Below are 60,948 nucleotides of genomic sequence, written 5' to 3' on the forward strand. Positions count from 1 at the left end.
AAAGTTGCTATCGTATCTGCTTCCACCACCCTCCCTGGCAGTGAGTTCCAGGCACCTACCACTTTCTATGTAAAATAAAAAACCGGCCTCGTAAGTTTCCTTTAGACTTTCCCCCTGTCACCTTAAAGCTCTGCCCTCTAGTGTTTGAAACTTCCACCTTGGGAAAAACATTCTGACGATCCTCCCTATCTCATCATTTTATGTACTTCAATCAGGTCACCCAAGAAAACAATCTGAGTCTGTCCAACCTCTCCTTATAGATAATACTCTCTAACCCAGGCAACATCCTGGTGAACCTCTTCTGCACCATCTCCAAAGCCACCACATCCTTCCTGTAATGCAGTGCCCAGAACTGCCAACAGTACTTCAAATGTGTCCTAACTGAAGTTTGACACAGTCAGTGGATTTCACTTTGACTGCTCTCTGGATAAAGAAGTCTTTCCTCACAAGCTCCCTGCATCTTTTGCCCGGAACTATAAATCTGTCTCTTTGTCCTTGAACCCTCTACCAATAGGAACAGGTTCCTTCGACTTGCCCTATGTAAACCCAGTGGCACCTTGTCCACAGCCATCAAATCTCCTTCATTCTAAGGAGAACAATGCGGTCTGACCTTGCAGCTGTCCCACTGGGTAAATCTTTTCTGCTCGTCCTCTGAGACTTCACAGATGACTTCAGTGGGGGCAGAGAGGCAGGGGTGAGGGGTTGCAGACATGCTGCCTGAAACGAGATTTGTTAGGAACTTCCAGAAGGGGGTCAGGGTGAGGGGAATGGATCGAATGGGTTGCTCTCCCAAAGAGCCAGTAGATGCTCAGTGGCTAAACACCCTCGTTCCACACTCCATTCCCTGATGCCTGACAAACTGTCCCAGCGTTGGTTCTTCCCGACAGCCCTTAGCTTGCTGAGCCATTTTAGGGGTCACATTGCTTTGGGTCTGGAGTCACATATACACCAGCCCAGGTACAGGTGGCTGACGCCCTTCCCTGAAGCACATTAGCGAACCAGATCCACTCATCGCTATCACTGATTCTAAATTTATGACCATATTTTTGTATTTGGACAGCTCCAGTGGTCAGGCTCAAGCCTCAGTCCAGTGGTCCAGGTCCTGTGCTGGTAATGTAAACACCATGTTATTGAGCCTATCCATAACCGCGATCTGCATCTACCCATTGCCAGTCACTTCAACACCCCCTCCCACCCTGCCACTGATATGTCAGTCCTCGGCCTCCTCCGCTGTCAGGACAATTCCAAGCGCAAACCTCATTTTCCTTCTTGGAACCTTGCAGCCTAACGGCATGAACATTGAATTCTCCCACTTTAAGTAATCCCCACCCCCCTTCCCCACAATACTGCCCCCACCACCCCCCACCAGGCTTCTTCTCTTCTTCCCTTTCCTAGCCTTTTTTTTCCCTCCTTACCTTTGACCCATCCCCCGGTGGATCTGCTCTCCCCTCCTCCCCCACACCGGCCTATCACTATCTCTTCCCTGCATCTACCTATCACCACGCTGTGCCCACCCCGCCTCCCCTCTTTTGTCCACCTATCACTGCTCTGCTTTTCCCTCCTATATGTTGGGCTTCCCCTTTTCCCATCTTCAGCCCTGAAGAAGGGTCCTGACCCAAAACGTTGACCACCTGCTTTTCTCCATGGATGCTACCTGGCCTGCTGAGTTCCCCCAGCATCATCGTGTATTTTATCTCGATTCCAGCATCTGCAGTCCTTTGGTTCTCTACAATGTGATTGTACCTGACTCCACTGTACAGTAAGATTCCAGTTCAGTTTGGAATTGCTTATGCCTACGGCAAAGCACCATGGGCAGAGGTGTATTTCGTTATTAGCACAATGGATGAAATAAGTTTCACCCAGTGCAAAGATACAATTCTTAACATGGTAGATCTGAAAAGATGGCATGGCCCGGATGGCGGGGATCTTTGGTGATAAATGTTGCCTTCTTGAGGCAGCAGCTCCTGCAGATACTGCTGATGGTGGGGAGGGATGTGACCATGATGTATTGGGCCGAGTCCACTACTTTCTGCAGCTTCTTATGTTCCTGCACACTCAAACTGCTGTACCAGACCGTGATGTGACCAGTCAGGATACCTTCCACAGTACATCTGTAGAAGTACAACAAAAAAGGTCCAGAAATTAGAAGCTGTTCTCAGTAAAAGTGACACTGTTGATGACTGGGGGAAAAGCAGTGACTTCACTCACATCCTTATTGATACTCTCACATTAAGGTCAACAAGTGCCTGCTAATTATTGGAGACACAAGAGGCTACAGATGCTGGATGTGCTCCCCTCCCCAACCAGCGCAACCTGCCCATCACCCCTCCTCAGTCCACCAATCACCTCGGGCTCCTGTCTCAACCGCTCCCCCATCTCCCTCCCCACTCTCAGTCCTGATGCAGAGTGTCAACCCGAAACGTCGACAATCCCTTTCTTCCCACTGATGCTGCTCGACCCGCTTGAGTTCTTCCAGCAGATTGTTTGCTGCTCCTAATGATTCTCTGAGGCCTCTCATCATTCTCTGTACTTCTATCAGATCTCCCCTCCAAAGAAAATGGTCCCAGCCTCTCCATACTGTGTGGAGTTTGCAAGTTCTCTCCGTGACTGCATAGGTTTCCCCCGGGTGCTCTGTTTCCTCCCACGTCCCAAAGACACACCAGTGAGCAGGTTAATTGGCTGCTATAAATTGTCCCTAGTGTAGTGTGGATGGTCAGGGAAGTTAATGGACATGTGTGAGAGAATAGGTTACAGGGAAACACGTGGGGGAATGGGATTACTCTGAGAGCTGGCATAAACTCAATGGGCCAAATGGCCTTTTTCTTTGCCACAGGAAATATCAACGGATATCAGGAGCAACTGGGTGGGCAACAATTGCCGCCTGTTCTAGTGATAGCAACAACTCTTGTATTTTTTTTTATTATAAGCACATTGATGGATATAATGTGACTCAGAGGACATGGTGTTAGTGCAGGAAAGTGGGGCTGAGGGGGAAAAAAATCAGCCATGAATCTTATTGAACAGCAGAGCAGGCTTGAGGGACGGAATGACGTATGTTTTATATTCATCTGATGGATTTGTACCCATCCTGTCTGTCCCCGAGCCCTGCCCTGGGTCAGTATCTGCTCTGGGCTCCGATATAGGGGTGGTCTGGCTACCGTTACTCAGCCTGTCCTCACCATGCACTGTCAGAGCCTTCTCTGGGTAACAGGCATGGGTTAATGCAGGGCCCAGTCCCACAGCAGCACACATTGATCGACCATAGCCAGACTGGCTGACTCACTCTTGCCTCTGAGCTGCTGTCTGCTCCACAACATCACCCTCTCTGATTGCTGCAGAAAGGCACAGAGGAGAAGTTGAGACCTGGGGCAGATCAGCCATGATCTTATCGTACAGCAGGACAGGCTTGAGGGGCCAAGTGGCCTCCTCCTGCTCCTATTTTCTTGTGACTCGGGCCTGCATTTTTGTAGCACCTTCAAATCCATGGTAGTGTAGTGGTTAGCGTAACGCTATTACAGCGCCAGCGACCCAGGTTCAATTCCGGCCGCTGTCTGTAAGGAGTCTGTACGTTCTCCCCGTGTCTGCGTGGGTTTCCTCTGGGTGCTCCGGTTTCCTCCCACATTCCAAAGACGTACGGGTTAGGAAGTTATGGGCGTGCTATGTTGGCGCCAGAAGCGTGGCAACACTTGTGGGCTGCCCCCAGAACATTTCAAAGACGTATGGGTGTTCTGCCCCCAGAACACTCCACGCAAAAGATGCAGTGCACTGTGTGTTTTGATGTACATGTGACTAATAAAGATATCTTAAATCCTCTCAAGAGCATCATCAGCCAAAATTTAACCCAAGGCCTGGAGAGTTATAGTTCTGAGTTCTGACCTGAAAGATTTCTCTTTCTACAGTTGCTGAGTACTTCCAGCATTTTCTATTTTCACTATACTATTCTTTGATTTTCATTTACTGGAGGATTGGGGTCATGAAGAGAGCCTGAGGCTGTCTCCTTTGGAACAGAGAAGGCGGAGGTGAGATTGAACTGAGGTGTAGAGAATTATGAGAGACCAAGGCAACATGCATTGCCCTCAGAAGTGAAGTTAAAGTCAGGTTTATTGTCACACAAGTACGTGTGTGCACAGGTGCAATGAAAAACTTACTTTGTGCTCAGTAATTGGAGCCCATTGGTTGAAGGAAAAACACACACAAAATGCTGGAGGAACTCAACAGGTCAGGCAGCATCTATGGAGGGAAATAAACAGTCGACGTTTCAGGTCAAGACCCTTCATCAGGACTGGAAAGGAAGAGGGCAGAAGCCAGAATAAGAAGGGGGAGGGGGAGGAGTACATGCAGGTGAGACCCGACGCAGATTGGGTGACCGCTTCGTCAAGCACCTTCGTTCCATCCGCCGCAAAAGTACGGACCTCCCACTTCAATTCCACATCCCACTCCCATACTGACATGTCTATCCACGGCCTCCTCTACTGCCACGTTGAGGCCAGACGCAGGTTGGAGGAACAACACCTCATATTCCGCCTTGGGAGTCTCCAACCTGACGGCCTCAACATCGATTTCTCTAACTTTCAGTAACCTCTCCCCTCTTCTGTGCCCCTCTTTTTTTTTCTACTCCTTCCCTTCATTCCTGTGGCCCCCTCTCCCCTTCTCTTTCCCCTTCCCCTGCCCTCATGACCTGCCCATCTATTCCCCACCTCCTTCCCTTTATTCCATGGTCCACTGCCCTCTCCTACCAGATTCCTCCTTCTTCAGCCCTTTTGCCTCCTCTACCTATCATCTCTGTTTCTTTCTTCTCCCGCCTCCCCCACCCCCACCCTCCTACCTTCCCCCTCTCACAGAGACTCACCTATCACCTGAGCTCACCTGAAATGTCGACTGTTTATTTCCCTCCATAGATGCTGCCTGACCTGCCGTGTTCCTCCAGCACTTTGTGTGTGTTGCTCCAGATTCCAACATCTGCAGAATCTCTTGTGTCTCTGTCATTGGTTTAAGGTAGTTGGTTGGGAGAGAACAGTTTTTTCAGAAGGTGGCAGGGGGTTTGGAACTCACTGCCTGAAAGTGTGGTGGTAGAAAAACAGGACAAAGAGCCTCAACCTCTCGGAAAATGGGATCAGCCTTAATTTCTTTTTTTTCCACACAATGGACTAATCTAAAACCTAGAATCTGGAGCTTGCCTTTATTAGTCGAGGTACTGAGTTCAAGAGCCAGGAAGTTATAAAATTCTGGTTAGGCCGCATCAGGAGTACTGCATTCATTCCTGGTTGCTCCATTACAGGAAGGATGTGGAGGCTTTGGAGAGGGTGCAGGGGAGGTTTACCAGGATGCTGCCTGGATTAGAGGGCATGTGCTATAAGGAGAGGTTGGGCAAACTGGGGTTGTTTTCTCCGGAGCGACAGAGGCTGAGGGGAGTGACCTGATGGTAGTTTATAGACAGCATAAATAGAGTAGACAACCAGTAACTCTTTCCTCAGGGTCAAAATGTCTAATACTAGAGGGCATGCATTTAAGATGAGAGGGGGAAAGTTCAAAGGGTATGTGCGGGGCAAGTTTTTACACAGAGTGGTGGGTGCCTGCTAGAGGTGGTGTTGGAAGCAGATACAGTAGAGGCGTTTAAGAGGGTCTTAGATAGATACATGAATATGCAGAGAATGAAGGAATCTGGACAAGGTACAGGCAGAAGGGATTAGTTTAATTAGGCATTGTTAGCTTAATTAGTTCGGCACAACATCCTGGGCCATAGGGCCTATTCCTGTGCTGTACTGTTCTATGTTCTAATTTGTTCTTGATATTAGAGGGAGGTAACAGTTTTATTTATATAGCTGTTTATCACAAAAGAGAAACACTTTGATTAAGGGCGTTTGCTCCTTCTGTGAGTAATCTGAATATAAATCCATAAAAATGATTTTTAAAGAAAAAATCTATCTGTTTCATTTACTGGATTCACTGGGACACCGTATGAATGAATTAGGTAGACCTCAGTGTATAGACTTGCAAAGCTGTCAGGGCTGCAAGAAAAGTCAGCAAGAAAGAATTTCACCATCCTCTCACTTCAGTTCTGCCAAATTAATGTTTAAACTGACAACAAAAGTTCCTGGAAACTTAACTTTAGTGGACCTTGTGTTTACTGGAAATTTTAAATAAAATAGGACAATGCTGGAAACACTCAGCAGGTTAGGCAGCATCTACAGAGAGAGAAGCAGAGTTAATGTTTTGAATAAATGACCTTTCATTGGTGTCTTCAGAAAATTAACTGATCTGAAATGTTAGCTCAGCTTCTCTCCATAGATGCTGTCCTACCTGCTGAGTGTTTCGAGCATTCTGTGGCTTTGTTCCCAATCTTTTGCATTGGTTTTATCCGGAGTGGGATGAGGAGTTGCTCACCCATTTGTATTCTTGCACAGAAACCATTTATTTCCTGAGCACAACCACTGGACTGCAAAGGAGCAGACATGATACAGGTGGATTCTCCATATTTCCTTACTGCAGTGAAGGAGGCCATTAGGCCAACTGAACCTGTGCTAGCCCTCAGAGCATTCCCATTACACAACTAATTTTATTTGTACTCCGCACATTCTCACCAACTCTCCCCAGATTCTACAACTCACCAACAGAATGGGGTCAATTTACAGTGGCCAATTAACCCACCAACCTGCATGTCTTTGGGATGTGGGAGGAAACCGGAGCACCCCTGGGAAACCCACGCGGTCACAGGGAGAAGGTGAAAACTCCACACAGCACCCGAGGTCAGGATCGAATCCGGGTTGTTTGAGCTACGAGCAGCAGCTCTATTAGCTGCACCACTGTGCCACTGCATCACCACCTGTCATTTAAAGTGGAGAGATGTCAGTCCTGAAAGTTCTACGACAATGACTGCTGTTCTCCTGCCCAGTTGAACTGGCTTCCCTCATCCATACCGTCACTTTCCACAACTTTATGGGATCATTCTGATTTAGACCCAGAGTCCATAGTGGTTTCAGAAAATTACTGGGGCTTCTAGGAGATGTCCGGAACTAGGATCCAACTCCTCTCTCCTCACAGTGAAGTGCTGCCTGTTTTTAAACAGGCATGCCCTAGCCACCACTTACTGAGGACCCCAAATGCAGAAGGAGCAGCAGAGCATCTTCTGAATTCTGCAAAGAAAATATTTGGTTTAAGTATTTTTGTTTAATAGTTCATGTATTTCCCTTATGTTTCACTTATAATAATTCCTGTGTAAAATATAATTCAGTCAAGTTTTGTACTTAATGGAAGACTCAAGCCTAGTATCATGAAACACTTAAAATGAAAAATGCATTGGAATTGATCGTGGGAAGGTGAACGTAGGCACAAGGTAACAAATTTCCATGAATTTGTTCATAATTTCATGTATTTGAATAACCAAAGTTCCAAGAACCGTGGGCAGATTTCACCGTGTTTCTAGGCCGTTGTAAATTCCCCCAATATGTGAAGGTGAGGGGCAGAATCTAGGGGGAGTTAATGAGAAGGTGGGGGGGGGGGGATTAGAGTGGAATTAGTGAAAGGTCAGTGTAAACGGGTGGTTGATGGTTGGCATGGTCTCAGTGGGCCAAAGGGCCTGTTTCTGTGCTGTATTCTCTCTACAACTCTACCTCTCTCTCTTTCTTGATCTTTCCACTCTCTATTTTCCCCCAACTTCATTCTTTCTCTCCTTTGATCTTTTTCTTAACCATCCTCTATCTCCTTCTCTCTCTCCCCTCCGTCTCTGCCCCACTCTCTGTGCTGATGTCTCACCCCTCCCGGAGCTGTACACCAGCTCCCTCCAGTGGCCACTGGTTGAATCAACGCTGATTGATTCCACTGACAGTAAATGCTGGGAAGGTTCCTCAGGCCAGGTGGGATCCGTGGACAGGGGAGCAGGGTTAACATTTCAGCTTAATGACCTTTCATCAGATCTAGCTCCACTGACCAGGACTAGACTGATTATAAATTCAGTTTCCATCAAGTTTCTCTGTGCCTCATTTTATTGCACAGAGACTGCAGATGCTGGAATCTGGAGCAACAACCAATCTGCTGGAGGAACTCAGTGGGTCGAGCAGCATCTGTGGAGGGGAAAGGAATTGTCGATGTTTCAGGTTGAGGCTCTGCATCAGGACTAGATACAGGGTCTCGACCCGAAATGTCAACGATTCCTCCCCCCACCCCCACAGATGCTGCTTGACTCGCTGAGTTCCTCCAGCAGATTGGTCGTTGCTCTCACTTTGATGTACGTTTGGTCTGAGCCTGGCATTGACTCAACAGGTGAAATAATTCAGCACAGATTCCTCAGGACAGCACATTCTTAAGGACAAAAGATTGAGTTAGGTCACCATGCGATATGTGTAGACCTGAAGTACACCCACATTCTATCAGTGTTGCTTTTGATTCCTTCCACATTATGCCAAAACTCCAGATTCCTGGCAGTAGCTGCCACGGCAAGTTAATCCAGAATTCCTGGATCCTGGATTAAGCTGCCATTTTATAAATGGTGAGAGATAGGAAGACGTTGGTGTTCAGAGGTACCTGGCTGTCCGTAAATATAAATCACTAAAAGTTAACATTAGCAATTAGGAAGGCAAGTGTCATGTTGGCCTTCATTGCAAGAGGATTTGAGCACAAGAGTGAAGATATTGCTCCAATTGTGTTGGGCCCTGGTGAGACTGGGATATTGTGTCCAGGTCTGGTCTTCCCACCTAAGGAGGGGCATACATGTGTCATAGAGTCACATATTCGTAGACCAATGCAGCACAGAAACAGGCCATTCAGCCCAACCTGTCCATGCCCACCAAGATGCCTATCTAAGCTTGTCCCATTTTCCTGGATTTGGCCCATATCTCTCTAAATCTTTCCTATCTATGTACCTGTCCAAATGTCTTTCAAATGCTCCAACCACTTCCTCTGGCAGCTCGTTCCATATATAGACCACCCTCTGCATGAAGAAGTTGCCCCTCAGGTCCCTTTTAAATCTTTCCCCTTTCACCTTAAACCTATGCCCTCTAGTTCTTGATTCCCTTTCCCTGGGAAACAGATGGTGTGCATTCACCCTGTCTCAGCCCCTCATGATTTTATACACCCTATCATCGAGTCATACAGCACAGATACAGGCCCTTTGGCCCAGCTAGTCCATACCAACCAAGGTCCCCATCTAAGCTCGTCCCATTTGCCAGCATTTGCCCCATATCCCCCTGAACCTTTCCTATCCATGTACCTGTCCAAGTGCCTCAGATTCTTATTAAGTCTATCCCCCCCTCACCCTAAACCTCAAGTTCTTGATTCCCCAACCCCGGAAAAAAGGCTGAGTACATTCACCCTATCCATGCCCCTCATGATTTTATACACCTCTATAAGATCACCCCTCATTCTTCTATGCTCCAGTTAAAAAAGGCCCAATGTGCTCAACGTCTTCATAACTCATGCCTTGTGAGAGAGGTGTGCAATGAAGATTTATTCCTTGGACGGTGAGTTTATTGCATGAGGAAAGATTAAGCAGAGAGGGCCTATCTAAAACCAACAAGGTAATCTCACTGAAGCATATAAAATTCTTAAGGGGTTTGATGGGTGATGGTTCTCTTGGCTGGGGTGTCTAGAACCAGGGGTCATGGCCTCATAATAAAAGGTCAGTGATTCAGGACAGACATGAGAAGCAATTTCTTCTTATGGAGGGTGACGAATTTCTGGATTTCTCTCCCCATGAGGATTGTGGATGCTCCGTCACTGGATATACAAGAAAAGATAAGATTAAGAGATATCTTTATTAGTCGCATGTACATCAAAACACACAGTGAAATGCATCTTTTTGCATAGAGTGTTCTGGGGGCAGCCCGCAAGTGTCGCCATGCTTCTGGCGCCAACATAGCATGCCCACAACTTCCTAACCCATACGTCTTTGGAATGTGGGAGGAAACCCACGCAGACACGGGGAGAACGTACAAACTCCTTACAGACAGCGGCCAGAATTGAACCCGGGTCACTGGCGCTGTAAAGCGTTATGCTAACCGCTACACTACCATGCCTGCCCAAGGGATAGATTTTTGGAGATTAAGAGAATCAAGAGAATATGTTCGCTGCAGGAATGTGGTACTGAGGTAAAAGATCATCTGTGATCATACTGACTGGTGGAGCAGGCATGAGGGGCCAAATGGCCTACTCCTGCTCCTCTATCTTATGTCCTCTCCTGATGGCAACAAAAATCCCACCGCTCCCAGCAGACAGACACATTGATGACGGGAGATGCAAGAGACTGCAGGTGATGGAAACTGGAGCGGAAAAAAAAAAATGAGCTGCTGGAGGAACTCAACGGGTCAGGCAGCATCTGTGGAGGGAAATGGACTGTCAATGTTTCGGGTCAAGAACCTCCATCTGGTCTGACAGAGTGGAGGGAAGATGGGCAGCATTAAGAGATGAGGAGGAGGTGTGGAGCAAGAGATGGCAGGGGATAGGTGGATGTAGGTGAGGAGGGGTTGACTGGGGTCAGGTGGGGATGGTGACAGAGGCTGGGACACAATAAGTGGAGGCAACAAAGGGCTGTGGAAGCTGGAATCTGATGGGAAAGAAAGATGAAGAGTGGAACTAAGTAAGAGAAGGATGTTGGGCAGATGGGAGCAGGGGGTGGGGAGTGGGAGAGAACCCAGTGAGAGGAGTGTGTGGGTGTTGGGCAGATGGGAGCAGGGGGTGGGGAGTGGGAGAGAACCCAGTGAGAGGAGTGTGTGGGTGTTGGGCAGATGGGAGCAGGGGGTGGGGAGTGGGAGAGAACCCAGTGAGAGGAGTGTGTGGGTGTTGGGCAGATGGGAGCAGGGGGTGGGGAGTGGGAGAGAACCCAGTGAGAGGAGTGTGTGGGTGATCGGCCGATGGAGGTGGGGGAGGGGAGAGAAACTGGGAATTTGGGGGTCTGGAAACGCATTGATATTTTTGCCAGATAACCATTATTCTTGAACCTCTTGCTGTTGCAATTTGCAGTTTATAAGGGACAGATATTTCACATTGCTGGTATATTATAGGAACACATAACACAGGAGAAAGATGCTTGTCCCATCCTGACACAGTGAGCTGACCCAATCCAGCCTAATGCCCCTTTCCAACTCCAAGTCCATAGGCTGCAGCCAGGGCTCCCTAAGTGCTTATCCAGTGTAAATGAGGGGCTCTGCCTCCACCAACATTTCACGTGGTGAGTTCTGCACCTCTGTCACCCTTTGGGTGGGAAAGAAACTCTCTAGCAGTCTCCCTTTAGACCTACAGACTGCCTTAAGTCCACACGCCCTGTTTTTGTTTTATCTGCAAAGGAACTAGGTCCTTCCTGACCACTCTTTGTAGGCCTCTAGTAGTTCAATACATCTTGGTTAAATGTTCCCCCAGCTGCTCTAAAGAGAACATCCCGAGCTTAGCATCCTCTCCTCATTGAATCATCCCTGTAAATCTTCTCTGCACCCTTCCTGTGGAAAACATTCCTCTAGCAAATGGTTTATACCTGACCTCGCTGCCTCAGCTGATGAAGGAAGTGTCCATGCTTACTAACCACCCTTTTCTTCAGGGAGCAGTGGACGTTCACTCCAATATCCCCCTGTTCAACGTTGGTCAGTGTCCTCCCATTTATTTTCCATTCCCCTGTCATGTTTGGCCTCCCCAGATGTATCACAAGATGAAGGGCAGCATCCTTCAATGATTAGGAGGTTTTGTTATCTGCAGAGGAGAAACACCAATCTCAATGACATTAACACTGAAGGCTTGGAGCTAGTGTGACTGGTCCATTGGTACCAGGGACTCTGCTGAAACTTCTGTTCCGTTCATCTCAATTCAGTTCATAGCTCCATCAGTCCAATGCCACTCAGCTCCCTCTCCTGGTCAAAAATCAGCCCAGTCCTGGTTGGTTGGTTGGTCTTTGAGTGGGTGGCCATTGGCTTTGAATTATTTGTCAGCTCTGGCAAAGTGGGTCAAGCCCACCCTCCCTCCCCAAGTCAGAGGTTGTGATTTGAGTCCCAGTCCATTGACTTGAACATCTAAGCTGGTGCTACCAGTGCAGGACTGAGGAAGTGCTGCACTGTCAGAGGGGCTGGTTGTAATTGGGGATAGTATAGTCAGAATGTTGCTGTTACAGTATCAAACAAAGAGCAAACAAAGATGAAATTTGAAGCTAAGATAGCTAGTGATATAAAAGAGGATACCAGGAGTATCTTCAGATATATAAAGAGTAAAAGAGAGGCAAGAGTGGACAGCAGACCACTGGAAAATGATGCTGGAGAAGTAATAATGGGGAAAACAGAAATGGCGGATGAAGTGAATAAGTATTTTGCGCCAGTCTTCACTGTGGAAGACACCAGCAAGGTGCCAGAAATTCGAGAGAGTCGGAGGGGAGAAGTGAGTGTAGTCGCTATTACTGAGGAGAAGGTGCTTGGGAAGCTGAAAGGTCTGAAGGAAGATAAGTCACCTGGACAGATGGACTACGCCCCAGGGTTCTGAAAGAGGTAGCTGAAGAGATTATGGAGGCATTAGCAGTGATCTTTCAAGAATCACTGGAGTCAGGAATGGTTCCAGAGGACTGGAAAATCACAAATGTCACTGCAGTCTTTAAGAAGGGAGCAAGGCAAAAGACAGGAAATTATAGGCCAGTTAGCCTGACTTCAGTGGTTTCCTTAAGGGGAGATCTTGTCTGACAAATCTGTTGGAATTCTTTGAGGAAGTAACAGGCAGGATAGACAAAGGAGAATCAGTGGATGTTGTTTACTTTGATGTTCAGAAGGCCTTTGACAAGGTGTTGCACATGAGACTGCTATATAAGTTAAGAGCCCATGGCACTACAGGAAAGGTACTAGCATGGATAAAAGATTGGCTGACTGGCAGAAGGCAACGAGTGAGAATAAAGGGGGCCTTTTCTGGTTGGCTGCCGATGACTAGTGGCGTTCCACAGGGGTCGGTGTTGGGTCCACTACTTTTCACGTTATATGTTAATAATCTGGATGATGGAATTGATGGCTTTGTGGCCAAGTTTGCAGATGATACAAAGATAGGTGGAGGGGAAGGTAGTGTTGAGGAAGCAGGGAGTCTGCAGAAGGACTTGGACAGGTTGGGAGAATGGGCAAAGAAGTGGCAGATGGAATACAGAGTGGGGAAGTGTACGGTCCTGCACTTTGGTAGAAGGGATAAAGGCAGAGACTATTTTCTAAGTGGGGAGCAAATTCAGAAATCAGATGTGCAACAGGACTTGGGAGTCCCAGTGCAGGATTCCCTAAAGGTTAACTTGCAGGTTGAGTCAGTAGTAAGGAAGGCAAATGCATTGTTAGCATTCATTTCGAGAGGACTAGAATATAAAAACAAGGATGTAATGCTGAGCCTCTATAAGGCATTGGTCAGACCACATTTGGAGTATGGTGAGCAGTTTTGGGCCCCATATCTAAGGAAGGATGTACTGGTGTTGGAGAGGGTCCAGAGGAGGTTTACTAGAATGATCCCAGGAATAAAAGGGTTACCATATGAGGAGCTCTGCTCCTATGTCTTATGGTTTTATGGCTAACTTTTGGATGAATCATTACACTGAATTAGCATCTCACTCAGTTGAATACTAAAGATTCCATTGCACAATTCTGAAGGGCAGGGTATCTCCCTGGTATTTTCACCAATGTTCAACCTTCTCTCATTATAACAAAAAATGGATTTTACAGTTATTAACATGGGATCTTGCTGTGTGCAAATTCTGCTGTGTTTCCTTTATATTTTAGATGCACCTCACAGGCTGTAAAACTCTAAATCATCCTGAAAGGGATGTGAATGGTGCTAACTGTTACACTTGCCCATCCCTAATTAGACCATAAAGCCATAACATCCAGGAGCAGAATTAGGCCATTCAGCCCATTGAGTCTGCTCCACTATTCAATCAAGGCTGATTTTTTTTTCAACCCCATTCTCCCCTGCTTCTCCCCGTGACCCTTAACACCTTTACCAATAAAGAACCTTAAATACACAAACTTGGCCTCCATAGCCCTCTGTGTCAATGAATTCCACAGATTCACCACCCTCTGGCTGAAGGAATTCCTCCTCATCTTAGTTTTGAAGGGACGTCTCTTTATTCTCGGATCTCAGACTCTCGTACTAATGGAAACACTCCCTCCACATCCACTCTATACAGGCCTTCCAGCCCTTGAGCGGGCAGTTGAGTCACCACCTTCAACCACTGCTGGTCAAGGTGCTCCCTCAGTATCATCAGGGTAGGGGTTCCAGGACTTAGACCCAGCGACGATGGAGAACCAGCGATACATTTCTGTGTTAGGGCGATGTGTGACTTAGAGGGGAAACTGCAGGTGGTGGTGTTGCCTTGTGCCAGCTGCCCGTGTCCTTTCTGGTGGCAGAGGTGTCAGGTTTGGGAGGTCAGTCAAAGTAGCCTGGGCAAGTAACTGCAGTACATTTTGTGAATGGCAGGTGGATATTGTGAAACCTTCAGGATATCCAATCAAAGCTGGCAACCTTCATCTTTGATCGGAAATTTCATGCATCCTCTTGTGCCCTATCATCCTTGAACGTCTCAGAGCCATCAAAGTAGATTTTAAGTATTATAATACAGGAAATGCAATGCCTAATTTGCGTATAGCAAATTCCGAGAAGCAGCATGTTAATAAAGAGCCAATAATCTGTTTCAGTAATGTTGACTGAGGGATGAATATTGTCCAGAACATCAGGGTCAGCTCTCCCACTCTACTTCAAAACATGGAAGTAGTTCCATCCCACCTAGCCCTGTGCTCTGACGTTATCCTTAATCACTCTCCCCATCAGAAGTGCTCGAAAAGCCACTGTATGACCCAGTTGCTGGTAGCCCATTCCCTACCCTGACTCTTTCACTGTAGCACAAAAAATAGAAGAAACAGGTTTTTTTGAATGCGTCTGAACTTGAAATGGAACCTAGTTTGCAGCAAAGATCCATTCACCAGTTCGACCAGGGAAAGCAGAGGAAGGGGGATCTACTTCACGCAGCGAGTGGTTGTATTCTGGGAGGCGTTGTGTGAGGGAGTGGTGGAAACAAATACAACAGCTTTCCAAAGGGATCAGGTCAAAGGGAACATTTTCTAGAATGACAGAAAAAGGGTAGAGGGAGTGGGTCTAATTCAGCTGTCTCAGAAGTGAAGGGCCGAGATTCTTTGACAGTCTCAATTCTTTTGCCAATGTTCCTTTGATAGGACCAATAAGCAGCTGGTGTTTGCCAGAGGCTATTCAATTGGTCGGCTAATACTTCTGGCTACCAAACTGCCAATGATATAGGCAAGAATCCCCAACCAGTTCCAGTAAAACTCACTGAGTGATGAATTTTCAGAGATGTGACTTTATTTGTTCAGATCCACACTGAGCCTATCACTGATCCCGCACCCTCTGTTTCTTGCCCGTTCCCTCACCCTGAGGCCACTTTGATTTGTTGCTTCTAAACTTAGCAATTCCAATGGTCTCCTGGCTGACCTCCACTCTCTATCATCTAAAACTCTGCTGTCCATTTGTCCATTGGCCCTGTGCCAAGCCACTATGATGACTGGCAGAAATGGCTACTTCTGATGCAGACAAAAGGCAAAAGCGAGGTACCTGAGGTTGGAGATTTCAATATCAATGTGGCAGGCACGTTAGTGTAGCGGTTAGCGTAACGCTTTGCAGCGCCGGCTACCCAGGTTCAAATCCGGCCACTGTCTGTAAGGAGTTTGTACGGTGTCCCCCGTGTCTGCGTGGGTTTCTTCCCACGTTCCAAAGACGTACGGGTTAGGAAGTTGTGGACATGCTATGTTGGCACCGGAAGTGTGGTGACACTTGCGGGCTGCCCCCAGAACACTACGCAAAAAAGATGTATATCACTGTGTGTTTTGATGTACATGTGACTAATAAAGATATCTTAGATATCTATTGAATGCAGAAGGCTGCAATGTACCCAGATGACTTGCTGTTCCTCAAACTTATGTTGAGCCTTGTTGTGACAGTCCACAGCCTGAGCAGTCAGAGTGGGAGTGGGATGGAGAATCAAAGTGGCAGGGAACAGAACTTTCGGAGTCACTCCTGCAGACTGAACACAGCTTCTCCACAAAGTGATCACCCAATGTGCATTTGGTATCTGGAACGTAGAGAAGATCACATTGTGAAACCACAATGTAGTGCTTCGCCCAAAGGGACGGTTGGATTCAACTGTTTTAATTAGTTTTTTGACATGTACAGTGTTTAATACACCTCAAGTGGCTGCACAAGGAATGGCCGCTTCTTAGCTTATTGGTTCGTCCATCAGGTTAATATGTGTCTTCTCATTGGTTGGTTTGGCCACAGGTATGTAATAGGTTTCCTGATTGGACTATTGTTAGCTAAGGAGTACCTCTTATATCAGGTATAAAAGATGTTTTTTGTTAATCACTCTCTTCCTCTCTCTCGCCCCCCCCCCCCCCCCCCCCCGGACCTAGCTCAGCTTTAGTTCCTTTTGTCTCGGCTCATCTCCTAGTTGTAAAGCTCATGCCATGTGCTCTGTGACTGTTTCTTTGTTTTTAAACTTTTCCAATAACACTTTGTGAAGCACCAAGTTGTTTTCTACTCATTCCTGGACTCCTGAAAGAACCTGCGGATTCGAAAATAACTGGATCTGACAGGACCCTTTTGACCCCTGGATGGTGGAAAGGAAAGAGCTGAAAGGACAGGTGTTGCTCCTCCTGTAGTTACATGGGAAAGGGACATAAGACAGGGAGTGGTTGGTGGGGACAGAAGAGCAGATCATGGGAGCGATCCCTTCAAAATGCTGAAAGGGGATGGGAGGAGGAGATGTGTCTGCTGGTGGAATCTCGCCGGAGCTGGTGGAAATTATGAAGGATGATCTGTTGAACATGGAGGCTGGTGCAGTGGAAGATAAGGACCAGGGGAACTCTGCTTTGCTCTGTCCAGGAGGAGAAGGGGCGAGAGGTGCGGGAAATAGATGAGGTGAGGTCGAGGGCTCTCTCCACTGTGCTAGAGGGATAGCCACTGCTCAGGAAGAAGGAAGACATTTCAGAAGCACCTATATGGAATGTCTCATCATCGAAGCAAAGACAGTGGAGAAGGGGAATTGGGAGAATGGAATGGTGTCCTTACAGGAGGCAGGCTGGGAGGGGGTGTGGTCAAGATAGTCAAGAGTTTATTGATGAAAATAATGCTCAGCATTTTGTGGCCATTAGTTAGATCGTGGCCCTCAGAGAAAGTTCCCTGAATCACTCCAGTGTTTTTAATGTCAGGAGTGTCTCCTTTTCCAATGCTAGCTGCTGTTGGATGTCAATTCTAAACAATCCCCAGCAGCTAGGAGCTGGATATTGTTTACCAAGGATCAATGACATTGAAGAAGTCTCACAAACCAGCAAACAGGAAGGGAGAAAACACAATTGTTACCAATATATTAAAATAGAAAATAATTAAACAGTAGAAGTTGAAATACCAATCTTTAATAGTAAATTAACACTAATTTTACCAAATTATAACCCATACAAGTTTTTCAGAATGAAAATCTGCTCTGCAACATTATTTTTTGGGTTTGGAGAAGTTGTAACATGGTAATTATGACGAAGTATGCCATTAAAATTCACCCACCTTGAGACAGTTCACCGATCTGTGACTACCCAGAGAAGGCTCGAGCCTGTGGTCCCGGTGGAGGAGTTGTGGATCACTGGCAGCTGCTTCAGGACTGCCACACTTACACCCTGGTGCGTCCAACCTGGCCGACCCTGGAGACGTACACCATTGTACTGAGAGTTCCATTACCCTCACTGCAGACTCAAGGCTGTTGAACTTGACCTTTCATCTCAATGTTGGCAGGAAGTTGATGGTTTGGGATTAAGAATAGAAGAATCAGGAGCGAGGGTAGGCCACTCGGCCCCTCGAGACTGCCCCACCATTCAATAAAATCATGGCTGGTTTAACCTTGGCCTCGACACAACTGTCCCACTCTCTCGCCACACCCCCTCAACCTCCTATCCTATCAGATTCCATCATCTTCAGCCCTTTGTTGCCTCCACCTATCATCTCCCAGCTTCTGGTGCCATTCCACTCTCCCCTCCTCCATTTGCCTATCACCCGTCCTCACCTGGATCCACCTATCACCTGCCAGCTCCTGCCCCCACTACTTCCTCTACTTCATTATACTGGCTATCTCCCCTCTAGCTTTCAGTCTCGACCCGAAACACTGACTGCCCATGTCCCTCCACAGATGCTGCCTGACCCGTTGAGTTCCTCCAGCATCTCGTGTGTTGCTCCGGATTCCAGCATCTATAGTCTCTTGTGCCTTATGTCCCTTGTAGTTTAAATACCTTACAGTCTCTGCCTTGAATATTGGTATTGGTTTATTATTGTCGCATGTACTGAGATACAGTGAAAATCTTTTGTTTACTAGCCATCAGGACAGATCATGCTGTACATAAGTACATCGAGGTAGTAAAAGTAAAAAACAGAATGCGGAATATAGTGTTGCAGTTACAAAGAAAGTGCAGTGCAGGTAGACAAATAATGTGCAAGGGCCATGATGACGTAGATTGGAAGATTACCAGTTCATCTTTTAGCCTGTGAGAGGTCTGTTCAAGAGTCTGATAACAGAGGGATAGAAGCTGTCCTTGAGCCTGGTGGTTCATGCTCTCAAGTTATTGTATCTTCTGCCCGATGGGAGAGGGGAGAAGAGAGAATGACCTGGGTGAGAGGGGTCCCTGATGATGTTGGCTGCTTTCCTGAGGCAGTGGGAAGTGCAGATGGGATATTTAAATCACATTGGCTCCACAGCTCTCCAGCATAGAGAATTCCAAAGATTCAGACCCACTGAGGGAAAAAATTTCCATCTGAAATGGATGACCCCTTATTCTGAAACTAATCCCCTTGCTTCTAGAGGCCCCAGCGAGGGGAAACATGCTCACAGCATCCACTCTCAGGACTTTATGTGTTTCAATGAGATCACCCCTCACTCCTCTATATTGCCATGAACATGGGCCAAACTGGCTCGGTTCTTCCTCATACATCAACCCCTCCATTCCCAGGAATCAACTGCTCCAATGCAAGCATGTCCTTCCTAAAATATGGAAATCCCAACGCAGTGCCCTGTATTGTTACCTACTTCTGTATTTTCTACCCCATGCAATGAAGGCCAATGTTCCATTAACCTTACTAATTACCCGCTGTACTTGCCATGCAACCTTTTGTGTAAATTGTGGCCTATTGACCTGCTAACTCACACGTCCTTGGGATGTGGTAAGAAACCAGTGCACCTGGGGGAAACCCATGCAGTCACAGGGAGAATGTTCAATCTCCACACCGACTATTGCCAAAGGTCAGGATTGAACCCCGGTCTCTCACACTGTGAGACAGTGGCTCTACTCGCTGTGCCACTGTGTCGCTGTGTATCACTGTGCAGGGTCTTTGTATCCTGACAATTTCTCACCCACAAATCTTTGTGTCATCAGCAAGTCTGGCTACAATATACCTGGTCCCTTCGTTAATGTACCTTATAAGTAGCTGAGGCCCCAGCATTGATCCCTGTGGCACTGATTTGAGTAGCTAATGACCACAATCCAATAATGATCCACGACCTGTGCAACCATGCCAAGAGCCTAGTGTGCAGTCCTGGGACAGACAGTGACAATGGAGCAAGCCCTGTAATTTAGGATAGCTTGCTCTCAGTTGCTCCAGAAGTACAGGGGTCAGGTTTAGTACAAGGACAAAGATCCTATCAACCTGGGACAAAAGTAGGAATCCAGGCTTTGAGAAGTCAGCATTAATTTTGTGTTTATTCTTCTCCGCCAAATGGAAAGCTGTATGCTTCATTTTGCTGCCTCGCTCAAGTCCATCATTTGAGCTCAGGGAGGGGATGGAGTGGGGGAGATCGACTTACTTGAAAGACACATTCAGGAGCTGTATGAATTGCCTCTTTCTTCAGAGCTAATGTCGCCAATTTGTAGAAAATCAATTAAGAGAGGCTGAACAAAAGAAAGAAGCTGCTTAACAAATGGCTCCAGTCATCTGAGGAAGCCTGGCTGGTTTGCAATCCATGCAGTGCTGCAGATAGTAATTGGGGAACAGGACACCATTCTATGGAGCGCTTCCCCCATATGCTGAGTGATTAAGGTAATGGTGCACATCCCGTCCAGGCTCAAGGTCTGTTAAATATTGAAAGCAGATGGGGAGGGAGGGGAGAAGAGGAGATTAGCGTAATTTGGTTACACTAGACCAGCTGTTTAACTTGTCCCAAGACAATCTGCCTTGTCAGAGCAAGTGCCTGGGTATGACTTTAATCTACATTTTATTTGTTCTTTCTGTAATGATTTACTTCCTAAGCATGGATTGGAAATTGCTTATCACATGGAAAACAGGGAGTTGGAATAAATGGATCTTTTACAGGTTGGAAGGTTGTACCCCAAGGATCAGTCCTTGGCCCTCAGTTATTTACCGTTTATATTAACAACCTGCAGGAGGGGGCAGAATGCAAGGTATCCAAGTTTGCCAATGACACAGACGTAGATGGCGGGGAAGGTGTGATGAAGATGTGGTGACTCTGCAATGGTGTCTAGGTAGATCAAGTGAAAACTTGGCAAATGGAGTTTAATATGGGACAGTGGCATTTCAGTAAGAGAAATCAAAAAGTAGGTTGTTATCCAAATGGACAAAGACGGCAAAGGAGTGAAGTACAGAGGGGTCTGGGTGTTCCACTGCATGAATTGCAAAAAGTACAGTAGTACAGAGGGAAAATGGTACATTGGCCTTTACTACAAAGGAGCTGGGAGTTTAGAAATAGGGAATGCATTTTCACAAGGTGTTGGCAAGGACACACCTGGAGTACTGCACACAGTTCTGGCCCCCTTATTCCCTTAGGACACAGTGGCATTGGAAGCAGTCCAAAGGAGATTCACAGGCTAATTCCTGGGATGAGAGGATTGTCTTACCAAGAGAGGCCAGAAGATTGGGTCTGTATTAGACCATAAGACCATAATTGGTCCGTATTCTGTGGAGTTTATAAGGAGGGGTCATTTTTACCGAAACACATAAGATCCAAAGGGGGTATGACAGGGTAGATGTTGAGATGTCTTCATAGAGTTGGACAGCACAGAAACAGGCCCTTAGGCCCACCATGTCCATGCCAACCTTCTTGTCCATCTACATTAATCTCATTTGCCCACATTAGGTGCATATCCTTCAATGCCTTGCCTATTCAAATGCCAATCGAAATATCTCTTCAACCGTGATTGTTTCTGATTCTACCACCCCCTCTGGCAGCAAGTTCCAGAAATCAACCACCCTCTGTGTAAAAAAAACATTCCCCTCAAATCCCCCTTAAACTCTTTCTTCTCATCTTCAGCCACCAGCTGCATTGCTTCTGTGCTTCTCACCCCCCTGCCAGGTTAGCTTAAACCTTCCCGAGTAACGTGAGCAGATCTCCTGCGAGAGTATTGGTCCGGCTCCAGTTTAAGTGCAGCCCGTCCTCCTTGCACAGGTCCCTCCTATTGCTGACGCAATCCCAATGATCCAAGTACCTAAAGCCCTTCCCTTCTGCACCAGCTCTTCAGCCACGCATTTATCTGTGCTATTCTTCCATTTTGTCCCTCTATAGTACATGGCAGAGGGAGTAATCCTGAGATTATGGCTCTAGAGGCCCTGCTTTATATCTTCTGCCTAAAATTCCTTTTGCAGGATCTCATCCCTCTTTTGACCCGTGTCAGTAGCACCAAGATGTAGCCTGACTGTCATCCTTCCCCCTTCAGAATGTTCTGTACCCTGTGCGAGGCATCCCTGCCCTGACCATCCTGCAGCCTCACTCTTGACCACCTTCCTGTCTGTTTCCCCACCTTTACCGCTCACCTGGACCTTTCCCTCCCCCGCTGTGCGTCAGCGCCAACCACGGTGCCAAAATCTTTGGCTGCTGCTGCTTTCCTCTGAGAGGTCAACACTCCCCTCCCAACAGTATCCAACACGGTGCACCTGTTTGAGAGGGGAATGACCACAGGGGACATCTGCACTGGCTGCCTGCAGATACCGTCCTTCCTGATGGTCACCCTTCTCCTCCAGTAGTGTAACAGTTAGTGTAACGCTATTACAGTGCCAGTGACCCGGGTTCGATTCTGGCCACTGTCTGTAAGGAGCTTGTATGTTCTCTCCGTGTCTGCATGGGTTTCCTCCAGGTGCTCCGGTTTCCTGGCAGGCACAGTAGTGTAGTGGTTAGCGTAACGCTATGGCAGCGCCAACGACCCGGGTTCAATTCCGGCTGCTGTCTGTAAGGAGTTTGTACGTTCTCCCCGTGTCTGCGTGGGTTTCCTCCGGGTGCTCCGGTTTCCTCCCACATTCCAAAAGACATACGGGTTAGGAAGTTGTGGGCATGCTATGTCGGCGCCGGAAGCATGGAGACACTTACGGGCTGCCCCCAGAACACTCTACACAAAAGATGCATTTCACTGTGAGTTTCGATGTACGTACATGTGACTAATAAAGATATCTTATCTTATCTTTCTGTACTTGTAACCGTGACTAAATCACCAAACGTACTATTCATGACACTTTCTACACCTTTAATAATGGGAGAGTCTCAAACGAGGGAACAAGGTCTCAAGATAAGCAGCTTGTCATTTAAGACAGAGGTACACAGAAATTTCTCCTCACGGAGGGAGGTGAACCTCTGGATTTCTCTACCCCTGAGGCTGGATCATTAGAAGTATTTAAAGTGAAGGTGGATACATGTTTGAGAGATTGTGGAATTAAGGGTGATGGGGGTCTAGCGCAAAGGATGAGCTGAGGCCTGGGGTAGATCAGCCACGATCATGTTGAATGGCATGGCAGAGTTGAGGGGTTGAGCAACCTACTCCTGCTCTTATTTTCTTGTGTTCCCATGCTCAATAATGAACCCCTTGGCAACAAAACGCCCCAAGATGGTTTCTTGTGGTTTCTCTGGCCCCATTTTGGGTCCAGAGAGGAGCACAGGGATGGCCAGGGTAGCAAGGGACACCTTCAGTGTCTTGAAGGTGGGTGGAAAGTGAGAGGTGACAAGGTCAGTGACCAAAGGGTGTCAGAGGAGCCTCTGTAAATTGGAATAATGAGCTGCCTTGATGTGTGTCTGACATGAGGCGACAATGGCCTGTCTCAATTCTATTCTTGACTGATTGGTAAAATATACATTAGGCTTAGCAAAAAGCAAAGCTGCTCTGTCAGGGTTACCATCTCAGCATTCGTGTGAGCATTTATCTCCATCCATTTTAACCCTTCCTCTTCAGGGATTACTGGCTAAAGATGATTCTTTCAAAGCATTGGCAGCTCAGCAGAAATGATCGCCTGTGTCAGCTGCACAATATCCACAAAAATCTGAACCAGTCCCCCAGGATTTAAGATTCTCAAAAGCGTGGACTTAAAGCGGCTACAAATCAACAGTTATCTGGGGTGGAATTTTAAGACGATAAGACCATAAGATATAGGAGCAGTATTGGGCCATTCGGTCCATTGAGTCTGCTCCGCCATTTAATCATGGCTAAATCTCTCTTTCATCCCCATTCTCCCACCTTCTCCCTGTAACCCTTAACCCTCTCACCAATCAAGAACCCATCAATCTCTGCCTTAAATACACCCAATGACTTGGCCTCCACAGCCGTCTGTGGCAACGAATTCCACAGATTCACCACCCTCTGGCTGAAGAAATTCCTCCTCATCTCAGTTTTAAAGGGACATCCCATTATTCTGAGGCTGTGCCCTCAGATCCTAGACTCTCCCACTGATGGAAACATCCTCTCCACGTCCACTCTATCCAGGCCTTTCAGTATCCAGTAGGTTTCAAAGAGATCACCCCTCATTACCCGATTTCCTTTTCCCTTTTACCTGATTCCATTCCTTGGGATCAGGAGGAATGTTCTTCTCTCCTCTGGAGTCAACTGCAGATATAAAACAACTGTTCCATTCCACTCCTATAGGATTCCCATCCAGCAAATGGAGGAGACACAACACATGATGGGATGTGGAGGATCCTCGGACATTTAGTGTGTTTTCTACTTGATGCATTATTTTAGCTGGAAAGAGTCCAGAGGACACTTACAAAGATGTTGCCAGGACTTGAGGGACTGAATTATAGAGAGCGGTTGGGCAGGCTGGGACTTTATTCACTCGAGCGTGGGAGACTGAGGGGTGATCTTATAGAGGTGTATAAAATCATGAGGGGCATAGCTAGGGTGAATGCATACCGTCTTTTTCCCATGGTTGGGGAATCAAGAACTAGAGGGCACTTGTGAGAGGGGAGAGATTTAATAGGAACCTGAGGGGCAACTTTTTCACCCAAAGGGTGGTCCGTATATGGAATGAGCTGCCAGAGGAAGTAGGTGAAGCAGGTACATTAACAACATTTAAAAGGCACTTGGACATGGACATGGATAGGGAAGGTTTAGAGGGATATGGGCCAAACACAGGCAAATGGAAGCTTAGATTGCCATCTTGGTTGGGATAGACCAGTTGGGCTCAAGGGTCTGCTTCCGGTTATTTCGGGGTTATTTCTGAGTTATAGGCATCGCTGGTGAGGCTAACACTTTATGCCCATCCTTAAATGCCCTTGGCAAGATGGTGCTGAGCTTGAACTCTCCTGTCCTTCCTTTTCTCTCTTTCTCTCTATATTTCTCTCTAATCTCTCTCTGTAATTCTCTCTCTCCTTCCCTCTCTCCCTCTTTTTCTCTCCCTCTTTCTCTCTCCCTCTCTCTCTCCCTCTTTCTCTCTCCCTCTCTCTCTCCCTCTTTCTCTCTCCCTCTCTCTCTCCCTCTTTCTCTCTCCCTCTTTCTCTCTCCCTCCCTCTCTCTCCCTGTCTTCTTCCTCTTGCTCTAATAGTGTGGTTCTGTCTTTTAGTATGGGAGGTTGGATTTCATATCTCCGGCCTGATCACAGTATGTTGGGATAAAGTTACATAGGCCTTCAGTTTCACTTGAGGAATTTCATAATTAATAATCCTTCCTTAAAGAAAAAAATCCATAATGCCTTAGCAAAAATGCTTGACCTTGCCTGCCCTCAATAGATCTGCAACCTCGAGCTGGATTCAGGCTCCTCAGAATGGGAATCAAATCTGACCTGCTGACAGGAGTCTGAAATTAAAAAAAAGAATGCGACTCAATTTACTCATGGAACTGAAATAGCCGAATGAAACCTTAATCCATCACTTTTTCTTTTTATCTCAGTGATTCCAGTAACTGCTTCCTCTCAGTTTTGCATTTCCTCTTGTGGTTGAGCAGAAGGAAAATTGACCTGGAAATTGAGGGGGTGTGATCTATCAGGGTTTCAAGTGCAGGACGAGAGAGGTGCATGTGTTCTGACCTGCTGAGGTCTTGCTTGAGTTTTGGAAAAGTTAGACTGATGCTATTAATTTGTGAGGTACACAACATTCTCCCAAGGAGGTGGCTGTAACTTAACAGTTGGGGTTATCTCAAGAGGATAATTTCCCACGGCCAATTTAAGAGCAAAGAAACTGAGGCTTCACAAGGGCATTAACTCAGGAATGTTATCTTTCACCAGCTGTACTCCTCTGTCTTCATCTCTCTCTCTATCTTTCTCTCTCTCTCCCTCTATACATCTCTCTCTCTCGCTATATATACATCTCTCTCTACGTCTCTCTACATCTCTCTCTCACTCTCTATACATCTCTACACATCTCTCTCTCTCACTCTCTCTCTACCTCTCTCTGTGTAAATCTCTCTCTACATCTCTCTCTATACATATCTCTCTCTCTATTTCTCTCTCTCTCTCTCTCTCTCTCTCTCTCTCTCTCTATTTCTCTATTTCTCTACATCTCTCCCTAGTTCAGGAGCCTGAGCTGACTTTAGAATGAGGCACAGTTATAAGAGAGAAGAAAATAGCTCGCATTTCTCTGGAACCTTTAGCATCCCATTCAGGCCAATTAACCTACCAACCTGCACGTCTTTGGGATGTGGGAGGAAACTGGAGCACCCGGAGGAAACCCACACGGTCACAGGGAGAACGTGCAAACTCCACACACAGATTTGCACTGGAGGTCAGGACTGAACCCAGGTCTCTGTCACTGTGAGACAACAGTTCCACTAGCTGTGCCACCCCATAATGTCATCTGGTTCATAATTATGGGGCGGCACGGTAGCATAGCGGTTAGCGTAATGCTATTACAGCGCCAGTGACCTGGGTTCAATTCCCACTGCTGCCTGTAAGGAGTTTGTACGTTCTCCCCATGTCTATGTGGGTTTCCTCTGGGTGCTCCGGTTTCCTCCCACATTCCAAAGACATACAGGTTAGGAAGTTGTGGACATGCTATGTTGGTGCCCGAAGAGTAGCAACACCTGCGGGCTGCCCCCAGCACAGTCTTAGCAACGCAAAAAGACGTATTTCACTGTGTGTTTCGATGTACATGTGACTAATAAATAAATATCTTAAAATATATATATTGTCTAGGACACTTGGGATGGCTCCCCATCTGTTCAGTACAACCCTGCGGGATCTTTCAATTCGTTTGCAAGGTTGTGATTCACTACTGGTTTTTGGTGCACCGAACCATTGCTGTGATTAGCACCACCATGGATTCAGGTCCCCGGCAACAGATCTTCAAAATAGCTAAGAAGACATTCGGGACAGCTTGAGGGCTCACAGACTGAAACAGACACTAAACCAGCACCCAGAGGGACCACACTCATTCCAACAACTTCTGATGACTTGCTGAAGAGCAAAGAGAAGGCACGTCCCCTCCCCACAGCAGTAGCGTCCACTGTGGCTGCCACGGGGGAAATCTGCGATGCAGGGAGAGACAGAGGGAGAGGATGAATTTATTGAGAGAGAGCTGAGCAGGCATGGTAGTGTAGTGGTTAGCCTAACACTATTACAGCGTCAGTGATCTGGGTTCAATTCTGGCCGCTGTCTGTAAAGAGTTTGTACGTTCTCCCCGTGTCTGCGTGGGTTTCCTCCGGGTGCTCCAGTTTCCTCCCACATTCCAAAGACGTACGGGTTAGGAAGTTGTGGGCATGCTGTATTGGCGCCAGAAGCGTGACAACACTTGCGGGCTGACCCCAGAACACTACGCAAAAGATGCACTTCACTGTGTGTTTCAATGTACATGTGACTAAAAAAGATATCTTAATCTTATCTTATCTTCATCAGTGAAATAAACGCCAAGAGGGAGGTTGTGTGTGAGCTGGGGAGGTGGGTGGAGGGTGTTTGGCAGGGGTAAGAGGTGGGAAAGACAGGAGGACGACCATTTGAAGAGCCTGACAGTAGGTGGCTCTGGGTTCAAGTCAAACAGTCATAGATCTATCGCGGAAACAGGCCCTTCAGCCCACCAGGTCCATGCTGACCACTTACACCAACCCCATTTCGTTGTCCCCACACTCCCATCAACTGCCCCGGATTCTACCACTCACCCACACCCTAGGGGCAATTTACACCCACTGACCAGCACGGCTTTTGGGTTTTTTTGAGGAAGCTGAGCACCCGGGGGCAACCCACGCGGTCACAGGGAGAACGTTAACAACCTTTCCCTCAATGTCAACAAAACAAAAGAGCTGGTCATTGACTTCAGGAAAGGGGGCAGTGTACATGCACCTGTCTACATCAGTGGTGCTGAGGTCAAGAGAGTTGAGAGCTTCAAGTCCTGGGAGTGAACATCACCAACAGCCTGTCCTGGTCCAACCACGTAGATGCCATGGCCAAGAAAGTTCACCAGCGCCTCTGCTTCCTCAGGAGGCTAAAGAAATTCAGTTTGTCCCCTTTGACACTCACCAACTTTTATCAATGCACCATAGAAAGCATCCTATCTGGATGTATCACGGCTTGGTACAGCAACTGCTCTGCCCAGGACCGCAAGAAACTGCAGAGTTGTGGACACAACCCAGCACGTCATGGAAACCAGCCTCCCCTCCTTGGACTCTGTCTTTACCTCTCGCTGCCTTGGTGAAGCAGCCAGCATAATCAAAGACCCCACCCACCCGGGTCATTCTCTCTTCTCTCCTCTTCCATCAGGTAGAAGATACAGGAGCCTGAGGGCACGTACCACCAGGCTCAAGGACAGCTTCTATCCCACTGTGATAAGACTATTGAACAGTTCCCTTTTACGATGAGATGGACTCTGACTCACGATCTACCTTGTTGTGACCTTGCACCTTATTGCACTGCACTTTCTCTGTAACTGTGACACTTTACTCTGTACTGTTATTGTTTTTACCCGTACTACATCAATTTACTCTGTACTAACTCAATGTAACTGCACTGTGTAATGAATTGATCTGTACGATCGGTATGCAAAACAAGTTTTTCACTGCATCTTGGTACATGTGACAACAATAAACCAATACCAATATGTGCAAACTCCACACAGACAGCAGCCGAGGTCAGGATCGAACCAGGAACTGCGAGGCAGCGGCTCCGCCCTGCCACCCTATTCTCTTCTCCAGGTGTGAGGTTTCCTCGCTCAGCTCAGCTCAGCGCAAGTAGATATGATCTCCTCACAAGAGATGCCACCATGAGCAGGGAAAGACAGAAAGCGATTGCAGTGTGAAAATTCAGTAACTGGACAGGATCCATCAACACGTAGAGGGTGGTGAATCCCTGGAATTCCGTCCCCTGGTGGGATGTGGAGGCTGGATCACTGGGGGTATATAAAGAAGAGTTCTTTTTTATTCATTCAAGGGATGAGGGCTTCACAGGCTGAGCCAGCACTTAAGTGACATCCCTAATTGCCCTTGAGCTGCCTTCTTGAACCGCTGAAATCCTTGTGATGTGGGTACACCCACACTGCTGTTAGGGAGAGAGGATTTTGACCAGGTAGATACATTTTTAAAGATCAGGGAACTGAGGGCTTTGAGGGACTGGCTGAGAGAGATTTGGGAAGCCTTGATCAGTTCTGAAGCTGCCCAGTCAGGTCTCTCATCATCAGACTAGAGTCCTTCTTACTAGCGAGAAAGCTACAAACCAGTGCAAGGCTCTGAAACTGTTCCATGATGCTGTCGGTTGCAGTTTTGAGCCATGGTTTGTGTCCGGAAGGGCAGCATTGGAGATTGTACAAACAGTGTGCTTCTGAACCCAGTAGAGGTCTGATACACCCATGAGAACCACACCCAGAAATGCTGATCCAACTTCCCAGTGGGCATCATATCATTCAGAAACGATCAGTCGCACAGTTTACTCTGGGTGAAGCAATATCTAGCACAATTAGAGCCTGTAAAACATTGCTAATCAATCCAATTTCTCAGCAAATATCTCATCCAAAATACAGTACCATCAACAGAGCTGGGCTCCCTCAGCATTGCACTGGAGTCTAGGCCTCGGCTTCTGAATGGGACTTCAACCTGCAGCTTCTGGAGACAAGGGAATGAGCCTCTTAGGTCTTTGTAAGGAGCCTAACAGAGCACCTTTCTTGCATAGCTAGATTCATAGTTATACAGCATAGAAACAAGCCCTTCAGCCCAACTCATCCATGCCAACCAAAATGTCTTCCTGAGCTAGTCCCATTTGCCTGCATTTGGCCCATATCCCTCTAAACCTTTCCTATCCATGTTATTTAGACTGATTTTATTTGTAAACACAAAATCAAAAATCAAGAAAGTTGCTAATGAATAAAGAACTCACTAATATTGAACGAGGACAAAATCATTTTACCAGTAAAGCTAAGACATCCCTCCAAGTTGTCACAAGGTGAGGTGAACATTGACCTTCCCCTTAAGTGATCAATAATACCTGTTGATCCATAAGTGTATGACCCTGCTGAACACAGGTATATCACCACCCAGTGTGCTGTTTTAGCAACAATGCAGCAGTTACAAACATACAGAAAAGTGCAGACTGTACCCATGGAATGTTTAAAATTAGCAGGCATCAGCAGGCTGGGGCAATCTGCTGTTGTAACACAGCTGGAGTACAAAATATACAAAACCAGTTGCATTTTCATGACTGAATGTAGGATATCAGGGGTACGAGTAGGGACTGTCTCAAAGCAATCAACTCGGATTCCAGCTGTTATCCCACGGAATGTTCCAGCATTCTCAGGCTTCCGTTATGGAACAAGATGAGAGATGCTGAGAGTGTTCGAATTCAAACAGGAAAGGTTGGGAGGAATTTTAATGCTGATGTTCTGAATTTTGTTGGACTAAGTGTTAGAAATGCTCTTCCCCATTTACAGTGGGTGGGGGAGCTGGTAACCACAGATCTACACAGGCTGAGAGGGAAAGGAGAGTGTGCCTCACAAAGTGGGTTAATGTAGCCTTGCTTGAGAAGGAGGTGAAATCAAATTCAATGACAAATTTCAAAGAGGAACTACACATATGGTGGAGCTATGGAAGGGGAGGGGAGTTAGTGAGCTGGTGATATAACTAACTGAAGCTGAGTGTCATGAACTGAATGATGTAAAATTCCTTCTCCACATTGGGTTCAGGTAATAATGATAGGGGTTGGTATTGGTATTGGTTTATTATTGTCACTTGTACCGAGGTACAGTGAAAAACTTGTCTTGCATACCGGTCGTACAGATCAATTCAGGTTGTTACTCATCTTCTCAGTATATTGCCTTTATATATCACAGAATACATTCAGGGCATAACCTTTCCTCATGTAACACTAACCAATGAACTTCACGTGATCAGTTCACAGTTGCAGGCACCGAGTGGCTTTCTTCTTGTCACCAGCATTGTCATGTGTAACGACCCATAAGAAAGAACTGGATATGTGGGACAACACATTCTCCAGACTTCCCAAAACATCAACATGACTGCACTGGAGAGGGTGCAAAGGAGATTCACCAGAGTCGTGCCAGGTTTGGTATTGGTATTGGTATTGGTTTATTATTGTCACTTGTACTGAGGTACAGTGAAAAACTTGTCTTGCATAGCGATCGTACAGGTCAATTCATTTCAGTGCAGTTACATTGAGTTAGTACAGAGTGCATTGAAGCATTTTAATTATAGAGATTGGATAGAGTGAGATTGTTTCCCTGGAATGGAGGGGGCTGAAGGGGGACCTGAGAGATGAAGGAGGACAAAATTATGAGGGATTAAGTTGCATAAACAGTTTAAAAAAATCTTTTTCCCATGTTGGGGATGTCTAAGACAAAAAGGCATGGGTTTAAGGTGAGAGGTAGGATGTTTAGGGGGATTGGAGGGGGAATTTTACACACAGACAGTGGCTGCAGTCTAGAACGCACTGCCTGATTACTCTCACACATTTAAGAAGCATTGGGACAAGCATGTGAATTGCCAAGGCATACAAGGCTATGGACCTAATGGGATTAGTATAGATGGGTGCAGCGGTCAGTGTGGACATAGCGGACTAGGGGCCTGCTTCTATGTTCTATGACTCTATGACTTAATCATATGGCGCACAAACTGTGCACAGCAAGATCCCACTAACAGAATGTCAAAGAGGCTTTTAGGCTGTACATTCTCAGTCACTGCATCTCCTTGTGTTAGGTTGTATCTCTTCCTCACCTCCACTCCCAGTTTTCTAACTTCAGTGTCCTCTGACCCTCTTGTTCCCAGAAACAGAGCCCCCTTCTCATTTGAGAATGTCCATAAATTTTTCCTTATCCTGCTCTGCTTCAGCCGGATCAATCCCAGATTCTCTCATCATTCCACATGTCCAAGCTCCCTCGACCCTGGTAACTTCCTGCTGAAATTGTCACCCCGAGGAATGTTGGCCTGGACAGCTAAAGTCAAACAGCTCCCTCCACCCAGACATTTAGGATTGTTTGTGGCGGGATATTGATGTATAGCGTCAGTTTGTACATAACCAACTGTCTAGACTGGAGATTTATTCCATTTTTAACATTGAATCTTCCAATTCCATGTAAACTGTTCCCCCTGTCCCTTTTCTCTCTCCTCCTGCTCTACCCAGTTTCTACACCCACCCCTGCTCCGCATCACCCTGTTTCACCCCCCTCCTCCACCCAGTCGATCCACCCATCACCCACACACTCCTCCCACTGGGACCCCTCCACCCACTGATCCCACCTGCCCTCCCCACCTCCCTTGTTTGATCCCATGCTGCACCTTCCTGTCCTATCAGATTCCATCATCTGTAGCCCTTTGTCACCTCCACCCATCGCCTCCCAGCCTCTGTCGCGACTTCCACTCTCCCCTCCTCACCTGGATCCACCTATTGCTTGCTGGCTCTTGCTCCACCCCTTCCCCTCACCCTTTTATACTGGCTATCTTTGTGTTGTAGATGAAGGGTCTCAACCTAAAACGTCGACTGTCCATTTCCCTCCACGGATGCTGCCTGGCCCTCTGAGTTCCTCCAGGAATTTGTCGCTTTTATTCAATTTTTCCAATGTGCAATTATAACAACTCAGCACAATGTTGCGATATCAACAGCAGTCGTTGATTGAAATTGCTATGATTAAGACAGAATCACAAGCATTTTAATTTCTGTTTCAATGTAGCATGGAGTCGGTGTGTGTCCTGGACGCAAGGTAGCTCTTTCCCCAACTGTAATTTTGTGAATGCATACTCGTTCTTAAAGTGAACTGCAACCTTATGGTAGTACCCATCAACATTGTGAAAGGGAGTCACCCTATTATCTATTGTAATCTTCTCATACCTCACTTGCAGTTTCATATGGAGACTGGCTGCCATAATAAACAGTTGTGTTTAACCTGACACTGCATGCTTAAATGAATAAATGAAAGTGATATTTCTGCTTGAGAGACCAGTTCAGAGAAACCCACAATACACAACAGATTTGATAAGCGTTAATATTTACCAGGAATTGCAATCAAAGTGAGGCTGATTTGACAATTATACAGCACAACCTTGTGTTACTGAGCTAAATGGGTTGTTAAATGTGTTGAGTTACACAAGAATGTAATAGTTTTACTAATATAGAGAAAAACAGTACATGGCCACAAGCGCGGGTCAATACACTTCCAACAGGATCGCCTGACAATTAATGCAACAAATTGGCCCTTCTAACTCACAGCAAGGTTAGTGAACTCCAGCACTGCACAAACTCAAATTGCAATTGAAACGTTATTGGGGAAGGAAAAGTCACTGAATGGTAAGAAAATGCCAAATAAGAAAATTAAGAGTGAATTTCATTGCAATATTCTACTAGAGACATCTCCAGGGATTGCAGACTTCAAACCAAAACCTTGTGGGTACTGTGTGGCAGAGCATGAAGTTGCACCTCTGGTCAAATGTTCGATTCACTCCACACGTGCTTGAAGCTCAAGAGTGCAAAGAGCTCAGGGTGGTCTCCTCCGTACACCTCGCGCTGCTGTTCAGGAGTGGAAATGTCAGAATTTGTTTCTCCTCCTTCCCTCTCTCTCTTCACACCACCCTCCTCTGATGCTATCCCAGCAGGGTAGGTCTCTGGCTTCATGTCATGGTAGACAGGTGCACATTACAGATATCCAGCCACTGCTCACTGACCTTGCGCTTTGGCCACAGGCCATTGTAGGGCAGGCTAGGGTTGGTCACCCGATCACGTCTGTTGATCACCCTCCAGAAATAAATGCCTTTGAGGAAAAAGATAGCCCTGTGGGTGTAGGAATAATACGCAGCATCCAGGTTACCTAATGGATGATCTCCTGGGTCCACAGGTGGGAAGACATCAATGATCCTTTTAGGGAATCCGGCGACCCTCAGGTTAGTGTTGACATTAAATGCTGTGACCTGTTGGAACCAGAGAGCGATGGAGATTTGAAAAGATTTGCATTAAGGAAATATTCAGCCAATGACAATAAAAACAGAAAATGCTGGAGATACTCAGAAGATCAGGCGGCATCTGTGGGAAGAGAAACGAGTTAACGTTTCAGGTCAAAGACCCTTTGTCAGAACCAGAAAGGAGACAAAAGAAGCTGTTTAGCTGCAGGGATGTTGAGGGAGGGGGGAATGTCTCTGATAGGGTAAAACCAGGCTGACCATGGGGATAAGCTGTAAACAAGGTTATCAGGATAAGGTGTAAATGGAGGCAGTAAGAGAGTATGAACACAGACAAAAGAACAAAGACAAAAGACTGTAAATCCAGATGAAGGGTCTCGACCTGAAAAGTCGACTGTCCATTTCCCTCCATAGATACTGCCTGATCCTTTGAGTTCCTCCAGCATCGTGTGTGTTGCTCCAGATTCCAGCATCAGCAGTCTCTTGTGTCTCCAAAGGTAAGAGACTGTAAGAGTTACGACCTGCAGAGCAGGAGGACATACACAGCAGGTAATGTGCAGGCATTAAATAGCCCTTTGCAAAGTTTTTTAATTTTCTGTTTGAATAAAGCTAAAGCTTCATATTTGCCTTCAGAAGAAACATAATTAATCTCTGTGATTTCTGGCTTTCAGAACCAGGGATGCTCATTAATTTCCATCACTAACTTGAAAGCATTATGTACCAGCTACGATACTGAATGGTCATTAGCTCAGGAGTTAATGGAAGCCCCTTTGTAGAGCAACTTCCCTTGTGCTTCGATATGCTATTCATGTGGTGCTGATTGCTTCTACAAAATGACACTTTCCAGGAATTGTTTAGATTGTCATCGGATGTTGTAAAGGGAGACTTGTGCATATGCACAGTGATCATATTTGCATTGCTATCAGAATGTCCCCAAGCACTTCATAATGAAGTGTGATCAATGTTGTGGTGTGGGAAACAAGGCAGCCAATTCGCACATAGCAAGCTCCCAGAAATAGCAATGTGATAATGCCCAGGTAGTCCGTTTAGTGAATGAAAAACAAAAAAGTGCAGATGCTGGAAATCCAAAATTAAAACAGAAAGTGCTGAAAACACTCAGCAGGTCGAGAAGCATCTGTGGAAAGAGAAACAGTTAATGTTTCAGGTCAGAGACCCATCTTCAGAACTGGGAACAAGAGAAAACAAATTAGTTTTGAGTAGCGGAGAAGTTGGGGGCAGGGATGGATGGAACAGAGGGAATATCTCTGATAGGGTGAGACCAAATGAGTTAATGTGACAGGTTGAATAAGATTTTGCTTCTTTGTATATTATGTGTTGGTAATAGCAGAGCTGTGGGAGATGTCCACCAGGTCAGACTATACAAATGGAAAGAGTAAAGCTGAGCCTAAATCAGAGATGAATGACAGAAAAGGCCAGTTGTGATACAAACAGAAATAAAGAGTGAGTTAGCTAATGTTGGAGAATTCAATATTGAGGCCTGAAGGCCGCAATGTGCCCAGGCAGAAGATGAGCTGCTGTTCTTTAAGCTTGTGTTGGACTTCATTTTAGCAGTGAAGGAGGCCACACACAGAAAGGTCAAAGTGGCAGTGGGATGGGGAATTAAAGTGACTGGTAACCAAAAGCTCAGGGTCGCTCTTGCAGGTGCACCACAAAGCGAACACCCAGTCTACATTTGGTTTCTCCAGTGGAGAGGAGACTACATAGTTCAGTACGCTAGATTGGAAGAAGTACAAGTGAATTGCTGCTTCACCTGGAAAGACTGTTTGGAGCCCTGGATGGTGAATGGGAAAAGGTGAAAGGAAGGTGTTGCATCTCCAACAGAGATTCAGTGGCAAAATAAACATTGTCCAAGACTTAACATAGAACACTACAGCACAGTCCAGGCCCTTCGGCCCACAATGTTGTGCCGACATTTTATCCTGCTCTGAGATCTATTTAACCCTTCCCTCCCACATAGCCCCCTATTTTTCTATCATTCATGTGTCTATCTAAGAGTCTCTTAAATGTCCCTAATATATCTTCAAGATAGTGCCATGGGATCATAAAATCCACCTAACAGTGCAGAGCAGGCCTGAGGTTAATGTCTTATCTGAAAGATTGCACCTTTGACAATGCAGCATTCACGGTACAAGAGTATTGGTCTCGACTATCCTGCTCAAGTGTCTGGATTTTTCTGGGCCATCACGATTTTGATTCACAGCTTTTCTTGAATGTTGGTTCCTTTGTAGTTGACTGATTAATTCCCAGTTGGCCAAATAGTTTTACAAATCAGCAAACTTAGTTGTTTACTTTGGATGTCAACGTTGTTACTTGAAGTGTCTATAATAAATGCATCATTGTTAATAATTCAAACCAATGGTTGGAATACAAGTAGGTTCAGAAATGAGTGCAAGCTGCAGTGTAACCCAGGAGTTTACAGACAGTGGCAGTGACAGTGTAACACAGGAGTTTATAGACAGTTTGCAGACAGTGGCTTCAGCGTAATTAATGTTAATAGATTATTGCAATCTGGTAAACACCCATCCCTGTTGCAGCTAGTTGCCAGTGACAGAAAGGGGAGAGAGGATAACCACAGTAAGGCAGGGAAATAATGCTCACCGTGCTGCCCTTGAAGAAGTAAATGCACTGGTCACGTCTGTCGAAGAAGGCTGCATTAATTGGACCAGAAATGCCAGGGAAACCGCTGGAGATGAGCTTGGGATAACTGACACCATATGGGTCCTGTGTGTAGGCACGATCATTTATGTTGTCGTACCTCCAGTACTGAGTTCCTGTGGAACAAATGAAGGAAAATTTAAGTGTGTGTGTGTGTGTGTGTGTGTGTGTGTGTGTGTGTGTGTGTGTGTGTGTGTGTGTGTGTGTAGCATATGAGGTCAAAGGGAATAGAAGCTAAACTATACAGATTTAGAATGGAGGAAGCTTGAACTGAACATAATTACAGCATGGAATGGTTAGGCTGAATGGCCTGATTCCATATAATGTATATTCCTGTATAATGTTCTGTGTGCTGAGTGCCCTTCTGTGACTGCCTGCCTCTGTGTGCGTCTGTGTGTTAATAAATTGATGACTATACCCCAATGTAACTAGAAAATGGTTCTGTATCTCAATTTAGCCACTTTAAGTAATTTAAAACTGGGTTACTCCTGAGTGATCAATTGACAGATTTAAAACTCTACTTTGTGATTAAACGTTTTCAACTATAATAATTGTTCAGGAGCAAGATAACACACACAACAAAGAATATTGAAAAATTTCTTTGTTATTTTTAAAGATGAGGTTCTAAGAGTTGGTTCTCAGCAGATTTTTTTTGTCTGAGTTAAACCATCGAATTTGTGTTCAATTTCAGGAAGGGAGAAAGACTGCACAGACCCCCATTCATCCAGCTTCCCTGAGGTCACTGACCGACACGTACTACCAGTTAAGCGACACATTGATTTGAAATACTCATTGTTTTCAAATCCCTCTCTGACCTCGATCCCCTGTAATCTCCGCCCACTTCACAGCCCTCTGGGTTCTCTGCACTCCTCCAGTTCCAGTCTCGAAATCTCGGGATTTAATCCCTCCACAGTTGGTAGCCGTGCCTTCAGCTACCTGGGCCCCAAGAAGAATTTTCTCTCTAACATATAGAGTCACGGTAGCATATAGAGTCACGGGCAGGCACAGTAGTGTAGTGGTTAGCGTAACGCTTCACAGCACCAGTGACCCGGGTTCAATTCCCACCACTGTCTGTAAGGAATTTGTACGTTCTCCCCGTGTCTGCGTGGGTTTCCTCCGGGTGCTCCGGTTTCCTCCCGCATTCCAAGGACATACGGGTTAGGAAGTCGTGGGCATGCTATGTTGGCACCAGAAGCATGGCGACACTTGCGGGCTGCCCCCAGAACACTCCACGCAAAAGATGCATTTCACTGTGTTTCGATGTACATGTGACTAGTAAAGATACCTTATCTTATCATAGAGCTATACAGCACAGAAACAGGCCCTTCAGCCCAACTCATCCATGCCGACCAAGTTTCCTAACTAGCTAGTCCATTTGCCAAGTATATAGATGTTCAGCATTGTATCAGTGGGCCGAATGGACTGTTTCCCTGCTGCATGTTTCTGTCTCCATCTCTGCATTTCTTTATCTCTCCTTCCTTCCTTAAAACCTACCTCTTCAAACCAAAACCTTGTCTTCCTGTAAGGCTCACTGTTGCATGACATATTGATACTGGGCATCAACATCTCAAAGGATCCATCCTGGGGCCAACACATTTGATGCAATCACAAAGAGGCACACCAGCGGCTCTGCTTCATTCGGAGTTTGAGGAGATTCGGTACGTCACCAAAGACTCCTGCAAATTTCCACAGATGTATGGTGGAGAGCATTCTGACTGGTTGCATCACAGCCTGGTGTGAAGGCTCCAATGCACAGGATTGCAAGAGGCTGCAGGGGGTTGTAGACTTAACCAGCTCCATCACGGGCACAACCCTGCCCACCATCGGGGACACCTTCAAGAGGCGATGCCTCAAGAAGACCGCATCCATCATTAAGGACCCTCATCATCCGAAACATGCCCTCTTCTCGTTACTACCATTGGGGAGGAGGTACAGGAGCCTGAAGACCCACACTCAACGATTCAGGAACAGCTCCTTCCCCTCCACCGTCAGATTTCTGAATGGTCCATGAACCCATGAACACTACCTCGCTATTCATTTTTTTGCACTATGGAATGTTTTACTACCCAAAAGGTGCTGCATAAACTGATGCATCCGCTACCTTTGAAGAAGTAGGCAGCATCCTTGGACCATGTGCAGATATGCACGAAGGCGTCGATGCCTGCTCTGGGGATGCCACGCCAACCGGTGCAGATTGGTAGGGGGTCTCCGTACCGTGTCCGGTTGTTATGGTTCTCGTACATCCAGTACCAACTGTCTCGGAAGAAGTACGTGTTGAAGGTAATGACCAGCCTGCTATCCGGAGCCCTCTCTCTTCGGACCCAGTCAAAGACCGTGTCGAACGGCCCCTCACACACCCCTGGTCACACAGAGGGAAAAGCTAAGTGGTGAAGGTGTCAGGAAAGAAGGAAAGAGATTTGCTTCAATGGCTGTCAACAGGGGAAGTGAGGGTGGATGTTCACCCTCAGAGACTTGCGGGATGTGTTCACTCCAGCCCTGGATATACCCTCCCTTTCCCTTTACCTAGTTGGCTCCATTGTAGCCACCAACAACCAAATGTTTAAAGTGGACTACAACATCCAAATTTCTAAGCCAATTTCTATCCCTCTACTTAACAATATTGAGACACATTTTCTTATAACAGCGAAGAAGACAATTCAGCCATCGAGTCAGCAGAGAAGCACAGCCAGCAGAGCCGCTGCCTCACAGCGCCAGTGACCCCGGTTCAATCCTGACCTCCGGCTGCCATATAAGTGGAGTTCGTACATTCTCCCTGGGTGCTCCGGTTTCCTCCCACATCTCAAAGACGTGCAAGTTGGTGGGTTAATTGGCCGCTCTAAATTGTGCCCGGTGTGTCGAGTGGCAGAATCTGGGGGGAGTTGTTGAGCATGTGGGGAGAATAGATTACAGGGAAAATCCATGTGGGGAATTGAATCGTGTGTGAGCATGCATGGACTCGATGGGCCAAAATGTTAATGAGATGGAGTCAATGGTGTGCTCTCATAGAATTCTCATCAGTCTTATTCCCTCATGTTTTCCCCGTAACCTATTCTCTCTCCCCTGCCCAATCACACCCTCCTGATTTTCCTGTTGCAACTCTTATGTTTGTTCTTCATCAAGAGACAAACTCCACATGGGTTTAACATCTGAACGTTTTATTAACCAACCCCAGCCTGCCTTGCTTTCCCTCTGTTTTTACAACCACTTCCTGTTCCCCATGTGACACCTTGCATTGCCTACTGGGAACTGTAGTTCTTTATTATAACTACATAATAACACATAATAACACAGCCACCCCCCCCCCCAACCCCCACCCACCACCCAGCACATCCTTGGGATGTGGGAGGGAACCGGAACACCCGGAGGAAACCCACACAGTCACAGGGAGAACGTGCGAACTCCACATAGTCAGCACCAGGGGTCAGGATTGAACCCGGGTCTCTGGAACTGTGAAGCAGCTGCAGTACCTGTCCTGGTCACTGGATTCCACTGTGGAAGCAACTTCACCACATGGACTGCAGTTGTGCAAGACCACCTCCTGAGGACCACCTCCCAAGGACATCCTGAGGTTGAATAACTATTTGGAAAACAACTTGGAAGCAGGCATCCTGTGCACGAGGTCCCACCTCTGAACGAAATTGCTTACCGTACAGCCGCTGGATGGCTTTCCTGTCAGTCACATCCAGCTCGGTGACTCTGCCCTCTGCACTGTAGTTGGGCTGCATGACTGACCCCCTGCTGTACATATGAGGCAAGCCTAGGACATGCCCTACCTCATGCACGGCCACCTGAAACAGCAAAGAGCAGCGTTATTCCATGCTACGCTGGGAACTAGACTGAGAATCAGATAATTGTTCAGTAAAGAAGGAAGTGAATCAAGCCAACAAGCCCTGCCCTGATTCAAAAACACAACCACTTGATCACACTCCTTGCTGCCACACCTTTTCCTTTCAGCCTTTATCAATTCCCTTTTGCAGGAGTTTACAGGAAATCCTCGCAGAGTGACTTCAGCATAATTAATTTTTGTTGACTCTCCCTCCATTGTTCTGCTGATGGCAACCACTTGACCTGTCACCTGTCCAAACTTTCTTATCATCTTGCCTCAAGTCATAGAGTCATACAGCACGGAAACAGGACCTTCAGCCCAACTGGTCCATGCTGACCGAGGTGCCTACCTAAGCTAGTCCCATTTGCTCACATTTGACCTGTATCCTTCCTATCCATGTACTTATCCAAATATTTTTTAAAAGTTGTTATCATACCTTTCTCAACTACTTTTCTCAGGCAGCTCGTTCCATATACACACCGCTCTCTGTGTGAAGAAGTTACCCCTCAGGTCCCTTTTAAATCTCTCCCCTCTCACCTTAAACCTATGCCGTCTAGATTTTAGTTCCCTTACCTGAGAAAAAGACTGTGTGCATTCACCCTGTCTATGCCCCTTGTGGTTTTATACACCTCTATAAGATCATCCTTCAGTCTCCTAAGTTCCAAGGAATAAAGTCTTAGCCTGTCCAACCTCTCCCTAAAACTCAGGTCCTTAAGCATCTGCAGAATTTCTTGTGTCTCTGTTCTCATAAATCTTCTTTGCACTCTTTCCAGCTTAATGCCGTCCTTATTCCAGCTTAAGTTCTTTTCCCAATACACAAAACTCCAAGAATTCAGGTGATGCCATAATGGCAGGTTTTCCAGACCAACAGATGTCATTTCTATTAATACCTCAACATTCTTTTAATTCGGTTTTTTAAGATGTTAAACTTTTCTGTGAACCAGGTAGGTTGAAATGGGACACGGGAACCGGGACCCCAGTGAGTGGAGAGGGAGTGTGGAATACGGGGCCCCGGTGTGCTAGAAAGAGTGCAGGGACCGGACCCTCATCTTGTTGGGGGAATGTGGGAACTGGAGCCGTGATGTGCTTTAAGGGATTGGGGCAAACATTACCAGCTGGACCAGATGCCGAACTGTCAGGATTCCCGAATAGTCAGAAAGCAGATTATTGGAGTTCTGTTAATAATTCTCCATCAGTTGTCTCTGGTCTTTAAAGATTGGGTCAATATCCCCAGACACTGTGAAAGCTCATCTCCTCTTCCTAAAGCAGTGAATACCATAGAACCATAGAACCATACAGCACAAAACGGGCCCTTCGGCCCACCATGTTGTGCCATCCATCAAACCACCTACACACTATCTAACCCTTTCCCCCTGCATATCCCTCTATCTCACATTCCTCCATATGCCTATCCAACAAACTCTTGAACCTGTCCAACGTATCTGCCTCCACCACCACCCCAGGCAGCGCATTCCATGCACCAACCACTCTCTGGGTGAAAAACCTCCCCCTGACATCTCCCCTGAACCTCCCACCTGTAACCTTAAAGCCATGCCCTCTTGTCTTGAGCATTGGTGCCCTGGAAAGGAGGCACTGGCTGTCTACTCTATCTATTCCTCTCAATATTTCACATACCTCTATCATGTTCAGAGAAACCCAACTTTCCCCAGGTTCTCCACTTAACAATAAAGGCATTTAAATAGCATCTTTCACGTCCCTTTTATCATTGCACTCTGGCACTTTACAAAGTATTTTTAAGTGTAGATACAGTAGGAAATATAAAAGGCAATTTGCATACAGCAAGCACCCACCAACGCTTGTTTTATTGTAGAAAGTGGCACTGGAATGAATTGATGCGGTCTCCAGTGGAAACAGTAAATTAGCCATCTTGGAAGTTTTGTGATACTATTGGCAATAACTTTTCAGGGTCAAGGTGTAGAACCAAATTACTGTAACCAAACGACTTAGCACCATGCTATACATAAATAAAGTTGCTTTCAACAAGTTATTGTAGAAAGTGCCATTAGAATGAATTGATGCTCTCTCCATTGGAAACAGCGATTTAGCCAATATGGAAGTGTTGTGATACCATTGGCAATAACTTTTCAGGGTTAAGTTGTACAATCAAATAACCGTTACCAAATGACTCAGCACCATGAAATACATAAATTGGAGTTGTTTTCAACAAGTTACTGCAAATAACTGTAACCAAACGACTGCAAATAGCTTGTTTTAAAGAGATTGGCTGTGGGTGAAATGTCTTTCCGGGCACTATGAAAGGAACCTGTCACAATCCACTACCTTGTCTCTGTGGAGCTGCAGAATGATGACACCTCATCCTTAACCCATGCTCTGAGATCACCCAGCACAGGCACTCTGCTCAGATTGTCACCACGCGTTGATTGGAACCACTGCTGTTTGCTACTGTGGGTGGAGATGACACTGTTGCACTGAATGTTGCACCACTGCCAGCCCACTCTTGCTCTTGGACCTTCTGTCCCTTCTCCACCCAACCTCGTTCTTTCCCCTACTAGGCACTCCACCCCAGGAAACGAATCACCGGCTGCTTACCCTCAGCAGGTTGATTCCCTGGTTGCTGTTGGCTGCTGTGAAATGCTCATCATCATCAAAGTGGATGGCTCCATTCTGCCACGAGTGTGCCACCTCCTGGCCAGACCCATCAAATGCCTGGGAACAGCCTAAATGGCGTCCTGAGGAAACAAAGGACTGTTTAAACTCTACTTGTAAAGTACACTACTTCACTCTCTCTCTCTCTCTCTCTCTCTCTCACTCACTCTCTCTCTCTCTCGCTCTCTCTCTCTCTCTCTCGCTCTCTCTCTCTCTCTCTCTCTCTCTCTCTCTCATATTTCCACATTTCCTAGAGCAACACACAAAGCTCTGGAGAAACTCAGTGAGTCAGGCAGCATCTATGGAGGGAAGTGGACAGTCAATGTTTTGGGTCGAGGGTTCTGATGAAGGGTCTCGACCCGAAACACTGACTGTCCATTCCCCTCCATAGATGCTGCCCGACTCGCTGAGTTCCTCCAGCCTTTTGTATGTTGCTCAGATTCCAGCATCTGCAGTCTCTTGTGTCTCCGTATTTCCTGTTTGCTGTTTAATCTCACTTGGAGGAAAGTTTCAAACTTAGAAATAATGGTGAAAATATCCTGATAAACATGTGATCATTTTGTTTTTGCAGTATTGTGTAAACTCATTCACTGGCATTCTTTGGAAAACCACAGATTCCCTGCTTTCTCTTTCTCTCTTCTCTCTCTCTTTCTTGTGTCTTATTCCTCCATTACCTCCCTTCCCCAGCCTGGGCCCAGAATTTAGAATCGGTGCAATCACCAATCATCTCCCAATAAAAGCCTTCAAAGGTCTTGCGATCTCTGTGAGATGGACGTCCCCGTTTTCCGACATCTGCTGTTTTCAGGGATCAGTTCAAAAGGATCCCAAGCATTCAGCAGCTGTCATATAATCCAGATGGATAAACAGGTACACAGAAAATACTGGAGGAACTCAGCAGGTCAGGCAGAATCTATGGAAGGAAATGAACAACCAACATTTTGGGCTGAGACCCTTCGTTGTCCTAATGAAGGGTCTCGATCCAAAACGTCAACTGTTCATTTTCCTCCATAGGTGCTGCCTGACCTGCTGAGTTCCTCCAGCATTTTGTGTGTGTTGCTCCAGATTTCCAGCACCTGCAGTCTCCCTTGTGTCTGGATAAACAGGTAATTACTTTCAGTCTCTAAACCAGCTAAATTTTTGATTAGTTTTTTGTTAGCTTTTACAAATTTACAGGCACAACAACAAGAGCACCATTCCAATACAGAAGTGCATTCAGCCCACTGAGTTGGTAGCAAACTTTGGCAAAGCAAATCAGTCACATCCTTTGAAAATCAAACAAAAACTGCAGATGCTGGAAATCTAAAATAAAGACAGAAAATTCTACAACTACTCAGCAGGTGAGGCCACATCTGTGTGAAGAGAAAAATTTTGACTTGAAATGTTAACTCTGTTTCTCTTCCCACAGTCGTAATCAGTTCCTTTCCCTGGTTCTTTCTCCAGAACCTTGCATTTGTTTTATATTTTAAGTACAAGGCAAATGGCTTATTGATTTTTATTGCTTAGGGGCATTGTTACGATTGTATAGCGTGTTGGTGAGACTGCACCTATCATGCTGTGCAAAATTTTGGTCCCATTGTTTAGGGAAGGGTATACTAATATTGAAGGCTGTCCAATAAGAGATTCGCTAGGCTAATTCCTGGACAAGAAGGATGTCCAATCACGAGCAACTAAAGAAGTTGGGACTGTATTACAGTCATAGACTCATAGAATCATAGACTCATACAGCACGGAAACAGGACCTTCGACTCAACTGGTCCATGCCGACCAAGATTCCCATCTAAGCTGGTCCCATTTGCCCAAATTTGGCCCATGTCCCTCTAAACCGTTCCTATCCATGTACCTGTCCAAGTGTCTTTTAAGTGTTAATGTACCTGCCTTGACCACTTCCTCTGGCAGCTCATTGCATATTCTGACCACTCTCTGGGTGAAAAAGTTACCCCTCAGGTTCCTACTAAGTCCTTCCCCTCTCACCCTAAACCTATGCCCTCTAGTTCTTGTTCCCCCAACCCTGGGAAAAAAGTGTGGGCATTGACCCTATCTATGCCCCTCATAATTTTATACACCTCTATAAGATTGCCCCTCACTCTCCTACACTCCAATGAATAAATTCCCACCCTGCTTGACCTCTCTCCATAATTCATTCCCTTGAGTCCCGGCAACATCCTTGTCAATCTACTCTGCGCTCTTTGAAACCTCATTGCATCTTTCCTATGGCAGCGTGACCAAAACTAAACAAAATATTCCAAATGTGGAATAAACCAACATCTCGTACAACTGTAAGGTTGCCTTATTTTATCGTTTGGAGTTTAGAAGAGTGAGAGGCAATCTTATTGAAACAAATAAGATCCTAAGGGGGCACGAATAGGCTGGATGTTGAGATGTTTCCGCTAGTGGGAGAACCTTGAACAAGAGGACATAGTTACAAGATGAAAAACACTATGATGCTGGAGGAACTCAGCAGGCCAGGCAGCATCCATGGAGAAAAGCAGGCGGTCAACGTTTCAGGTCAGGAACCTTCTTCAGGAAGTCCTGAAGAAGTCCTGCAGTTCCTCTAGCATCATCGTGTTTTTCATTTAGATTCCAGCATCTGCAGTCCTTTGTTTCTCTGACATAGTTACAAGATAAGGTTGTGGTCATTTAGAACTGAGGTGCTTAGGAATTTCTTCTTGCAGAGGATGTTGAATCTCTGGAATTCTTTGCCCCAGATGGTTGTGGAGGCTGGATCATTGGGGGGTATTTAAAGAGGAGTAGATACATTTTTGAAAGATCAGGGAATTGAGGTCTCTGGCGAACTGGTATAGAAGAGATGAGGCCTTGGGTAGATCAACCATGGTCATAATGAGGTGGCCAAATCCTGCTCCCATTGTCCTGCGTACTTATCCAATTCCCTTCTGAAACACCTGGTTAAGAAGTTGAGATATCATTACAGTTTTTTGTCATTTTGTCCCAAATATTTAGAAGTATTCATGAGGAATTATAATCCTCATTCATGAAATTAACTCTCTTAGAGCCAGTTGGTTTGCTGAGCAGTTATTGTGGCTTAGTGAAACCATTAAGAAATCACTTGAGCTTCACATAACTTAGTGTAAGATTTTCAGTAAGACGAGTTCATAAATAACATGAGTGGCTGTTAGTTCAGTTAATTCCATTGGACTTGCTGAAGGGGTCTACCATTGCCTGTAGGGTTGCTCTGGATTGCGAGGAAATAATTAGGCTGCGGCTGTCAGCTTTAAGGTATAATCAGGGAGATGTCAATACTTTTACCATTATTATAGCTGAAAATCTGGGACAATATTCCTGGATGAAAGGGATAAGCCCGTTGAAGACTGTCTGATCCCTGAGAAAAGGAGATCAATCAGAAGAGACAAGCAAGCTGTTCAAGAGATGCCTAATAAATGAGGTTACATATTACAGCGAGACTGAATAACCTGCATTTACATGGATATCAGGTCAACTGAGTACAACAAAGTAATAGGAACTAATGGAAAGTGACGGAGACATGAATAATCACAAGGTGCTAGACTGGTGTTCAGAAGTCACTACCATCTTCACCGTTCTTTTAGGTTCAACGTTTTAGATCCAACAGCAGCTTCCATTTATATAGCCCCTCCAACATTACTGAACATTTCCACAGGAGTGAAAACAAACTAAAACTGGACAAGGACATCTTTGAGCAGGATACCAAAAGTTTAGTTAAAGAGGGAGATTTGAAAGGGCTTTATGGGAGGAATGAGAGGCCAAGAAGCAGAGAGCTTTGAGGGGATTCCCCAACTTAGCTTCTTGGCAGCTGCGGGCACAACCTCCAGTGATGAGTGATGAAAGTCAGGAATGATCAAGAGACCAGAACCGGTGGAGTTTAGACGGATTCACAGCTGGAAGGTGTGACTGAGAGAGGGAGGGGCGCGGCCACGGAGGTATCTGGAGGCAAAGCTGAGAATTTTCACAGTGACGTGCTGCTTAACCAGAAGTGGGGCAGGGCGGACAGGAGGTTGAGTAGGTCAGGAGTCACCGGGGGTGAACAAGTCAAGGGTCACGGGACAGGGAGCAGTTCAGGGGTCATGGTTAGACTGAGCAGGACTTGGTGCTGGTTAGGATACGGGTACCGGACTTTGAATTTAACATGAATAGAATGCAGGTGATTGCGCACTGAAATATTCAAGTACGAAGGTAACAAAGGCATAAGGTGCTCAGCAGCAGAGAGCAGAGGCGGGTGATATGGCGGAGATGGAATCAGGTGGTCTTGAATATGCAACAGCATTCATCTCAGGATCAAGTATATAAGATGCCATTTCTTGGAATGGTCTGGTTTTGTTTGATACACTTGCCAAGGAGCGAGATGGAGTCAGTAGCTGGCAACAGGAGTTCATGATAGTGATTGAAAACAATAGCTTTGTTCTTCCCAATAATTCATTGGAGCAAATTTCTGCTCAGACAGTCCAATTCCTGCCAAAACAAAGCAAAGATATCCAGAGTAATACTGGTCTCTGTTCACAGTTGTGTCTGCCAGATAGAGTCATGGAGTCATAGAGAGATACAGCACAGAAACGGGCCCTTTAGCCCATCGAGTCCACCCCAATCATCAACCCACTAATCCTACCTAATCCCATTTCTTTTGGTTCCAGTGAGGGATCAGAGGAACCCGTTGACCCCATTACCTGTTCCAAATCCCAGCGTGATGTCCACAGCAGTGACCGAGGACCTCTGATCCTCTTCAAAGTCTATTGGTGTGACCTCGCTCCAGAGTCTGAAGGCCAGCCTGATGGCCGCTCTCTGCTCGCTCACCGACATTTGAGAGCTGTAGCCCTCACTCAGCAGCCGCCACTTCAACCTCCGCTTGCCAAAGGCCAGGCCAGAGACGTTGCCGTCAGCAACCTCCGTTCGCCTGCCTCTGGACCTTTGGCTGTGAAAGAAGTGGTGCAAAAACCGTTTCTTGCGGACAGGTTTGCTTCCAGTCGTGTTGGCTTTGCTCTCAGCCGCCTGGCTGGTACCACCTGTGGCATAAGCAGATATTGGAATGTTGGGTGGGGACTTCTGGTCTGGTACTCCACATCTAGGGACATTCATTGCCTCTCTAGTGGGTACATCCACAATACCAGTAACTGACAGGCCATTGCTTTCTTGGAACTCCTTCAAAGCCTTGATGAAAGCCGGACTCTCAATGTTTTGGTTTGAAGAATGCTCCATTTGGTGCACGACCTCAATGTCTTCCCCAACAACGCTCATCAAGTCAGGAGGAGCTGGATCTTCATCAGTGGCTGCAGTTACATCTTGGTGCGACAAGTCCTCCCAATTAACAGGTTGCATCCATCCATATCTGGCAAGGAATTTCTAATTAGGGCAGAGGGGAGAATGCTGGTTAATGTTTGAAGATAGCTGTTTCCAGAACAAAAACAGAAAATGCAGGAAAAGCTCAGCAGTTCAGGCAGCATCTGTGGAAAGAGAAATAATTAACGTTTCAGGTCAAAGTCTGTTCATGGGAACTGAGAAACAGAGAATGGATGAAACATTAACTGTTTCTTTATCCACAAATGCTGCTTGACCTGTTGAATTAGAACATAGAACAGTACAGCACAGGAACAGGCCCTTCAGCCCACAATGTCTGCACTGAACACGATGCTAAATTAAACTAAATCTCTTCTGCCTGCACGTAATCCATATCCCTCCATTCCCTGCACATTCATGTGTCTATCCAACAGCCTCTTAAACGCCATTATCATTTCTGCTTCCACCACACCCCCTGGCAGCCCGTTCCAGGTACCTACCACCCTCTGTGTAAAACACCTGCCCCACTCATCTACTTTAGACTTCCCCCTCTCACTAAATGCATGTCCTCTAGTACTTGACATTTCTACCCTAGGAAAAAAATATCCTGACGGTCTACCCTATAACTTTCATAACTGTCTACTTATAACTGCCTATAACTGTCTACCCTATAACCTCTCATAACTTTATAAACTTCTATTGGGTCTCCCCTCAGCCTCCAGCGCTCCAGAGAAAACAATCCAAGTTTGTCCAACCTCTCCTTATAGCTCATACCCTCTAATCCAGGCAGCATCCTGGTAAAATTTTCCAGCATTTTCTGTTTTCATTTCAGAATTCCAACAGTTAATTTGGGATTTCCATTGATTGACTCTGGACGTGTATGCACTCCATAGCACTCTGCATAGCACTTCAGGCCTTGAAATGAAGAATGTTAACCCTAAAAACCTGAATTGGAATCAACCTCGTCTAACATCTGAGACAGTGCAGCAGAACAGCAATGTTCTAATCCTGTCATTGGGAAAACAGCAAGTCATTGGCTTGTCTCAAGAAGATAACATCCATCACCAAAGATCCCCACCATCCGGGCCGTGCCATCTTCTCGCAGCTTCCATCAGGCAGGAGGTACAGAAGCCTGAAGTCCCACACCATCAGGTTCAAGAACGGACACTTCCCTTCAACTATTCAGTTCCTGAACCAACCTGCACAACCTTAATCACTAGAGTTTAGCAACACTTTTGACCACTTTGATCACTTTACACTAAAATGGACTTTATTTTTTTTGTTCTAATTGTGTTCATTCTTTTGTAAAAATTGTGGATAATTTATGTTTAATTTATGTTTTTCTTGTGAATCCTGCTTATCTGATGCTATGTGCCTGTGATGCTGCTGCAAGTAAGCTTTACATTGCCCCTGTGCGTACATGTACTTGTGCATATGACACTAAACTCGACTTTGACTTTGACTTTGCTCTGAGTGAAAGAAATAAAAATACAGAGAATTTAAGAGAGTTTTGCAACCAGTGCACACAGTATATGAACTGCAGGAGACTATTTGCATGCAGCATTTTCCCGAATACGGCAATGTTATAATAGGTTGATAGTGTTCAGTGAGGAGTGACTAATGGCCTGGAAAATCTTCCCTTTTCCTTTTCAAAATACAGTTTTAGGATCCCAAGAGAACAGATGGGCCCTATGTTTCCATCGTATCTATAAGACAGCACCACCTCAGTATGAGTCTCAGTCAAGGTTTGCCTTGAAGTCTTTGAAATAAGACTTGAACCCTCCTGTCTGAAGCACAACTAAGCAATCAGGTGATCTCAGAAATTGGACCCAATCTTAGAAGAGTTATGGAGTCACACAGCACAGAAAGAGGCCCTTCGGCCCACCATGTCTCTGCCAACCATCGTACCTATCTACACTAATCTCATTTACCAGCACTTGGTCCAGAGGTTACCCTGCCTTGGCAATTCAAGTGCTCATCCAAGTACTTCTTGAATGATGTGAGAGTCTCTGCCTCCACCACCTTCTCATTGCAACTGCACTCTGGGTGAAAATGTTCTTCTTCAGACCCCCTTCTAAGCTTTTTACTCCTTACCTTAAATCTGTGCCCTTTGGGCTTCGACACCTCCTCCGTGGGGATAAATTCCTGACCATCTACCGTGTCTGTATCTCTCATAATTTTGTACAGTCCCCCACTATGATAAGATGGAGCCTTGACCTCACGATCTACCTCTTCGTGGCCTTGCACCTTATTGTCTGCCTGCACAGCACTTTCTCTGTAACTGTAGCACTTTATTCTGCATTCTGTTATTGCTTTTCCCTTGTACTACCTTGAAGTATTGATGCGATGAAATGATCTGTATGGATGGCATGCAAAACGAAGTTTTTCTCTGTACCTTGGTACATGTAACAATAATAAACCAATTTACCAATTAACCTCCATCAGGTTCCCCCCTCAGCCTCCCCTGTTCCAAGGTGAAAAAATCCCAGCCTATCCAGTCTCTCCTCATCACTGAAACATTCCATCCATTGAACAAGTGATTATAATAGTAACGGAGCAGCAACATTTTGTGTGGCTCCATTATAACAGCAATCTTGGGTTTTAAAAGCCAAAGGACAGAAGCAGCAGATTTTGCTGGATTACAACTAAACTATAACTTATTATTATCAATTGCAATCCATTGATACAACCTAAAATACAGGCAACAAAGCTCCAGCAAACTCATATATCATATATATATTTACTCTGCCTGTAACATGCATTCAGTGCTTAAGAGACTAGAGACCTTGATTATCACAGATTTTGATTTTGGCTTTGTTCGGTTTCAGCCTCTATGTTTGCTACAAGCCCATTACCTGTGCTGAACTTGCCCCAGTGATGGAAGTTGCCCGGTGGACCACTCTGATATCCGAACGGTCTCTGGAGTGAAAGATTCTCTCTGAGCTGGCTGGGTTGCAGAACATCCAAGCAGCGATCAGGGACACCACAAGATGATTCATGTCTACCTTGAGAAATGGAAGGAATGCAGTGAGGTGCTCCTGTTCACGACTCTTTATATTGCAGCTCTCTCGCTTGACTCCACCCCTTAAGTGTTCAGGCAAACAGAATATCTTTCAATCAGGTAATCTTTGCAATGAAAGAACACAGAGGAACATTATACCTTGACAGCACGTTTAAGTCATTCATTTTCTTAAATAGTTATTTCCGGCTGCATTGTGTTAAAGTCTTGAATTAGGAAACCTTAACATTACAGCACCAGTGTAGCTGATCTGATGGATAAACAAATGAATTGCATTTCTATTCCACCTTTCACTTCCCTGTCAGGATGTCCCAAAGCACTAAGTGAAGTGATAGTACTAAAATGCAGGAAATGTAGCGGTCAATTGGCTTCTATAATATTGATAACCACCAGATAATCTCCACGTGTTTAATTGATGTTAAGTGATGACTAAATATTGGTTAAGAACTCCACTACCCTATTTTTAAGCCCAAATCATGCCAAGACACCTTTAATATCCACCTGAGAGGACATACAGGAATTCAATTTACCATTCTGTCCTAACGCTGGCACCTCTGACAATGCAGGGCTCCCTCCATACTCCACCGGAGATACAGCTTGGATCTTTGAGAGATACAGCATAGAAACAGGCCCTTCAGCCCACTGAGTCCATGCTGGCCATCAACCACCCATTTACACTCATTTTATTTTTTACTCTCCCCACATTCTCGTCATCTGCCCCCAGATTCTACCTCTCACCTACACACCAGGGGCAATTTACAATGGCCAACTAACCTACCAATCTGCAGGTCTTTTAGATGTGGGAGGAAACCAGAGCACCCAGAGGAAACCCACACCTTCACACAGGGAGAACGAGCAAACTCCAGACAGACAGCACCTGAGGTAAGGATCATACACGGGTCACTGGTTACATGAGAACACAGAACATAGAACACTACAGCACAGTACAGGCCCTTCGGCCCACAATGTCGTGCCGACATTTTATCCTGCTCTAAGATCTATCTAACCCTTCCCTCCCACATAGCCCCCTATTTTTCTATCATTCATGTGTCTATCTAAGAGTCTCTTAGATGTCCCTAATGTATCTGCCACAATGAGCTGTCCATAATTTGGGTTCATGAGCGGTGTGTACTTGAATCCACTGCTGTTTGAGAAAGAGGCAAGAGAGAGTCGCAGCTGACACAATACAAGTTATTAAACTGCAACATTGAGTCAGTGGACATGTTGAAAGACTCTTCAATTTTCCCTTGGTAGTGAAATAATTCTCCACGTTTTCAAATGACTAACGGACATAACAGCTTGTGAGTGCACTGCTTCTTGTAAATTGTCCCAAGGTGTTCCACAGGGGTAAACAAAATCTGACTGAAACACAGGAGATATAAGATAAACGCAGTCAAAGTGGTAGGATCATTGGAAGGTTTAAGAAGGGAATTCCAGAACCATGGATTGAACCAGTTGATGATGCATCAGCCAACAATGGAATGATCTAAATTAGGAAGTGCAAGTGGCCTTAACTTCTGGCCCACAGAGATCTCGGAAGATTGGGATGAGGCTGTGAGGGATTTGAAAAAGTAACCGTTCTTTTCTGGAACTCAACCAGAAATCAACAGAGTCAGCTAAGAAATGGTGATGGGTGTATCTGTCTGTCATTAACACACAGTTAGATCTTGCACAAAGTTCCAGCCACAGAGACATTGAATTTTCAGATTAATTACTCTTTAAACCACCTCAGGGTTTGGTAGTCCCAATTCCCGATCAATTATGCAATTTGTTAAGACAGCTGATCACATGTGCCCAAGAGATGAACGATTGAAAATAAAAATAGAAATGGCGCAAATCCTCAGAAGGTCAGGCAGCATCTGTGGAGGGAGAAACAGAGCTAACATCAAGTTTTTGTTCTGAGTGATCGAAGACTTCAATGACTTCAGCATCATCGACTTGAAACTCTCCTTTTCACACCAAGGTCACTTCTGAGCAATTCCAACACGTTCTGTTCTTACTTCAGGGTTCCTGCATCTGCAGGATTCTATTTTTGTGCTAATGGACAATGAAAAGAGGGGGAAAGCAAAATACTAGAAATCTGAAAGAGAACTGGAAAATGTTAGTGAGACTCCACAGGTCAGCCTGCAAAACTCAGCTTGATGATCTTTCACCAGAATAGTTCTGATTCATAGGGAATGTTAAGGCCAGTATTAATTGCCCTTGTGATGTTGAACCATGTTCTTGAAGTGCTGTAATCCTTCTGACAAAGGGACTTTTAGGGTTCAAATCCAATGATGATGGAGGATCTACAATATAATTCCAAGTCAGGAACACGTGTAACTTGGAGAAGATGGAACATGAGGAATTCGAGCAGCACACGCCTCCCTGAGAAGGATCCACCATTCAGTAGGACCATAGCTAATCTTTTACCTTGGTGCCATTTCCCAATACCAACCCCATATTCAAAAATCTATTGCTATCTACCGTAAATATGCTCAGTGACTGAATCCCACAGGCATCTTGTGTAAAGAATTCCAAAGGTTCACTACTCACTGGGTGAAGAAATTTATTCTCATCTCAGTCCGAAATATCCAGCTCTTTATCTAGAGACTGTGAGCCCTGGTTGTGGACATCCCAGATCAGGGAAACATCATCCCTGTATTTACATTGTCAAGCCCCATGAGAATTTCTTTATCTTTCAATGAAATCACCTCGTTCTTCTAAAATCTAGACAGTGTAGGTCCAATCTGCTTCATCCTTCCTCATAGAACAAACTCCCATCCCAAGAATCAAATGAGAACTTTTATTGCTCTCCATCTATTGCAAGGATATTCTTCCTTAGGTAGTGATTTGTAGCGTCATACAACACAGAAACAAGCCCGTCAACCCACCATTTCCATGCCAACCATCAAATACCTATCTACACTAATCCCATTTGCCAGCACTAGGTTCACAGTCTTCTGTTCCAGATGAAGTCTTACCAGGGCCCTATATAATTGGAGGAAGATATCTCTACTCTTCTACTCAAATCCTCTTGTAATACAGGCTAACATACCATCTGCCTTCCCAATTGCTTGCCGAACCTACACATGAACATTCAGTGATTTGTGTACAAGGACAGCCGGGAACCTCTGATCACTGATGTCTTTCAATCTCTCACCATTCAAAATATACTATTTTTTCCATACTTTTCCACCAAAGTGGATGGCCTCACAGTTTTCCGCATTATATTCCATCTGTCGTCTCTTCCATTTTTCAACCAATGTGTCCTCTACCTCACCAACCACTTCCTTTAAGACCCTCATATTCACTCCTTCAGGTCCGGAGGACTTGGCTGTCTCTAATGTCATCTATTTGCTTTGTAATTTTCCTCTAGCAACAGCAATCGCTATAAGTTTTGACCTCAGATATTGGGAGGCTTTTAGTGTCTTCTATCGTGAAGTCAAATGCAAAAGATTTGTAGCAAGCCTCTGTCATTTTCCTTACTTTCCATTATTAAATCCCAAGTCTCATCCTCCAGGTGACTAACGTTTCTCTCAGTTCCTCTTCTCCTATTTATATTTCCATATAAGCTCTAACTGTCTGCTTTTATATTTCTTCCCAGCTTGCTCTCATAATCTGCCTTCTCCCTCTTTATTTTTTGAGTAACCTTTTACGGGTTTCCAATACTTGGGCTTTCCACTGAACTGAATTGAATTTAAATCCCCTGGCTCCCATGATGGGACCTGGTCTTTCTTCACTGGATCACTAATCCAGATTTGTGCAGTACATGATTCATTCTGCAAACATACTTGTCCCTATGGAATACAGAAGTTGTATGTCCCCTTCAAGTTCCTAGGTGTAAATATCACCAACAATTTGTCCTGGAACAGGCACATGGACACAATTGCCAAGAAAGCACACCAATGCCTCTACTTCCTCAGAAAGCTAAGGAAATTTGGCATGTCCCCAATGACTCACATCAGTTTTCACAGATGCACCAGTGAAAGCATCCTATACAGATGCATCATTGCTTGGTACGGCAACTGGTCTGCGAAGACCACAAGAAATTGCAGAGAATTGTGAACGCAACCCAGTATCACACAAACCAGCCTCCCCTCCATTGACTCTGTCTACACTTCCCGCTGCCTCGGAAAAGTAGCCAATGTAATGAAGGAGCCCTCCCACTCCAGTTATCCTCTCGTCTCTCCCATCAGGCAGAAGACACAAAAGCTTGAGAACACACACCACCAGGCTCAAGGACAGCTTCTATCCCTCTGTTATCAGATTCTTGAACTGACCTCTCATACGATAAAGGTGAACTCTTGATCTCTCAATCTACCTCATCATGGCCCTTGCACTTTATTTGTCTACCTGCACTGTATATTCTCTGTAACTGTAACAATATATTATGTATTCTGTTTTTCCTTGTTGTACTACCACTCAATGTACTTATGTATGAAATGATCTGTCTGGATGGCACTCAAACAAAAGTTTTTCACTGTATCTAGGTACTTGTGACAATAATAAACCAATTACCATTTACCATTATTCTCCAAGCTCACAGGGGCCCAACTGCCCCTGCCTTGCTGGCATCAGCTTGCACTGATTTTAAACTGCATGATGCAGAGTGTGTCCAACAGAAGGTGCATTCCCTCCTGCCAACCTTTATCCTATAGTAGCAAAGCCAATTAAAATGAACCAAAGTTATTCTGTTATTCAAGAAGGGAAATAAGGATAATCCTGGAAACTATAGACCAGTGAGTCTCTCGTCAGTGCTAGGGAAGCTATTAGAGAGGATTCTTATGGATAGGATTTATGAGTATTTGGAAAATCATGGTCTAATTAGGGACAGTCAGCATGGCTTTGTATGGGGCATGTCGTGTCTTACTAACGGTTGAGTTTTTCGAGGAGGTGACGAAGGTGATTGATGAAGGTAGAGCTCAGATTTTAGCAAGGTGTTTGACGAGGTCCTCCACAGGAGGCTCATCCAGAAGATTATGATGCATGGGATCCATGGTGAATTGGCCATTTGGATTCAGAGTTGGCTTGCCCATAGAAGACAGAGGATAGTAGCCATTGGGTTTCACTCTGGTTGGAGGTCCATGACTAGTGATGTTCTGCAGGGATCTGTACTGAGACTTCTGATGTTTGTGATGTATCTAAATGACCTGGATGAAAATATGGATGGGTGGGTTAGTAAATTTGCAAACGATACAAAGATTGGTGGTGTTGTGGATAGCGTAGAAGCTTGCCAAAGGATACAGCGGAATATAGATCAGTTGCAGATATGGGCGGAGAAATGGCAGATGGCATTTATCTGGTCAGATATGAGGTGTTGCACTTCGGGAAATCAAATGTAAAGAAAACAGTACATTATTAATGAGAGAACCTTAACAGTGTTGATGACCAGAGGGATCTTGGGGTCCAAGTCCATAGCTCCCTGAAAGTGGCTGCACAGGTTAATAGGGTGGTAAAGAAGGCGTATAGCATGCTTGCCTTTATTAGCTGAGGCATTGAGTTCAAGAGTCAGGAAGTTATATTGCAGCTTTATAAAACTTTGGTTTAGGCCACATCTGGAGTACTGCTGTTCAATTCTGATCGCCTCATTATAGGAAGGATGTGGAGGCTTTAGACAGGGTGCAGAAGAAGTTTACCAGGATGCTGCCTAGATGAGAGGGCATGTCCTACAAGGAGAGATTGGACAAATTGAGGTTGTTTTCTTCGGAGTGGCGAAGGCTGAGTGGAGACCTGATAGAAATTTATAAGATTATGAGAAGCATAGATAGAGTGGACAGCTGGTGTCTTCTTCCTAATACTAGAGGGCATGCATTTAAGGTGAAAGGGAGTAAGGTCAAAGGAGATGTGTGGGCAAGTTTTTTTCACACACAGAGTGGTGGGTGCCTGGAATGTGCTGCCAGGGGTGGTAGTGGAGGCAGATACAATAGAGGCATTTCAGAGGGTCTTAGATAGGCACATGAATGTGCAGAGAATGGAGGGACGGATATTGTTAGGCAGAAGGAATTAATTTAGTTAGGCATTTAATTTCTAGTTTAATTATTTCGGCACATCATTGTGGGCCGAAGGGCCTATTCCTGTGCTGTACTGTTCGATGTTCTAAAGTTGTATAGCTCTAAAAGATGTGACTCTTTGAAACAAAAACAAACTCCTCTTGAAAGCAACTCGAGTCTTCTGAAGCTGAGTGTTCACAGCTCACCAGTTGCAATGAATTATGTTTGTGTGTTCTGGCATATCGCAGGCTCCTGTGGTTGCCATTCGAGGTCACTGGACCATTACTGAATGAGCCCCTCAGTTCACATTGAATTACTAAGCCTCGATCAACTGCTTGGGTTTGAAAGCGGGTCACCCTGCAGCTGTGGCAAGCAGCGATGTGTATTCCTTGCTGTCTGACTGCAGGGAAGTTTCTTTTGCATTTCCCAGCCTGTTAATAACTACCCTTTAATTCACTTTCTGAGAAGAAATTCTTCATTGCTGCTATAAAGTCATTCTTTGCTTCTGTTCCTCCCCTCTTCCCTCCACCACACTTCTCTGCAGAGCAGCTTTCTCTGATGGAGAATCATCAGGAGTGATGGATCTGGAGATGATATTGTCCAGATGGTTCTTCAGAAGTCAAGAATGAGGCGCAATTCTTGTGGTTACAGCCGTTTATTAGATGCTCACAACAAAGAAGTGACAGTAAGTAGCAGCAGAGAACAACAGGTAAGAAGGAAGAGAAGGAATAACAAAAGAACTTGAGCACATGCTTTACTTTGATACTGCAAACTAGTTCGAGCTGGTTAGATAAGGAAAAGGACAGTCTGTGAAACGAGAAGGACAGCCTTGATTTAGGTTGCCATGAAATCTCAGGCTTATAGACAAAGAAACTTAAAAATCTTCTAAAAATTTACAAGCAGGTGATTATACAATCATGTAAGCAAGCATAAAGAAAGTTAAACTACAAGAAAAATAACAAAATAGCAATTTAGACCCTAATCCAACAGGAAATAGGGATGACACTCCCACCTTGAATGAAAAATGTGTGGCTCATGGTTCTTGTCTAAGTCAAAGTCAAAGTCGAGTTTATTGTCATCTACACAAGTCCATGTGTGCACAGGTGCAATGAAGAACTTAGTTGCAGGAGCATCACAGGCACAGAGCATCAGATAAGCAGCATCCACAAGAAAAACATAAATTAAGCATAAATTGTACACAATTTTTACAAGAAACAACACAATTAGAACAAAAACAACGAAGTCCATTTTAGTGCTAAGTGATCAAAGTGGTCATAGTATTGCTAAACTGTAGTGATTAGGGTCATGCTGGTTGGTTCAAGAACCAGATGGTCGAATGGAAGTAGCTGTTCTTGAACCTGGTGGTGTGAGACTTCAGGCTTCTGTACCTCCTATGATGGGGAGCTGTGAGAAGGTGGCATGGCCTGGATGGTGGGGATCTTTGATGATGGATGTTGCCTTCTTGAGGCAGCACCTCCTGTAGATACTACCAATGACGATGGGGAGGGATGTGCCCGTGATGTATTGGGCCAAGTCCACTATTCTCTGCAACTTCTTATGTTCCCGCACATTTGAATTGCCGTACCAGACCATGAGGCAACCAGTCAGGATACTTCCAACATTACATCTGTAGAAGTTTACAAGAGTGTTTGGTGACAAGCTGAACTTGGTTAACCTCCTAAGAAAGTAAAGACACTGGCGTACTTTCCTTATGATTGCATTCAGGTGCTGTGCCCAGGACAAGTCATCCGATATGTTAACTCCCAGGAATTTAAAGCTGCTGACTCTCTCCACCGCCGACCTTCCAATATAGACTGGCACATGTTCACCCTCCTTCCCCTTCCTGAAGTCAACAATCATCTCTTTAGTTTTGCTGATGTTGAGCAAGAGGTTGTTGTTGCAGCACCACTCAACCAGGTGTCCTATCTCGCTCCAGTAAGCTGACCCATCGCCACCTGTGATTCGTCCAACAACAGTGGTGTCATCGGCGAATTTGAAGATGGCATTGGAGCTGTGCTTAGCCACACGGTCATGTGTGTATCAAGAGTAGAGCAGGGGACTAAGCACGCAGCCCTGAGGTGCACCTGTGTTGATGATCAGCGAGGAGGAGATGTTGTTACCGATCCTCACTGATTGAGGTCTGCCGATGAGGAAGTCAAGTATCCAGTTGCAGAGGGAGGAACACAGGCCCAAGTCTTGAAGCTTGATGATGAAGCTAGAATTAACCTTCTTATTACAAAATAGTATTCTAAGAAGATCCATGTTTTGAAGCCACACACAGTACACTGTCAAAATCAGGGGAAGTGAGTGTTATCCTCATTGAAATGCAGGAAGAATTTCATCTTATCCCATCCTGTCCATGAATCCATGATGAGTGAGCCATGTCAACGAGGATATAGGAAAAGAAGGTTGTATTTGACTAATCTATTGCAGTTCTTTGTGGATTTATCCAGTCGTGTCAGAGAAGAGGAACTAGGGTATATGATGTATTTGGATTCTCAGAAGACTTTCCATAAAGGTTGCTGAGCAAGGTAACAGACCATGGAATGGGAGGTCATGTACAAACGTGGACTGAAATTTGCTCCACAGATAGAAAACATAGAATTGAGATGTGAGGGTTTCTTCTTGGCTTAGCAGGTTATGAATGTGGGACAGAGCAGGTTTCGTGATTGGGCCTAACCAATCCCAATATACAGTGCTGATTTGGATGAGGGGACAAGTGTCACATTTCCAAGTTTGCAGTTGGTAAGAACGTAAGTGGGAATGTGAGTAGTGATAAGGGTTCGAAGAGAATTCGAGGGGATAGAGGCAAGCTGAGTGAATGGGCATGAACCTGCTAGAGACAACCTAATGCAGAAAAATGTTAAGTTATTCATTTTTCTACATGAAGCAGAAAGATGAGGTTTGTTTTAAATGATGCAAGACTGGGTTAGCTACCCACTGGAGTTCAATGATAAGATAAGATATCTTCATTAGTCACATGTACATTGAAACACACAGTGAAATGCATCCTTTGCGTAGAGTGTTCTGGGGGCAGCCCGCAAGTGTTGCCATGCTTCCGGTGCCAACATAGCATGCCCACAACTTCCTAACCCGTACGTCTTTGGAATGTGGGAGGAAACCAGAGCACCTGGAGGAAACCCACGCAGACGACCAGCGCCTCTTTCCCAGGGCACCAATGCTCAATACAAGAGGGCATGGATTTAAGGTAATGGGTGGGAAGTTCAAGGAGGATGTCAGAGGGAGGTTTTCACCCAGAGAGTGTTGGTGCATGGAATGCACTGCCTGGGGTGGTGGTGGAGGCTGATACGTTGGTCAAGTTCAAGAGGTTGTTAGATAAGCATATGGAGGAATTTAAAATAGGGGGATACGTGGGAGGAAGGGGTTGGATAGTCTTAGACGTGGTTTAAAGGTCGGCACAACATGGTGGGCCGAAGGGCCTGTTTTGTGCTGTATTGTTCTATGGTTCTATGGACATGGAGGGAACATATATAAACTCCTTACAGACAGCAGCCAGAATTGAACCCGGATCACTGGTGTTGTAATAGCGTTACTCTCAATGAGGCCTGTATCCTTTGGACAGAAGCCACTGAAAGCTAACAGAGAGATGCAGCATGACTACGTTTTTGGCTGTGAGTACCCTGAGGACCTGCAAGGTGCTACGGAAATGCAAGTCATGAGGGAACGAGGGGAACATTGTGCACATCAATGACTGTAAATGAGGTCAGGGAGAAGTGTAAGAGGTTGTGCTGGAAACCCAGCTGTGCATCTGTGGTGAAACTGTGCCACCTACTGCTGGCCTGAAGAAAAGCTGACACCCCCAAAAATGAATCAACAATCACCGTGGTGGGGTGTGTCAGGCCAACATAGAACAGTACAGCACAGGAACAGGCCCTTCGACCCACAATGTCTGTGCTGACCACAATGCCAAATTAAAATTAAATCCATCTGCCTGCACATGAGCACATCTCCCTCCATTCCCCGCATGTTTATGTGCCTGTCTAAAAGCCTCTTAAA

At 45.6% G+C, this 60,948-nt stretch overlaps 1 protein-coding gene across 1 annotated transcript; it reads right to left on the reverse strand.

The window, feature by feature from the left end:
- Positions 1-33,236: 33,236 nt before the first annotated feature.
- LOC127584169 (matrix metalloproteinase-21-like) lies at positions 33,237-47,982 on the reverse strand. The gene is given in 6 exon segments (XM_052040750.1): positions 33,237-33,560; positions 36,168-36,340; positions 38,326-38,583; positions 39,871-40,012; positions 42,622-42,761; positions 47,334-47,982. Coding segments are annotated over 6 exon segments (1,686 nt in total).
- Positions 47,983-60,948: the final 12,966 nt, after the last annotated feature.

Source organism: Pristis pectinata, chromosome 29 (assembly GCF_009764475.1).
Source record: "Pristis pectinata isolate sPriPec2 chromosome 29, sPriPec2.1.pri, whole genome shotgun sequence".
Taxonomy (NCBI): Eukaryota; Metazoa; Chordata; class Chondrichthyes; order Rhinopristiformes; family Pristidae; genus Pristis; species Pristis pectinata.